A 70,759-nucleotide genomic window follows, 5' to 3' on the forward strand; every position below is an offset into this window, starting at 1 on the left:
ACTGCTTTTGGTGCAGCACAGGATATGGTTGGCTTTCTGGGCTGCAAGCACACACTGCCAGCTCATATTCAGTTTTTCATTCACCAATTCCTCCAGGTCCTTCTCCTCAGGGCTGCTCTCAATCTATTCATTGCCCTACCTGTATTCATGTCTGGGACTGACCTGACCCAAGTGCAGGACCTTGCACTTGGCCTTGTTGAGCCTCATGAGGTTCATGCAGGCCCACCTCTCAGGCCTGTCCAGGTCCCTCTGGATGGTATCCCTTCCCTCCAATGTGCACCACACAGCTTGGTGTCATCAGCAAACTGGCTGAGGATGCACTCAATCCCACTGTCCATGTCACCAGCTAAGATGTTAAATAATACCATTCACAATACAGATCCCTGAGGGACACCACTCATCACTGGTGTCCATCTGGACATCAAGCCCTTGACCACAATTCTTTGAATGTGACCATCCAACCAATTCCTTATACACTGAGTGGTTCATCCATCAAATCCATGTATGTTGTGTGTGACAGTATTAAATAAATCAGTATCAAAAGAGATGAAGCTCTCTTTTTACTTTGGGCAAGCAAATGTTCTCACTTAGGTTCCCAAACACATCAGCTGTTCTACAGCTTCTGGATGGATCACTTCCATGCAGTGTGACTGGGAATCCAGCACAACCGTAAACACCCATGTGCATCAGTCTCTCCTGGGAAAGAAAGAGTTAGTCGGTCTACTTCACATGGTCAGTTAGGAACATAAAGCTCTCAATTAAAGGACCACAGAAGAAATGACCATCTGCTGGAAGTCACTGGGTTAATATGCTTAAAATATAAAGTGGTCTTTGGTGTTGTTAACTGTGGTCCTGGGATTCCAAGTCCAATTCAAGTTTGGTCTGAATTCAGTTTTCCCATGAATAACCAAACTTAATTCTCAGCTGCAATATCCAGAAAAAAAAAAATATTTTGCAAAATGCCATGGAACCACAGGTGAAAACTGTAACTGGCATAAAATGAGCCATTTTGTACAAATGTTCTCATAATTATTAGATGACTTGAGCAAGTGGACACTCATATAGCTGCTGAAAGTTTGCAGTTCTGACATTTTGCCAAGGCAGCCTTGCGTGACAAGCTTTAACAAATCTATCCTAATCCAGGATTTACTCACCATCACAGTCTGATTGAAAATTGAGGAGCTGATTTGAAATTCAAGATCACAATTAGACTTGCACTTTTTGAGGTTCTAGTCAAATACAGCTATTGTGACCTGAAGCTACAGATCAATGTCACGCTTTGCTGACCACTTTTGTCTCAACTCAACTGTTCATATTAGCCTCCAGGAATTCCTGGTGGCTCAGGATATTACCCTACATTTAGCCATGCATTTACTCTTTCTTTCATGTACCTTCCCTGCACCAAACTTTAGTCCTCTGGTATCTAACTTTGCCTCATCATATCACATCATTGCCCTTCTCTTCCTCAAGGAGACATTGCTGACTCATGTTCAACTTGGTGCCCATCAGGACCCCCACAATTATCGTGACGGGCAAAACAGACTCAGAGTAGGGAGATAGTAAGATTTATTGCCTATTACTAACAAGCTAGAGAAATGATAAACAAAGGAAAGAAACCAAAAATGTCTTCCCCACATCCACCCTCTTCCACCTCCTCCCCCCAAGAGGTTCAGGGGAACGGGGGACTGGGGGCTGTGGTCAGTCTATAGCGCTTCGTCTCTGCTGCTCCTTCACTGTCCCTCTCTGCCGCTGCTCCAACGTGGGGTCCCTCCCATAGGATGCAGTCCTTCCCAAACTGATCCTGTGTGGGCTTCCCACAGGCAGCAGCTCCTCAAGAACTGCTCCAGATATTGGTCTGTACCACGGGGTCCATCCATCAGGAGCACTCTGCTCCAACCTGGGTCCCCCATGGGCAGCAGCTCCTGCCAGGTCACCAGCTCCTGCGTGGGCTCCTCTCCACAGGCTGCGGCTCCGGCCTGGAATCTGCTCCAGCAGGGGCCCTCCACAGGCCGCAGTCTCTGTCGGTGCAGGTCCACCTGCTCCACCATGGTCTCCTCCACAGGCTGCAGCGTGGAACCCTGCTCCACCGCGGTACTCCATGGGCTGCAGGGGGACAGCCTGCTTCACCATGGTCCTCACCACAGGCCGCCTGGAGCACCTCTCCCCCTCCTCCTTCACTGACCTTGGTGCCTACAAGGCTGTTTCTCAGTCCTCTCCCTCTCCCAGCTGCTGTGTAGCAGTGTGGTTTTTTTGTTGTTGTTTTGTTTTGTTTTTCCCTTCCTTAAATCTGCTCTCACAGAGGCGCAAACAACATCGCTTATTGGCTCAGCTCTGGTCAGCAGCCCGGCCCTTACCTTCTGGATTCTTCTCACAGAAGCCACCCCTATGGCCCCTGCTACCAAAACCTTGCCATGTAAATCCACTACAGATTGGAGCCAGGACTGACTGATGGGTCACACTGCTAGTTACTGGCCTCCAACTAAACTTTGTGTCACAGACCTCCACTCTCTGGGTGCAGCCATTCAGCCAGTTATCACTGCACCCCTCTGTCTACTCATCCAGCCCCATGCATCAACAGCTTCTCTATGGGGATCTTACGGGTGACAGTTTCAAAGACCTTACTTAAATCCAGCTATACAAGATCCACTGGTCTCCCCGCATCTACCAGGCCGGTCATTTCAGCGTAGAAGTTGATTAGATTGTTCAAGAATTATTTCTCCTGGTGATTCCATGCTGACTTCTGATGACAATTTTCTTGTCCTTCATGTGCTTGCTCCATCACTTTCCTACATATTGAGGTGAGACTGACCAGTCTGGAATTCCCTGGGTCCTCCTTCTTGCCCTTCTTGAAGCTAGACATCTGCTTTCCTCCAGACTTTGGGCACTTCTCGTATTCAGTATGATCAATCAAAGATTATTGAGAGTGGCCTCACAATGACATCTGCCAGCTCCCTCAGCACTAGTGCATATATCCTATCTTGGACTTACGTCCAGTTTGCTTAAGTATTCCCTATTTCCAGCTGGGAAAAAAAGTGGGAAAATGTCCCAGCTTAAAACAAAGCCCAGTCTGTCACCAGCATGCTGTTTCCAGTAGAAAGGCATGTTCATGTTGCATCAGCTGGCACTGGGTTGGCTGTAAGGTCTGCTTCTGCAGCTGGCTTGACTCAGTCAAAGTATACTTGTCCGGTGACAAGTGGTGTACCTCAGGGGTCTGTCCTCGGACCAGTACTGTTTAATGTCTTCATCAACGACATAGACAGAAAGATCGAGTGCACCCTCAGCAAGTTTGCAGATGACACCAAGCTGAGTGGTGCAGTTGATACGATAGAAGGAAGGGATGCCATCCAAAGGGACCTGGACAGGCTGGAGAAGTGGAGCCATGTGAACATAATGAGGTTCCACAAGTCCAAGTGCAAGGTGCTGCACCTGGGCCAGGGCAATCCCAGACATGAGGACAGACTGGGAGAAGAATTCATGGAGAGCAGCCTTGCAGAGAAGGACCTGGGGGTTCCGATGGATCAAAAGCTCGACATGAGCCAGCAGTGCACGCTTGCACGAAGGCCAACTGCACCCTGGGCTGCATCAACAGAGGACTGGCCAGCAGGTGGAGGGAGGTGATGGTCCCCCTCTGCTCTGCCCTTGTGAGGCCCCACCTGGAGTTCTGCATCCAGGTCTGGAGCCCCCAGCAGAAGAAGGATGTGGAGCTCTTCGAGCGGTTCCAGAGGAGGGCCATGAATTTGATCAGAGGGCTGGAGCACCTCTCCTAGGAAGAAAGGCTGAGAGAGCTGGGGCTGTTCAGCCTACAGAAGAGAAGGCTCTGGGCGGACCTCATTGCAACTTCTCAGTACTTAAAGGGGGCTTATAAAAAAGATGGAGAGCAACTCTTTGCTCGATCAGATATTGATAGGACGAAGGAGAATGTTTTTAAACTACAAGAGGGGAGATTCAGATTGGAGGTTAGGAGGCAATTTTTCACTCAGAGTGTGGTGAGGCACTGGAACAGGTTGCCCAGAGAGGCTGTGGAGGCCCCATCCCTGGAGGTGTTCAAGACCAGGTTAGATGAGGCCCTGAACAACCTGATCTAGTGGGTGGCATCCTTTCCTATGACGGGGGCGTTGGAACTCGATGATCTTTGAGGTCCCTTCTAACTCGAGCCATTCCATGATTCTATGATTCCATGATCATGAAGAAGAGACCATTCTTCTTGCTGACTTATGAAAAGATATCATCAACCTCCCATCTTTGTTTCTCAATATATCTGCCCTAATATTTAATGGACCACGTGATATAGCCCCATGCTTGGAGATGATAGGGATAGATGGTAAAAAATGCTACTCGGCAGTGCATCTACTTCACCAACATGGGCTTTAGAGCCTGCCCTTGATCAACTGATGTTGCAGTTGTGTGACAAGGGTTGTTTTGTAACAAAGAAGCCCCATTTTAGCAGAGAGGTGGCTGTTGGCTCACCCTTCACTGTGTCCTCTCCATAATACATATTTTCCCAGAGACAGACAAAATCAGGGGTGAATCTGTCTTACTTGCTCGGTGCTAAGTTGCAGGTCTGGGGCTGGGCCACTGGTGCTTACCTGCGGGCAGCCACACAGCTGCAGCACAAGCAAAGTGTCCCGAGAGGAGGCAGTGGAGAGGACTGCAGTGATTGCATTGTGATACAGAAGAAGTGTTAGAGCTAATCCTTTGCCATCTGTCTTTATTTTGCTAACCCGTTCAGTTGGATGCCACATAAGTGCATTCACAGCAGATGAGCTGGGAGAGCCGTGGCATGGCAGCTCTTGGATTACTGGCATGAAAAGAATCCTTTTGTTCATGAGCCAGGAAGATTAGCTGCTGCCACGTCTGTCTCTGGTTTGTAGGACAAGAGAAGATGCAGCTCTCTTGCTGCCTTGGCCACTGCTTTGTGGCATCCCAGCTCCAGCTCTTTTCTCACCTCCCTCTTGCTTTATCCTTCCTCTGCTCCTTCCTTCCTGCTCTCTCCCCATCTCGAGCTTTCTCTGTCTTTTCCATCTGCTTCTCTCCTCTCTTGGCATCTTCTCTGCTTCAGCTTGAGTGCACACAGTATCCCTTCTCCTCCTTCCCTGAGTTCAGGCGGGCAGCAGAAAAGTTCAGAACCAAGCAGCTCTCCTGCACCGAGGTGCTTTACCTGCAGCCCCTGCTGCGAGAAAAATTGGCTCGCACCACCTGATCCTAGGCAATTTTGTTCACAGCGGGTGCTGGGGATAAAGCGTTTCAGTGCAAGGCGGCTGTGTTGTTCTTAATAGCAGGGCTGCCAGTGCCAGTTGGGTGAGCGGCTGCTCATTGGGATGTGCTTGGGAGCGCAGAGCTGGGAGGGAGGAGGGCTGGCGCACCCCGGCCCCGTGGCCATGCGTCACTGACGTCCACAGAGTCGCGTGACCCATTTAGCAGCTCCCCAGCTGGCTCCAGGAGTGTTGTGACCTGCAGCTTGTGAACCGCTTCTCTCAGCAGACACAAAAGCCCTCCGAGTCCTTTAATTTCAACAGTGCCACGCTGGAAGGAGGTGTCCTTCCTCTGCCCTCACTGTTGTATCTGCATGCTCACTGCGGCATCGCCACGTGGAGCTCAGGGCAACCCGACAGGGCTGTCTGCAGGCACGGTGGGGACGCCTCCTGCATGCATCCCAGCAGAGATCAGAGCTGCCTCTCCTCCAGAAGAGGATGAAGCTCAGAGGTGAGGCAGGATAAGGGAGATGGGAAGAGCTCCTGCTCCCACATCACCCTGCCCCGGCTAGTGCTGGGCACCCAGCTCCAGCTGCCAGAGCTTTGCCCTTACTGGGCTTTGTGTGCCTGCAGCCAGGTCAACCTCAGGGCTGTGCTCCCAAGCAGGTGATGGCAGATGGGACCCTCACCCATGAGTTACGGTGGCAACACAGCATGGAACCCCCCCAGGATGGCCTTCAGAAATGGTTGGGGACACTCTCACCCTGCTCAGTGACGTATTCTTATTCTGTTCTATACACTGCAATCACTGCACCACAGGCAGCATTCCAAAATGCAGCACACTGTTGCACATACAGTGACTTCTACATAGGGCTTAGGGTAAAGAAGGGCATTCAGATACTTCAGGTGTTGCTCAAGCACTCACTAACAGAGCTGAAAACTCAACCAATTAAAAAAAAATAAAAAATCCTAGAAATGTGTCTCTCAGTAGTGCCTGAAAGAGGTTCTGGGGATAAGAGCAGTGGCGTACGTCCAGGAGCCAAGCTGCTCCCTGTCCCTCCAGATCCTCTGTCCTCCTCTAGCATCCTTCACAGCTACCTCTGACTTTGAATCTACATTTGTGAATAAAAACTTCATAATCTTCCTGACTAGGGAAGGTTTGGGGTCATATACAGATGGATGGAAGGAAAATAATTTTCTGCTTGGGCACTGAATCATCCTAGGAGAAGACCTTCATCTCACACTTCGGCTCACTGGACCATGCAGGCCTGTTGAATTTCCTCATGTGACACTGCAGGGGGCTGTTTGGGCCCTTCACAATCAAATAAGAGTCAGTGATACATAAAAGATGAGAAATGAGAAGCCCTGCTCCCTTACAGCATGCAAAAGACCCCATAGACAAGAACACAGCCAGAATTTGACCCCCGTGGTTTTCAGATCTGATCAGTAACTTGGGGGTCCCAGCACCTCCAAAGCTCAGCAGGGTTATCAAGGTGAAGGTGTGCAGCACCTTAGGCTGGTCAGGCATTTTAGGGTGCTACAGGCCAGGTACCTGCAGTCACCAATGTCTTGTGCGATGTAGACTAGAAATGCAGGAGGCGTTCACTGATGCTTTGTGTCATCTCCTGGGAGCCAACTGGCTCTCTGGCTTCCTTGCAAATCACATTCCTGCATCAGCTCACTAGTTTGGGAACTGGGATCATCTCTGCTCTCCACCATGGGCTCCTCCCAGTGGCAGATCCAGCACTCGGTGCATGCTGCAGCGGGCAGGGGGCAGCTGGGGTGGCCAGGGTCCTCCAGCAGCCCGGGAGCTGCCAGAGCTGGGTTCCCGTGTGCAGGAGGTGAGAGCCCCAGGATCACCGCTCCCCGCGCTGCCTGTGTCTGGCGAGAGCCCACCTGCGCCCCTGAGTCAGGTGGGAGCTGAAGGGGTGCCTGGCTCTCCGTGACTCAGCAATAATGCTTTGGGTAGTTAACATTTCATTATCATTTTTAAAGGCTAAGTGGCTTTTACCACCTGAGAAGTATATTAATGGCCCCAGTAAAACACTCCCCTGAGTGCCCTAATGCTTCTGCTATATCGATTCATTTCCCCCCTCCCCCTTTCCTTCTTTCTTTTTTAAAACATTTTTTCTCTCTCCCTGCATGTATTCCCCCATTATGAAAAATACACACTCATTTATACGGTGCAGACAGGGGGAATAATGCCACTCTCCAACTAATAACACTGCCGATTCCTCCCCTCCTTGCTTGCTTATTGCTCCCTGCAGCAGAGAGACACGAGGCAGATGGTGACAAATTCCTTCCCAGCCCCCGCAGATGATCAGCTGGTGTCCCGAAGCACAGGGGGGTTGCTTGGGGTTTGTTGGTGGTTTCCTTTAGCCTCTGGAAACTGTCTTTTGCTTGACTTGCATCGTGTCCCTCAAGCAGAGCCCTTTGCCTGAGATGGGGATGATGTGTGAAGGTATCCCTTCACATCCATCTCAAACCCTACAGAGGAGATGAAGGGGGGAAGCCATTTGGTGCTGGATTTCAGGCTGATGGCCCAGGACTGCACTGAAACAAATAACCTGGGAGAGTATCAGACATTTTTTTTTCTCAGCAGAAAGACATAAAGGTGGTGTTTGTTTGGGGTCTGCTCTTCCCGACACCTTGCTTACTGCTCAGATGGGTGTCCTTGTCCTTGTCTCTGCCTTGCAAAGGTGCATTTGCACCACAGCAGGCATCATGCCATGGGGCACCTGGTCACAGTCAATCCCAGCCAGTGGCCGGGTCTCCCTCACCCTGCGCAACACATTCCTGGTGCCAGCAGCATGCAACTCTGCACCAGCACATTGCTCCTTCACCCCTCCTTCAGCCACAGTCCTCGCGGGAAGAGTTAGTGCTACGAGGCACCATCCTGATCTGTCCTCTTCTGTACATGGGTGATGGGCCCAGGAAAATCAGCCCTGGAGCTGCCATGACTTACTGATGCCATTACCCCTGGCCTCTATTCTGCTGGTCTTCCAAGCAAAGTCAGCATTTCCTTTTCTTAAATCTTGTAAAGTTCAAAGACAAATTAATGATATACTGAATACTTATTAATAATTAGTATTTCAAAGCCTTCTGTAGCCAAGAAGCTCCTTAGCACTCCCATCACAAAGGTGTCCTGTTGTCAGTCTCTGCAAGACACCCATATCTCCTGCCCAGCATATCACTCATCGCCCCCTAGCTAATGAGTTTATAGAATTATTACAGCTAGGGTGGGCTTCTTGCTTTTGCCTCTGGGTGAAGCATCACCACACGGAGCCAGAGGATTCCTCCTCCCTAGGAAGATGTCCCTAGCAGCCAGGTCTGTGCCCACTGTGCTTGCTCCTGACCCCTGTTTTTTCCAGGCAGCTGGACAAGGGACGTTGAGCGCTCCTAGATCCCCGCTTCCCACACAATTCCTGCATGGATAGATGAGGCCAACTGACCCCCCAGGATCAGCCTCCACCTACCCTCTGGGGTGTCCATCACACAGCCCTCTGGCTCAGTGGGCTCTACATGTCCCTCTCCAGCCTCCCAGCCCTGCTCCTTCCCTTGCAAGCTGGCAATCTGCTCAGGCTTGAGGGTTTCCAGGGCAGGGTTTGCAGTGGCTTCCACCCCATTCCCATCTTGCTTCAGCTCTTTTTCCCTCTCCTTCTTCCAGCTGTAAGGAGACAGGAACCAGCCACAGAAAAGTTCCTGGCAGGGCTCTGGAGGGTGCTGGGAAAGCAAAACGGAGCAGCTTGTCTCCTTCACTCGTGTCCAGCAGTGAGGACACAGGCTTGAGTCTCCACTCCACCGTCAGCTGCAGGAGCAGCTCCAGGCTGCAGGCAGGCACACATGCACACACGTGGAGGAAAAGGCAGGATGTCTCTCTGCCCCTAAGAAGATCCTTCCCACGAACAAATACAGGCCCCAAATTCCTGGACACTGTCTGCTGTACAGATCAGGCAGGAGCTTCCAAAGGCAGATTTGATAGCTGCTGTTGCTGTTTCCCCTGGCGCAGGACTCATCATGTCACTAGTGGCATACACGCTGCTATCCGAGCTCCTCTGAGCTAATGGACCGGGACAGCAGAGCTGCTGAGTGAGGAGCTGTTATGCCATGGGTCCTTTGCACAGCGGCATTTCAAGCTTGACGGGAATGAGAGTCTGTGAAAAGAACTGGTGAGAAGCTGTCCCTGTGGAAGACCCTTATTAGGCTTGAAACATTCGTTATCTGATGAACTTGGGGACGGACGGGGGTATTTCTTAAAAACCCCAATATTTTTTTTTTGTCCTCACAGAAGTGATTCCCCTCTGCCCTTCAACAATTAAAATTGTTCCATTTCACCAAAAGGCATTTTTGGATATATAAAATGCCAGTTTTAAACAATGGGAAAACAAAGAGCATCCCTCACAGTTACACATCTCAGGCTGGCCCAGACATCAACCGATTGTATTCTTCTGTTGGTGAAAGTCACAACCGACGGATGCTCAACCCCATTACACTACACATGAGACTACCTTGGTGTCAAAGGGCCTGTTATTGTCAGTGAAGGCTTTGTACGATGTGATATACAATCAACAATATTCTCTATCATTAGTAAACTCTTTAGGCCTAACCAGCAAAGAGGAGTCTGCAGGGCCCAGCAGACTTCTCCAGGAGTGGTGTCTCTTTGGTGTCACAGGCAACAAGGGACTTCCTCCCCGGCTACTTTTCCATTGCAGATAGGTTCCTTGCTTCCACCCAGCAGACCCCAAATGAGGACTGAGGAGCACAGCCCTCCAGGAAGGAGACAACCAAGGCCGAGGAGACATCTGCACAAAGAGGTCATGGGTGAGGAGCTCGCAGCCCCTCTGCCCACATCCTCGCTCGCTGTGATGGATGCCAGCCCCACAATGGACAGGAAGGAAAAGGTTCACCCCAGAAAAGGGCATCTCTAGAAAACCTCTAGAGGTTCAGCTCCAGAAGACACCACAGGATCAGGTAGAGCAGAGTTAACTCCAGGTCCCTCCCAGCCTTCGGGGAGGAAATGCCTTTGCCACCCATTATACTGATGCTCATTCCTCCAGCTCTGATTCTGACTAGGAGTCACAGGAAGAACGTGAGGCACCCCTTGGACAACACTGTGTTGAATTTGGCACCAGTGGCACCAAAAGCCATCATGAAAAAGAAAACATCTGTCAAGTAGCTCAGTATTTCCAGTCACAAGACAGGATTTTTCACAGGCAGAGGGGATGGACCTTGGGACACTTTAATTTTTATTTTTTTTTCTGACTGGGGAAGCAGTCTCCAAGCCTGATTCCAGTTAACGTACCTCAACACACCACCCCAGCACAGCTGGGGTAATGAGAGCTTTAGACATTCATTTTTCTTGAGTTTCTTGAGTTTCCTGCTATTTTTCTGTTCTCAAGGTTTCTACTAAAGATTGTCAGTTCAGTTGCTTCCACTTAGTTGTTAGTCACTTCCACAGTTGTTGGGCTGTGTGAATTTGTACGGCACATAAGCAAAAATGCTTTTGTCCTCAGTTTCTCCATCCCTAACGCTTAGGAAACATGCTTCTCACAGTATTTATTCTTTAATCGGCTAATGCTCTATTCTTTGCTACCTTTTTAAATCATCTTTCTTTATCTCAGCATGAACCTCTATCTAGCCTGTGTGGGACAGACCACTTCTTTTCATTGTTTCTAGCATTTCTTTATATAAAACTAATTTCTTATCTCTAGCAAAATACACCTCCCCTTTTCTCATCCAGGTTTTGACTACCTCAGGCGACTGCAGAAATTAACATCAGCAGTTTCTTGCCTCATTTCTCTGTTTCTCTCCTGAGGAGCTCCAGGAAAGCTTCATGCACTGCCCAGCCCTCTGGGAGGCAAGGCTGCAGACAACCTTCAGAGACCCTGAACCTTGCTCCAGCGAGAGGGACGCAGCCCTCCCCTCCTCTCTTGCAGCCCTGACATTTTTGCATACTTATCCTGACCTCAGGCCTTTCCTGCAAAGCCGCATGCCAGGCACAGGCATGCTCCCCTGAGACTCCCAGGCAGCTCTGCAGGAGGAGCAGGGACAGGTAATTACAGATCCTGGGGCAGGAGGCACAGCAGCAGTGGAAAGAAAGGAAAGAAGGAGGCTTTCACCTTGCTGCCAGTGTCAAGAGAGACCTTAGAAGTTGGTTCATCTGTGCCCACCAAGCTGCCCCGAGAACTGCCCCAGCTGCAGCCGCCAGCTCTCATACCTGAACGCCCTGCTCAGTTCATCCCCTGAGGTTTCAGACCAGCCATAAGCTGACAAGGAGGACATCTATTTAGGAGGATGGCAGAGTAGGGGATGACTCAGCCTTTCACTCACAAGAACTGGGCCTCCAGTGGCCTGTCTCACCCTGTGTTTCAGTGCCCGCAAGGGATCCCCTGACCACATCCCAGCCTCACCACCTCCTCTCTTCATCTCACCTGCTCCCTGCCAGCTCCCCAAAGCATTACTGCCTCTCTTCCCTCTGTATGTCCCCTTTCTCCCCCAGCTCCTGCTTCCCCCATCAACTCAAGTTCAATGATGTGCTGCTGGAGTGGAGGGGACATGGCTCTGCAAAATACAGTGAGATGAGGAAGCTGTCTGAAACGGGTGCCCATGTCTGCAGATTGTCACATTCAGAGCTGCTCTCCTGGAAGTGAGAAAGTTTGGTCCTGATAGAAACATTTGGATCGCTGCTTTGCACAGATGTAACTCCTTTCTCCAGCTTCTGTTTTAATACGTGCATTGCTGCCTATTCCTGGAGATGTGATTCAGTGCACGCTACTGAATGGAGTGAGCAGCCCATGACACCCAGTCAGCCTGACTGCAACCACAGGGCTTCCTGTTGTTCTCCCCCTTCAAAAAGCACCCAGCGCTCAGGCCCCACAGCCATGGCATGTCTTAAGGGTGGGAGGGTTTGGGAGTTAGAGTTCAACAACATGCTCTCCTTTCTCTTGGCTTTGCCAGACCATTGTATGTGTGGAAATGGGTGCTGGAGCAAGTGATGCTTCCCAGCAGCACATTGCTGCAGCCATGTGGTGCCCTGGCAGCTGGAGGAGGCTCTGTTGGAGCAGGATGGGCAGCACGTGTGTAGTGGGACCAGAGAGCACTGCCGCTGCAGTGCTGAGCTGCCTGGCTTTGGGGTTTTCAGATTCACAGCCTTAATGCAACATTAATAGGCTTCACTAGCGTTGAATATTTATAAACCAGGAGCAAGTTCTTATCCATCCACTGAGCAACTGTGAGCTGCTCTGGAGAGAGGAGATGCCCGGGATCTGTGAGGCCACCGTGGGCTGGCCACATGCAATGCAGTAAGGTCTGCCCTAGTTGTTCACTTGAGAAGGGGAAGAAGGTGCAGACAAGGAGAACCCAGAGCTGACCTGTCTCCCACAGCCCTTCCTCCCACTTTGATCCTGTGTGTCTGCTGAAATTCATAGCAAACCACATGAGCTCACACCAACCCTCTTCCCTCCCCTGTCCCACCTCCCCCATGCGCACCCATCCCCTCCACTTCTGGCACCAGTCAGACTCAGCCACCGGGCTCTCTCCTCCAGCCACAGCCCTGCAAAGCCCCGCAGCATGGGATGAGTGGGGCCATGGGGGTCCACCACTGGTCCCGGTCACACCGGTGGCCAGGAGACTTCATGGAGGCCTTCTCCCAGGTCCTGCAGGTTGCATTTCATGCTATGGTGCACAGCTGCCTGCACTGACTGCTCCAGATAAGCCTTTTCAGAGGGAAAAGCACACAAAAGGTGTTTATTTTCCCTTTTCATCCAGTTTTGAAGGGATGCTCCATTTTTTGCTTGGTTCTCAAAATCTTTTGTGTGGAGACAGGATGAAAAAGTCACTCCACTACAGCTCTCTGGAAGTCCAGAGGGATACACAAGCCACTTTTGGGGTCACTTTTAGGGTTGCGGGCACTTTCTGTCACACCCAGGCTCCTTGGACTGCTCTGTCCACCCTCCTCTGGAGGGAAAGCCCGGGTGGGCTCAGCAGGGGCTCTGCGCCCCAGCCCGGGGCAATGCTGCAGCAGGGCTGCAGGGCCAGGCTCTGCTCTGGTCACCTCAACTCGCGCCGGGGCCCCCGGGGCCAGGCATGTCCCCCCCTTGGGGTCCAGGCATGTCCCCCCCCGGGGCCAGGCGTGTCCCCCCTCACTGCTGCCCAGGCAGCGCCTGGCGGCCTGGGCCACCTCTCGCCTATGTTGTTTGAACCATCAGCTGCAGCAATCAAATCACCTCCCCTCCCCAGCCCTACGTTAAAAGAGCTGGACCTAAAATTAATTTAGCCCTGCTCTTTGTTGTGGACAATACAGAGGGGATATTGTGTGTGGGGAGAGAAAGGCTTTTTGTTTGGGTGAGGAGACAGCGGCGGTCTGTTCTTGTGGACATCTGAAAACAAGGCTGGGAAGAGCGGCCCTTTAAGTTCGGCTGAAGCAAAAACACACAGCCCCATCTCACAATTAAACACAGTATCAAACCGAGAAAGGATCAATTGAGCCTAAAACAGAAAGCTCCCCATGTGACAGATTCCAGAAAGTACGTGATACACCATGCCCAGGGCTAGTACATGCCTGCTGTGTTTCCCAGTACATGATTAATTTGACTCAGGGCAGGAGGCTGCAGGCAAGGGATCTGCAGCACACACTGAAAAGTTTTAACACTTTGAAGACTGGAAGCGTGGCTGAGCGCAAGAGACAAAGGCAGGGCAGCGCGGATGCAGGGCGGCTGCGAGAAGGCACGAGCTGGCTGCTGGTGCTGGGAAGGCGATGCGCTCAGCCTGGTTTTTTTTTAATCGCCAGCAAAGGGGATGTTTCCGACTTGGGGCCAGCACCCAACTCACATCACGCTCATCCCCTGCTGGGGCTCCCCACGGCCCGCTTGCAGGGAGGATGCTGAGGGCCAGGGGCTCCGGGTCCGGGGGCCAGTCCCTACTGGGGACCCTTCCCTTGGGCGGGTGGCAGGGACTGCTTGGGGGAGCTGCTTCCCTTGCCCGGGCTTTCAGGTGACCTTGGAGATGCACACATTAGAAACAATTAATATCTCAGTCCCTTAATTGCTGGAGAGTGCAGCTGAAGCCCGGGGGCACTTTCCCCGGGAGGCAAGGGGTGGCGCTGCGACACCGGCTGAGCCGCGCGGCCCGGCGGGGCGCAGCCGGGGGACACCGGGGTGGCATCCCCACGGCCACCCCCAGCCTGCACCGCCCGGCCGCGGGGACACAGCCCGGCGGGGGCAGGACGCGGTCCCGGCCGTGCAGTGCACACCGGACACCGCCGGGACACCCCTGTCACCCAACACGCGACCGTGGGGGACACGGCCGAGGTCCCTGCCATCAGCCGTGCAGAACTCGCCCTGCCCTGAGCGTGGTCGCTGCCACCAGCCCCCCACAGAGCCACCCCGGATCCCTGAGGCCACCGTGGGGCTGGGGGGCCGGTGGGGGACAGCATGAAGCCGAGGGGCTGGCATCGCCGCAGCTCAGGCAGTGCAAATCACCCAGGAAGCAAAAGTAGCTCATGCTGCCGTGGCGTCCTCAAGTAAGACCAGGGTGGAGATCCAGCGGCTTTTTCAGTTGCTCCCGGCCTTTCTCCAGCCCTGGGCATGGCACTAGCTTCGCGCTGGGCCCTTGGGAGCCCCTGGCAGAGTTGTTCCCCAGTGTTACACCTGCAGGCTGATGCAGCGGAGCTGCAGCCAGCACTGTGTACATCAGCCACGAGCTTCAGTTTGGGGCAGGAGGAGCACAGTCCTGCCTTCCCCAAGGGAATGTACTGCATCCCAGGGCTGCTCTGCTCCCTGCCAGGCTGACACCCAAATCCGCACTTCTTTTCCCAAAATAGCTTTGTTGACAGGGCAGCTCAAGCTGTCTCGGGAAGGAACCAGACCCACAAGTCATTGGGAATGAGCCCCACAGACATTTGGCTCCATCCTCCTGTGGCTCTCTGGGGTCGGGACGCACTAAAGCAGGCATCCCCATGTGGGATGATGAGCAGGACAGAGCTGGTAAGCAGCGGGGTCAGCCCGTCCTTGGGCTCTGTTCCCCCTCATAAAATGCAGACGTTCCTGCCTGCCTCACAGAGGGGCTCCGTTCATTATCCGCTGCAAAGTGCTGCGAGATCCTTGGATCAAAGGTGCCGTCACAGCGTCGAGCCTGATTATTATTGATTATCCGTTTCAAGCCAGGTCCCAAACGAAGCCAGTGAGCCCTGAACGCGGAGGAGCTGAGGGAGGGCCCGGCAATCGACTGGCGATTTTTACTGCGGATGACCCGAGCCAGGGAGCAATTTCTGTTCATCCATCAAGGAAGATCCAGGCGTGAGCAAACAGTCAGGTCATGGGCATTCATTTTATTATTAAATCCTAAAGGGGCCGTGGCTCGTGCAGCTGGATGTAAGTGATCTTCGTGTTAAAAAGACGAGCTTTGAATTTAATTTTGCAGCCAGGCTGATAGACCTGGGGATGACTCAGCCAGAAGAACCAGCCAGGGCTTCTATTCAGGGTGGATGGGACATACCAAGGGAGAGTCAGGGACCAGCTACCAGCACAGCACAGCCCCCCGCTCTCTTCTGGACCACCCCTTGTCCCCATGTCTTCCCCCATCCCCGCTCAGGCCTGATCCCTGCACCCCACACGCTGCATCACATACTGCACCACGTACACTGCATCGTGCACACTGTGCCATGCACAGTGCACCACACACACTGGGCCACGCGTGGCTGTACCACGCATAGTGTGCCACGCACTATGTGCCATGCACTGTGCACCACATGCACTGCACCACACGTAGGGCCACATGCACACTTGCAGCATGCACACTGCACTGTGCATCGGTGCACCGTGAGCACAGCACCCCGCACAGCTGCACCCACAGTCCCCTCGGCGCCTGCGAAGGGGACAGGCTCTCTGCCCCAGTCGGTGGGGCAGCTGTTGGCCCGGTGCTGGCAGCAGGATGGATGCTGTGCTGCTTGGCTGAGAAGGAATGTCACCAGAGGCGAGGCGAGCTGCATCGCCTCTTCCCTCATCCCCAAGACACTGCTTGCAAGGGGTAGGCGCCGGCGCCGCACAGCCCCCGGGAGCACAGCGCCTGCAACGCCCGCAGTCCCTGGCGCCCTTCCTCTTTCTCCCCCTGCCCCCAAAAGACTGGCTCCACTTTTCCCAGCAGGAGTCCAAGGGGAAAAAAAAAAGAAAAGGAAGAGAGAGAGGCAGGGAAAGAAGCTAAAAATCTGTCTTCTTTAATTAATGAGGCAAGCCAGCCTGGAGAGCACGTTTGGGATCGCAGGCCCCCAGCCAGGGGCGAGCCAGCAGCCAGGGCCAGTGACATGGAGGAAGAAAGCTGAGGGGAGCGCGGGGGGAGACAGGCCTTGCTTTTTATACTCTCCTGTTAACTGATCCACGGAGCTTTCCTGGCATCGTTTTCAAAGGTATCCCTGCACTAATCCGCCAGGCTGTTCCAGGATGGCGGTTTTGACCAGCAGGAAGGGGGAAGGGAGGGAGGAGAAGCGGTCCCAGGCAGACTGCACCTTTTCACAGCCCGCAGGAAAGGAAAGCAGGAAAAAAAAAAAAAAAAAGGAGCCGAGGGTGGCGTGGGGCCGGGGAGGCGGGGGCAGCGCTGGCACTGCAGGCTCTGTGTCAGCCGGCACTGCAGACCGCTCGCTGCGGCGTCCGGGGAGGAAACCAAACGGCACCTTCCAAATATAGCTCCTGCCAGGCGAGCTCTGCGGGTCTCCCGAACACGTCGTCCCGCAGCTTAATATAGGGCGCAGGAGCCGGCCGCCAAGCATGCCTGTGCCCCCTCAGCCGTGGCAGGCAGGGGGAGAAGCAGCCCCATGGGACCTGGCTCCTGCAGGCCAGATGCTGCCTGCCACTGTGAGGGCCAGGGGACTGCTCTGGGTTTTAGTTTTAGTTATTGCCTCTCTGTTGTTGATTTAATCTAAAAAGCAGGCCGTTGGCACAGCCCTGACAGCGTGCGTGCAGGATGGCACTGCATCCCCACGGCTGCTGAGGCCGAGCTGGGATGGAGGGGCTGGGAGCCGCAGGCAAGCTGCACCACAAAGTGGGGCTGTCCCCAGGAAGCAGGGCTGTCCCCACGAAGCAGGGCTGACCCATGAATCAGAGCTGTCCCATGAAGCAGGTCTACTGCAGGATGCTGGGGTCAGAGATGTGGGCTTCCAGGTGCCCCAAACCATGGCCCCAGGTTCCCTCACTCCAGCTCCCGCAGGGCACCCCGGGGCCAGCCCCCAGCCCTTTACTTCAGGTGCTGGAGAGCACCAGCTCTCCCCATCCCTGGGGGCCTGAGTCCTTCCGCATGTTTAGCCCACCATCACTTCCTGAAGTTGTTTTTTCAGCCCCATGAGCTATTCTTTACCTCCGGCAGCATCCGGCAGTGCAGGGCCGCCTCTGCCCTGGGCGCTGCTCTGCCCCTCCACGGGACAGGATGGAGGTGGCGAGCTCAGCTGGGGATGGCAGGGCGCTGCAAGGGCAAAGCAGGTGCTTGACCATTACCGTCACTGTTCTAATTACAGCCAGGCCTGGGCACAGCATTGCCACCCAGGAAAAGCCATCGGAGCTGGCTGAGAGATAGGTGCAAGAGGAATTTGCTTCGTGTTAGTTCAAGTCAGAACAACAAGTGTGCATGACAGGCAAAGCTACGCTGCAGCAGGTCTCGTGCCACTGCTCTGATTTCTCTGGCAGGCCAGGGCCAGTTTACTAAACTTCATGTGCTAGCATCAGTCTGTGAGACTTGGGTAAAGGCAGGTAAAACCTGAACACTTTCTCTCTCTGTGGTAGATGTGTTAGGTCAAAACACAGAATTATTCTGCTCTTCAGCACATCTATCTAAACCGGCATTGAAATGGCCACAGAAACTCCACTTCAGTACAGGAAGTATGTCAGTCCTCCATTCAATAATATTTGTACAGCTTCTTTCTTCCCAACAAACTCCCTGAAGTTTCAACAGTGTTGGTTTTTGAAAGGACCCTTCGTCAGTGAAGGAACAAGTTTTGTTTTGTTTTGTTTTGTTTTTTTGTAAAGACTAAAAACAAACCCTCTTGCACATCTAAAAGAATTGGTATGGTGAGGCTTGGTATTTGGGGCTGCTCTTGCTTCCAGAGCACACATGGGCAAGGCTTTTTGTGTCCCTTACCAACCTGCATGCACCGGCCCAGCACCAGGCTGCAGTTTTCTCTCTGGACCTCATTTCTGTGCAGCCACCCACAGCCTGGAGCTCCATGGAGAGATAAAAGCCCTTCTGCTGCCAGGCTTGGCCTCCTGTGCTCAATCCCACATCCTCCTGACAGGGAGGTTGGGTGGTGGCTGTCCCTGGGTGGGAAGAGCCTGGCTTGTCCTGCAGCACTGACGAGCATGCTCTGCAGTATCCAGTGCAGATACCTGGCTAATGTTACATCGATGCACACAACCGAGTCACATTCCTTCCTGACCTTTGTCCAATGGCTCATTAAAATAATTGATCGCAGCCATGACAGTCACACTAGATGTTTGCCGCATCACCTCCTCAGTGGCTCCTTCCTTCCCCCTGCACTGGCCAGACTCAAGCTTTTTTGCAAAGCCTCTCCTTGCCTGGGATGCCGGTGCCCCGAGCCATGCATGCCCTGCAGGCTCAGGTCAGCAGGCTCTAGCAGCTCTGCTCACCCAGGGGGGGCCTGGTGATGGTGACCAGCTGTGCCCAGGGGAAGATCCAGCCAGTTGTTTTGCTGGCTTTATCTCCCCAGCGTTAATTATTGCAGCCCCAGGTGGTATTGTCCCTTACTATTACACGGTTGACCTGTGTCTAATCCGTCATCAACTGAAGCCCCCTGCCCCGTCCTGGCATTCCTGCTTCCTCAGAGCCCCCTCAGCCTCCGCAGGCCCATTTCTTTATTACTCCCACAGAGCTCAAGTGATAGTCTCAGAACCAAAGCCCAGCTCCTCCATTTATACCCAGCAAACCTGGAGACCCCCAGGCTGGGCAGATCCCGCCCAGGAAGGACGCACACTCAGCGCCTTCCTGTGCTGGCAGCAGGTCCTGGCTCTGCGCAGGCTGCTCCCCACGGCGACAGCAGCACAAAGGAGCCCTCCCCGCGGTGTCCAGCCCAGCATCTCCGGCGCATGACTTGTAACCCACCGAGCAGCCTGGTCCTTCACACACCATGAATGATAACGCGGAGCCGCAGCCCATTGTCTGCCAGCCGTTTCGCCGGTTTGTCAAGTTTGGGGTTGCATTTTAATCCTGACGCCTTTTCAAAGCCCAGCTGCACATTGTGTGGGCACAGGAATTCTTGACTTGCAAATCCCCCCAGCATTAAATTCAACCTTCTGGGGCTATTCCATGGTGTTCGTCCACACGCTGAATGGGGGGCGGGGGGACTTTCTTACCCCCTGCCATGAATAACAAGCAGATGAGAAGCAACACAGGACAGCGGAGGGGCTGGAGGAGCCTGGCGCGGCAAAGGTGACAGCAGCGGTAACTGTGAGGCTAGGTACAGCACGCAGCTGTGGGGTTTGTACCCAGGCATTGTACTGCTGGGATGAGGTGCCAGCCTGCCAGCTCCCTCACCTCTTGCCTGCCACGCTCACTTCAGTGCCTGGAGCTGTTAAAAAACACAAGAAGCCTCCAGCAAACAGGGACCAAGCACCCCTTGCTGAGCCAGGGAGAAGAAGGTGGGGTGGGCAGGTACTGGGTAGCAAAATCCTGCCCGTGCTGCGTTGCCAACCGAGGGCTGGGCTGTGTGACATGGGTGGCTTTCAGCCTGCTCCTGCCTGACTCAGCCTGCTCCTGGGTTTGGGAAGCGGCCGGTGGTCCGTGCAGCCTGGGGCATGGATGCTGCCCAGACCCATCTGAAGCAGACGTGGAGCGGGAGTCTGTTGTGTGGGTGCGGGTCTAGACTTGATGACCCAGGCGGTCCCGTCCAGTCCTCTGGCTTAATGCAAGCCATCCTCCTGTTGGGAGCGGAGAACAATAGGCAGCCTGTATGTGCGGAGATGGGCCTGCTGCCCCAGCTCTCCTGCAGACTGCCTGAACCATCCTCAGACCAGCTGGGCAAGTTTTCAACGCAACTGGGTTGTTTTTTTCATTAAAAACCACACATTTGTCAAAGCTGAAATGTTTCGTAGAGCTGTATCATTTAGACAGACTTTTGCCAAAAGCTGGGCAGACTTTTGATGGCAGCCTGCCCAATTTCCTAACCCTTTGCCTAGCAGACAGCCTCAAAACCCAGGTTCCCAGGACACCTCCAGGATGCCAGCTCCGGGCAATGGCTCAGCATGTCCCAGCTCCATGAGTCGCAGGAGTCAGAAGAAGCCAAATTTCCCTGCTCTAGTGGGAGGACACCAGCTCCAGGCACCACCTCACACGGGACCCCATGCTGCAGGAACCCCCCCATCTCTCCCCACCTCTCTTCTCTCTTCCGTGACATCTCTTGTCTGCTGGAAGCGGCTGCAGCATCCCGCCGGAGCTAGGGCAGCGCAGGAAGTGTCAACTGACAGCTCTGCTTTGTTTCAGGGGAAAAAAGAGAAACACAATCCCTTCTCATCTTCTTTGGTGGCCTCGTTTAACTTCTCAGTGCCTCGGTTTGCCAGGTTCTGGGATCGTAAAGCCCTGTAAAATACTTGTGGATCCTGGCATGATGGTAGGAACGTAAGAATTAAAACAATGACAACTGGCTGCAAGGCCCCTCTAGCACCTCCTGGCCCAGCACTGCCCTCTCCCCTCCTCCTTGCTCACTGCCATGTGCATGTGATAACTGCATGTCCTCACCTCCCTCACGCTCTCTCTGATGTACTGCAGCCATCCCTGCTTTGGCCAGGCTTCCTTCCTCCAGATCCCTGCCTGGTCTGCTCTGTGCAAGGCTCTTGTGTGGCAGGGCTTGTACAGGCAGGGTGGTTGTCCCTGGCTTGTGGTTTGTATCTGTGAGCTTTTTCCACCTGGGGAGAACCCCTTGCTCTGGGCACAGACCATTGTCAGGCTCAGCAGAGCTTCCATGCTGACTGGGAGTCTGCAAAATGCAGGAGCATAAATTCTGCAGAAGAAGAAAACACTTTTATGTTCCCCAGGACGTCAGCCAGGAGCAAGGCACTGGCCCCAGCAAGAAGCTGGGCACTGTCCATCGGCTGTGCAGGTCCCAGGGGCTTGCAGCAGGGGCTGTCCCCAGAGTATCACTCCTGGCTCAGCAGAACTCCCGGCACCAATTGGAGAGTGAGGATTATCTCTGTTTGCTTGCCCTGATTTGTTTTTAACAAAACTGTGCTGCTGGCTGTTTATCACTTCATTTTCCTCCAGGAGATGAGGCAAGCGAAGGAGATCAGCCAGAATAAAACATGACCTTTATGGGCTGTGCTGTGGGCTTGGACTTTCCACCTACCGCCTCTGTGTACCAATGGGGTCTGAGATGAGCAGATGCCAGGTGCCGTGTTTGGTGCGGGCAGAGGAGCAGCATATGCAGCTCTGAGCTCAGGCCCACGGGATACTCCCCAGCGTGTGCTCATGACACCCACCCGGAGAGTTTCTGTACCGCAGCACAAGTCACTTCCTCACGCCCAACAGATTCCTCCTCCTGTCCCACCCCCGGGGAATCTCAGCTGGGGAGAGCTGGGAACTTGAGGGGGAATATCACACCCAAGACACCGCTTTTTGGGTCACTGTGAGGACAGCCTCCCTGGTCTTGCTCCATCCGCAGCCTGGCTAGTGCTGACAGTATCCCATCCCCAAGGCGTCCGAGGGACTTTGCTTCCAGAAGTGCCTGGTGGGTGAAGGTCAGGTCTGCAACGGCGCACAGCAAAGCACAGCCAAGAAGGAGCACAATTTATCAGCATGTGCTGCACACCCGGGCTGCCCCTGCTCCCAGACAGGTGCTCACCAGCCTGGGCTGTAAGCACAGCTTGGGTCTTTGGCGTGGGGAGCGACCTGGAGCCAGCTGGCTGCCTCGGCCTCCTCCCCAGACATGCCCACAGAGTACCGCTCACAGGCCAGCTCCCTGGGCTCCTCCTGGGTTGCACGTGTACAAAGCCGTTCCTTTCCCCACGGGAGTGGGTCTGGCTTGGGGGCAGAAGTGGTGTCTTAAAGGGAGGCTGAAGAGAGCAGGGCTTTCCCCACGCCATGTCTCTGCCCGCCCAGTAGACAGCATTGCATGCCAGGATTCGGGCCACTGAACGGGGACATTGGTTCCTACAGGGTGCTGTTGAGTCTCCTGCATGTCCAGTCACTCCTGCTTGGGCATTTATGCCCAATGCTTCTGTAGCAACCTCCCCAGCCTCGTCTGGACCCAGCCTTTCTCTCCTTCCCTTTTCTCAGAGAGGGAGTGTGGCTTGAGTGTGTCGTCGCTCCTGAATCCAGACCCAACCTGTTCCGTTCAGTGACCCCTTAGATTTGTCATCATTTGGCATGTTGCTTCCACATGCATGGCTCTAGCCTTGAGACATGTTCTTGGTCCTGAGACAGGCTGAGGGGTGCCTCTCTCCTGGATGTGTGGCACTTGGGTAGGAACTGAACATTCATTCCATTTACCATAGACTCTGGCAATGAAAAGACCTTCTATAATCTGTCCTGGGCAAAATCCAAACTTTTCCACCCATGTCCCAGGTTTTGAAGGCATTTACTGAGTAACAGTGGGTACCATAGACCCTCTATGGACCAGAGAAAGGGTGTTCTGGTGGGAGAATCTGTAAGGGAAGATGGGAAGAGGACTGACACCTCCCAGTGTCTGAGGATGCCACCCTCCACTTCTTGTCCAAGGGCCAGCCTGGAGAGGGGCCTCTGACCTGAGGTGAACACTGTCTGCGTGCGGACACAGTCTGTTGAGCTCAAGAGGATGCTTCAACATTGCCTGCCCTCAACTCGGGCAGCCTCAGCAGGCTTCCTGCTGGCTGCCTGCGTTCAGAGCACCCCAGTTCAGCAGAGATCTCACTGCCACATGTCCCAGCAGCTTCTGGGGAGCTAAAGGGCATTAAGTCTCAGGCCAAAAGGGGGACTTTCCCACATCCTGTGTGAGTGGGGACAGTGAAAGTGATGGTTTTGAGATTTTGTACAAAGAACTCCTCATATGTCTTATCTCCTGCCTCAGTGTTTGGGTAAAGGTCTGCAGCTTCAAAGTACCCCAGCTGAAGTACCAAGAAGGGCGTCCTCCATCACCACCCCTTATGCATGGTAAGTTCAAGTGATCTGGGAACAGATCTAAAGAATACTGCTTCAAGACAGAGGAGAGATTTGGGGCACGCTCAGGGGAGTGTGAGCGTGTACAGATGTGCCTTGGCAACTCAGGAAGGCAACCAGATCCCTGAAGGCATTTAAGGACATCCTAGGAAAGCAGTGCAAAGACAGCTACCCTGGAAGACTGCATCACAGCCTTTGTTCCTCCTTCTTTTTCTGAGTCTCCAGCAGGTAGTGACATAACCAAGCAGGTTTGTTCCCAGTGACATTTTGGAGGATGCCTCCTCTGAGTCAGGCTGTGCCTGCTGCAGGAAAACATTGATGCAGAATCTTGTAGGACAGTTTTAGTGTCTCTGGAGGAGGAAGACTCCAGAGAAGGGCTACTAAGATGGTGAAGGACCTAGAGGGGAAGACATATGAGGAGCAGCTGAGGTCACTTGGCCTGTTGAGCCTGGAAAAGAGGAGGCTGAGGGGAGACCTCATCGTGGCCTACAGCTTCTTCAAAAGGGGGAGTGGAGGGGCAGGCGCCGACCTATTCTCCTTAATCACCAGTGATAGGACCCGTGGGAATGGTGTCAAGCTGAGGCAGGGGAAGTTTAGGCTACACATCAGGAAGAGGTTCTTCACTGAGAGGGTGGTCGCCCACTGGAACAGGCTCCCCAGGGACGCAGTCATGGCACCAAGCCTGTCAGAATTTAAAAGTGTTTGGACTGTACACTTAGTCACATGGACTGAATTTTTGAGTAGACCTGTGTGGGGCCAGGAGTGGGACTCAATGATCCTTGTGGGTCCTTTCCAACACGGTATATTCTGTGATTCTGTGATTCTATAATTCTAAGACTCACCTGAGTCAGCCTCATTCGTCCGGTCCTTGGGTACTGCCTACCTTCGACAGCCACTGAGTCCTGAAAGGTCTAACACCTTTCCCTCTCTTCCACAAAGTCATTAAGGCTCCTAGAAACTCCTGCCATGACTAGAACCAAGGTTTCCTTTCAGTGAGGTGCCCATCCAGAAGTATCTCATATACCTCTGCCTACGATATTCCCACCCCATCTTTGCCCTGTTGCTAAGGTGCTCAGCCTTGCAACGACTGTTGCTGACATGAGACCCTAGATACTGCCTATCAGATTTCCCGTGAGCAGCAGAGAGCAATGAAAACAGAGATCAGAGAGAGGAGAGGAGCCTAACCTGCTAATTGCAGTTGTAAGGCAATATTCAGCACCTGCTGGTACTTCTGCCAGGAGCTACATGGCAAAACAGGCTTGGCTGGTGGCAAGACAGGCATAAAACAGGGTTCATTAGGGCCAGGAGTGGTCCAGTGGCCAGGAAGGAATGCAGACTGGTGGGGTTAGAAGCTGGAAGAATGCACCCATGATGAATTCATGATCTTGCTCGTCTAGATATACCCCCTTCAGACAAACTGGGGTGGCAGAGCAGCATGTTGTCTTGATCATCACCCTTCTGTCACCTCTGTGCTCATCTCTGTGCAAACTGCAATGTTTTCTTCCTCCCACCATTCTGCCAGGGTGATTTGTGTCAGCAGGGTCTCTGGCCAAGGTGATTGCAGCAGCCTATTTTTGGGCCTGCCCTTGAGAGCTGCAAGCCAGGAAGGTGGAGCCCAGCTGTTCGATGTCCATGGCCTGGAGAGGCACTAACACCTGCAGTTCGTACTTGCTGCTCTGCAGTGCCTTGCTAATTGCATCAGGGTCATTAAATAATACAGCGGCCATGTGCAGAAGGGGCTGCCTGCTGGCTCTCGTGGTGCTCGGGAAGCACACAGGGGCTCAGCTGTGCTCAGGCTGCAGGAGATGGGAACGTGTCTGTTCAGGTCCTGGGATTTTGGATAAAAAGGTTCTCTCTGACTCAGCTTGGCTGCTTGTCGTCTGCTGCCTTCCTGGGATATTTATTTGGCTCTGAAAGTCAGCAAGGGGCTCTCAGATGCTCAGCAACTTGCTGGGCCCTGTTGTGTTACAACTCACTCCTTCCCTTGAGGCCGTTTTAGGTACAGACTGGGACTGAACGTACAGGTCTGCGCCCAAATGTATGTGCATCCCACACTGTCCATGGAGCTTGATACCATCACCCTACAACTCCAGATAGCATCCTACTGAAGTGTTTTCTGCCCCCAAAGCTGCCTCACTTCCCCAGAACATGGCAGAGACCCATCTGAGTGGCTTGTTCCTGGGCCTCCCTTGATCTTCACATCCTGTTGCCTGCAACTCCATAAACTGCAGGCAGAGCCCTGGCTGGAAGTACAATTCACACCTCGCAGCTTTGCCTTCCAGACTTGCCCATGCTGTGAATGCCAGCAGTCCTGTGAGCAGCCATCACCCTGCAGGGCCCAGCATGACACATGAACTCTTCCATCTTCCTATGCTGTGTTGCACCCTTTCCAGCCTTATCAGGGTCTGCTGAAGCCTCAGGGTCTGATAGCTGCTGGAAGGCTTTTTGCCTTGCATGAGAATGGCAGTACTGCCAGTTCAAAGGCCCTTCTTGCCTAGGTCCTGCCTCAGCTGGATAGGGTAGGATGTAAGAAGACAAACAAAGTACTTCACCCTGTACTTTTCCTGCCCCTAGATGGTTTTCCTGAGCAAGACATATTCTGCAGAGTGTGTATTTTCAGTAAGTTTCTCATCCAGTGTCTTGTGTCAACCTGCTATGATGTCCTTTCTCAAGGAGTTCCACAGCACCACAACACAGAGTGCGAAAAATTGCTTCCTTCTGTCTGCTTGAAGATGACTTTTATTGACTTTGATTCATGCCACTGTGTCTCAACTGGAAGAGAGAATGAGCTATTCCATTCACCTTCCCTGTGCTGCTCATCTTTTTCTGGATCTCTCGCAACTATCCCTCAAGCATCTCTTCCTGCCCTGACTGTCCATGAGCGGTAGCTGCAGTTCAGTTATGTGTGTGAGAAATGCTGTGGCCTGCAGAGCTGCCTGAGTAAAGCTGTAGCCTTGTGATACCCTCCAAATGTTGCTGAATTTATCTTCTCAGCACACCTGCCAAGCTAAGAAATCCCGTTACCCCTGTTCTAATGAGGCCAAGTATCAAACAGTCCTGATGGGTAAAATGAGAGTTTGAGAACCAGGGACTGCACCCACACCTCCTAGTTCTCATCTGAGAGATGCCTTGCTAAGGTCACCCAACCAGTTAACTAAAACCTATCTTGTGCTACAACTACCAACCCAAAAATGCTGCAATTTTCATAGCATCTGTGAGCATCACCTGGGATTTTCATCTGGTTGGATGTCTGAAAAAAGCTATCTTGAGAAAAGTCACGTTTTACAAACAAAGGAAAGGAGAGGGGGGAGGAAGGTCTGCAGCTGAGCCAATGGGACTGTTTGTGCAGCTATGACCATGCCATAAGGACAAGCAAAAGTCCCTGGAAAACAGCCCTTGTGCTAGCCTGGCCAAGAAGCCCTAGTGATCAGAACTGCTCCAAGCAAAGCTGCTGTGCTGGCAGGGCGACTTGCTCCCTGGAGCAGTGCATGCTTGCACACTGGCTGTCCACAGGGGCAAGACCATGCTCCTTCTTGCCTGTGGAAGAACTGTTCCCTCCAGGTTTTAATCTTCGCTATGATTGTTTTTATTAAATATTTTAAAAAGAGAGGGTGGCCAGTTGGCTTTGGCAGTTTGCAATGGTGGAAACAGAAGAGAGCACCCAGTTTGCACCCAGTGGAAAAAGAAGAGAGCACAGGATGGAGGTACGCCAGGAGGGAAGGTGTCACAGTCCCACGTGCGGCATCCACTGCTCCCAGTCGCACCTCTGGTCTGTGTGCCCTCTGGCTCAAGCACCATCGGTTGGCTACAACAGATGGACACAGTGCTTGGCTCTGGGGCACTGTCAGGAACCAGGACAGGAGAGGAAGAATGTTGGGCCAGAGCCAGTAACCCACCTGGTTACAATTCCCCTTTGTGTGTGGCCAGAAGGACACTGGGGTGCATTAGGGTGCTCACCTACATCGCCAGGAGACAACTGTCAGTCCCTAGTGTTCAACGATGCTCGAGTGCCATTCTGGGAGGCACAAGTAGGGACTGAGAAGAAAACATGAACCTGGCATCCCCCCAGCAGCTGAAACAGGTGGGAAATGCAAGCCAGACTTTCGCTCTTGCTCAGCCCTGTCCCACACACACTTCAAATGAGGGCTGCAAAGACCTCTGTTCCCTGGGCTGGCTCCCCCCTCCCTCAATACTGCTTCTCTCACTTGCTCAGCAGCTCAGCCCCACGTCCAGGTTTACATATAAATAAAGAACGAGTGTGAAATCCACCCTGGGGTCTCTCCTGACTCCCACTTGGCTCCCTAATTGGAAAGTCTGCCAGCAGGAGATATTGCAGTGAGCTAAAGCAGAAACAAGCTCCCTTTATCCCAGGCAGAGATGGTGGGGTGGGGTCAGTTCCCCAGCCCAAACCATGCTGGCTGGGAGGACGCAGAGCAGGTTTGCACAGCCACAGCCAGGCTCTGGATTTCCTTCAGGCTCCTGGGGCTTCACCGCTCTGCTGCACCTGGAAGGAAGGAACAGGCACATATCAGAAAGGAGCATCCCTTGGGGTAAGGCTAGGCTAGCACTTTGCAAGCTGTGACCAGTTGATGCCAGCAGGGAGGGACAGTAGGACAGAGCTGTGATCATTCTTCAGCAGTGGGGAGGTGTGCAGCTCAAACATTTGCATCTTCAAAAACATAATCCTGACTTTGGGGTTCCCCCCTTTGTTCTGTGCTCAGGAGAGAATTTTCCCCAGTGCACAGACAGCTCCCACTGGATCACCGCTGACCTACAGGGACAACCCTTCCTTTTGGTCATTCATGCTAAAGGAACCATGAGTCAGAATCTCACCTGCATCGCCTCCTGAAGGGAAAAACTTCCCCTTGAATCTTGTCTCCCCTGTTTCCACCAGCCCAGCCCTGCATCACAGCTGGTGCACCACCTTTTTGCTGCCTCCTTCAGTTTTTGGAGGACCCTGGAGGCAAAAATATCGCCTCCAGTAGAACTGCTTCAAAAGCAGCAATGATCTCAGTACAAGCAGATCAATGTCCCAGAGCTCTATGATGCTTAGAAAATGATGCTGCTCTTCTGTTCCCTGTGTCAGAGAGGTTTGTTATCTGCATTAGGAGGCCAGGTTCACCCCGAGATGAGGGGCATAGCCCCTCATCACATGCTGTTGGTCTGTTATCACCCAGCCCTGATGATCTTGCCAGATAAGCAGCTGGGGAAGAAGCCTGGGGAGACAAGGGGAATGGGGTATTGTTGAATTCTTGCCAGCCCAAGAATGGAGTCAGACCAAGGTCCCTGAGCTGTTGACCACAGTCCTTGTGAGCAGAACTGATCTATTCCCATGAAAGGCAGGGGAGAGGCAGGTGTCCTATCCACCTGTAAATACTGGGCCACGGACTGAGCAAGGTGTGATCCAGCACGGCTCGTATGCAGTGTACCCAGTGGTTCAGCTTTTGCTTCCAGCAGATCAGGCCCACTTGAGGACATATGCAGAGAAAAGCCCTCCCACAGCATGGGAGAAAATGCCACACAAACATGTCAGTTTGTACAAAGTTATTTAAAAAAAAAAAAAATCCAAAAATCCTGTTGTCACTCGCTGACTTTGATAGTACAAAAAAAAAAAAAAAAAAAAAATTTAAAGCATGCTATTGCATCCATCCCACCTTCACATTACAGAAACATTGCTAATCACATCCAGGTACATAACAGTGAATATACTCTTTTAAGCTATGTGTACTTAATAATGCTAATTGTATGATTCACTGTTCAGAAGGATTTGATGTTTTCTCACGGAAATTTCATCAACATTTCCAATGGATGTAGGCCCTGGATAACTGGGAAGTTGGACTTCTTCAGATAGAAATTTCCTCTTCTGACCAGTTCTCCGAAGGGAAAACAATTCTGACTTATGAAATACAATATTATTGCTTTTGTTGTCTGTGTGAATTAAAATATCAACTGACCTAGCAAATGGTTTACATCAAAACACCAGTAAGCTTGCAAATTCAATCATGACATTTAGAGCAAGAGGCAAGGCGATGCAGTAGACTCATGTATGTCTCCTGTAACACACAAACATTGCTTCTGGCCTTTGGAGAGTTTCTTGTAATTATTCCCATGATTTTATCCTCCAAGACTGGACAGGAGCTTGCAAATGTGGCTATACTTTTTTCCTGGTGAGATACTGCCAGCTGAGTATTGCAGACTCTTCTTTTTACTAATCCTGCCTCCTGGAGGCACTCAGCAACTAATCTGGATTACCTATTTCTATCGTTCTATGGGGGGGAAAAAAATCTCAGTTTCAAATCCTGTGGGCTCACTCCAAGGCAGTGCCCCTTGGGAACATCCCTTTGTCTTCCTAATTTGATTTAGGTTGCTCTTTTGCCAAGACCCCTCAAGACTCACGTGTATTTAAGTGGGCTATGGTATGGGCTCCAAACACACAAATTCTAGCTAGGAACATTATCCTGTTGTAGCAAACCACCCTCAGACCCAGGCTTGCAGCTGGAGGATTACAGCTATTTAGCAGTGGCTTGTTAACAGATGCCTTAAGGAAGTACAGACAACACAATGCTGACCCACATCATGGAGCTGGAAACACCTTACTGGTCTGATCTAGACAGGAGTTCTCTACTTCAGAGCATCTCTTGTCAAGTTTTAGCCAGCCAGTGTTACTGTGGGTCAGAGGATTCAAACAGAAAAAGTCCAGTTGACTTCAACAGACACTGGAGCAATGGAGACACCGCCCAAAGTGGCCAAAAACGAATACATTTCCCAAGTCATCCAAAGAACAGCGATGGACTGGTTGGTGACAAGGCCACACAGAGCTCCATGGGGCTGTGCCGTAACCCCAAGGGTGGATCTGGGGTTAGAGGATGGCTCTGGGAGGATGGCTTTGGCAAACAGTCATGGCTCCAGCTCTAGTGAAGAGGCATTTTTTTCACTAAAATGTTTTCATTTTGAGTACTTCCAGGAACATCTCTGGGCTTCCACACTTGTGTTGCCAATGAGGAGTCTGCATAGCTCTAATATTCAGGGCCTTGCCCAGCCTGACTCTAACAAGTTTTGAGCAAATTAATAGGGTATGGTCTTGTTGCAGACTCCTCTCCATGCCCTACAAGAAAAGGCATCATCTTGGTCCACATGAGACTTCTCACAGATGCCACTGTGTTTCATGTAGGAGGATTATTCCCAGGGAATCCTGTTTCACATTTCTACTCATACATCTTGGTGACCCTTTACTAAGGACAGCAAAAGGCCCAGGCCCCAATCCAAGAGCCTCTCCAAAGAGCAAGGATCAGTGCGATAGATTATTTAGCCCAATTACAGACGGATGGTGTAAGAATTTATTCCACAAACTGCTCTTGGGAAGAAGCAGCTTGGTTTTGTGACCTGCTCCAGAAGGAAGGATGCTGGTGGGTGTACCTAAAGCCTTCAGCTTGTTCGCTAAACCTGGAAAGACAAAAGCACCAGCTTGTCCCCAAAAGCAGCATCATGCTGGTCGTGATGCCAGGCTGCTGCACTGCAGTTTGGCATTTCCTAGGAAAAGCAATTCAGGTGGGGCCAGCGATGGCTGTAAGAGCTCTAAGCCGGTTGTCACAAAAGCTTTTCTGCCTGCCTGCCAAACCGCTCCTCCCTTCCCAGGCACAGCTGCCCCTCCAGCCACCACCATTCCGCGCACAGCTCCAGGGATGGCACCCAAGGGCTGCCTCTTCCCTCCCTACTCTACACTAGTGGGCTAGCTAAGCTAAGTGGGCTTCTGGCACGCTGTGCGAGCCCCTCGCCTGCCCTGCTGAGACAGGATCAGAGGTGAGGTGAGGCTGGATTGCTCCAACTCTTCCAGACACCATGCCGAGCTCTGGCCAGCAATTCTGGGCTCTGCACTGGCTTTTTCACAGAACCACAGACCAGCTGAGGCTGGCAGACACCTCTGGACATCATCTGGTCCGACCCCCTGCTCGACCAGGGACACACAAAGCAGGGTGACCAGGACCACACCCAGATGGCTTTTGAAGATCTCCAAGGAGGGAGATGCCACAACCTGTGCCACAGGTTGATGCCACAGCACTGAGATGGGCAACCTGTGCCAGTGCCTGGTTGCCCACACATCCCCTTCATTAACAAAGAAGGCAGCAGTCCTCCTTTGAAATATGCCATTGGAAGAAGCAGTGCAGTCAAGCAGCTGGAAGGCAATTCTCTCTGCTCTGTGGGGGTGCGTGAATTCCTCAGGTGTGGGTGTGTCTGTAGTGACCATCGCGCCTGCTGAGTACATAGCCTGGTTTTGAAGTCCCAGCCATACATCCCAGCCAGACTGCACTCAAGCTGGCCCTGGGTACCCCATCCTCTCTTTCAGCTTTCAGCCCAAGCTTCAGGCCTGGGTATCTCTGCTGTCCCTGGGATCTCTGCCAGTGCACCTTCAAAACTGGAGAGGAAATGCTCTTCCAAGCAATGCCCCCAAGGTGCTCCCAGGGGCTGGAGGTCAGTCTCTGTCCCTCAAGCACAGAATTCAGCTCCTCCAGATGGGACTTTGGAGCAGCTGAAACAGCTTCTTCCTCCCAGTCACCCTAGAGAAGAGCTGACCTCCTTCACCGACTGCCGAGTGGAAGTGCCCCTCCAAGCTATAATTAGACTTTCTAAATATCCTGTCCTTGCCCTGTGGCCCTAGAAGCATCTCCAAGGCCCAAAGCTTGTGAAGGCAGCCAGCACACTGTCCCACAGAGGGGGAAAGCCCATGTTGTTCCTCACCACCGCAGCGCTTCCTACCCCAACCTCCACACTGCCCAGCTTGCTGGGGCAATTCCTGGCACTCCCATCCAAGCTACAGCCCCAGGCAGATCCTCTCCTTACTCGATAACTTGAATGCAGCTCCCTGCTCCATATACTCAGCTGTTCTTCTGATATAGTGCCAGTCGCAACACATGGGAACCAGGCCTTCTAAATCTTCCATAAGCTCAAGCAACTTTACATTATCACATTGTCTACAATTTCGAAGCCTACAGGCTGAGACCAGCAAGTCTTCTATAAAATATCTAGTAAGGTAAATGGTAGTTTTACATGAAACAGAATGAAACGATGGAGCCGTCCATCTTTCCAGCTACATTTTTCTTGGCTGAATAAAAATCTTATTTAACAGTAGCATTAAATTCAGTGCCACCTGTTTTATTCCTGTGTCACCAAGACCTGGAAAGAATGCTTTTCTCACAGCTTTCAGTGTTATTTGCAAGGATATGGTTCCTAATTGCAGCTCTGCAATGTTAACATTTCCAGGAATTTTCATCAGACTATTCAACATGAACCCTTGGTTTCTGGGAGTTTCCCTTCTCTTAAGAAACTTTTGCTAGTCTCCTCCCAGCACCCATGAAAAACCAGTGGGGAGAGGGGCGATAAGAGTGTTCAACATCTTCATGAATCATTTTCTGCAGCACATTGCTTTGTGGGGCTATTCCCTTCTTCCTGGTGAATAATTCCTTCTCTCTCTTCTGTATGAAGCCACGTTTGTTCCCTTCAAGACCACTTCCCATTCCACCCCATTCACCAGCTGCCAGTCATGTGGTCCAGAAGCCAGTCTGGAATACCACCCCTGCTGTCCTTCAGGACAAAGACCTGGCTCCAGACGTGGCATTACCATGGCTCCCACTGAGCCGCCGAGTGGCGACATCTCTCACCCTGCACCCGGGTGGTGTCCCTGCCATGTCCCCATGAATTGCCAGCAGGGTGTCGAGGATGTCCCTCATTATCTCCCAGGAGAGTCATTGCCCTTCACCCTTGAGCTCAGCCCTTCCTGTTGCAATAAGCCTCCATGAGCACTGGTGGGGTTCCTCGAGGTGCTCGGCACCATGGCAAAGCAGTAGGGCTTGGAGGCATCTCCTACCCTCAGAAAGCTCCACAGATGGAGTTACCTATCACCAGGCCCCTAGAAAATCATCAACATGATCTGCCATGGCCTGACCACAGACGGCTCCAGCACCCCACTGTCTCCTCTCCTGGTGGGACTGCACTGCATGCCCCATCCCACTGGTGGGGAATGTTTGCAGATTGCTCATCCCTCCCCTGCCCTTCCTGGCCCAGCCATCATCCTGCTTCTCCTGCAGCCCTGTAGCCCTCAAGGGCCAGCCTTGAACGTGCTACAGCACCTGCTGCCTTGCAGCGGCTCCTCCGCAGAACCCAAAGCCCTGTGGGCAAGGCTGGCTCTCTGGCGTCTTGTGCTGCAAATCTCTGTCAGCATGGCCTGCCCCAACATGCAGCTTTTCCCAGGGGAGGAGGAAGAAGGAGGCATTTGTCTGCACCTTCCTCATATCAGTACACAGCCGCGTGTCCCTGGGGAATGTCTTGTCCCCACCACCTGTGCTCCCGCTGCTTCATCCCCGGAGGCATGCACAGCACCGCCTCCGCAGCTCCCAGGGCCTCGCGCCCTGCCTCCAGAGCGTGGCGGGGAGGTCACCCTGCTGGGGTGGCTCAGGCTGGAGCCAGCTGGGTTGCCCTCACCAGAAACCCCTTCCAGGCCACCAGCCAGCCTGCCCTGCCCGGTCCTGTGTGGCAGCGGGGGCTCCGGTGTCACCCCACCTGTCCCTGGCAGCCTGTGCAGCAGGGGCAGGAGGAGCAGGGACGCGCCTGCCCGGGACGGCTCATCCACTGATGCAGGAGGTGGGGTGAGATCCTCTCTGCCAAGGGACCCCGATATTCTTCTCCCCAGCTGGCTGTGGTTTGGGCCAGATTGGATTTCTAAGCGTTTCCCAAGCCGGTAACTTTTGTTTTCAAAAGGAGAGCTGATTTTCTCCTGTTTCTTCACCCTCCCATCCTCCACCTTGCGATGTTTGGCCTGGCCTGAAGATGGTGAATGAGCAGCAGTGCTTTGGAGCCCTGCTGGCACCCAGTGCCCACCGGGGTCCTGGCAAAGCTGCTGGGGGTCTGAGGTGGCGGGGGGGCACAGTGTCACCACGGGTCTCCTGCAAAGTCTGCCCTGGCCCCCCAGGGGACGTGGCTGTGCCCCAGCCAGGCATGCAGTGTGAGCCACCCTGCGCCTCAGCTACCAACTGCAGAAAGGGCTGGCAGCCCCTTCCCAGGGTGCTGCGGGCATGAGCACAGCAGATAGCGTGAGGTTCCCAGAGCAGGTAACGTCCCTCTAATTAAGATAAATACTAATTAAGTCTGGGACTTTCAAAGAAGCCCTGGGAGCAGAGACTCCAACTCCTGCTGAATTTCAATGGGAATGAGACACCTGACTCCAGAAAAACCCAGCCTCTGATATTAAGCTTAAATGGGCCCTTCTCTAACATTGATATATTGCCGGTCTGTAGCTCGCAAGTGCCTTCCCGTATACCCAAGCACAACATCGACGTCCTGGAAATGCTAATAAGGAGCTTTAGGAGGGCAGCAGTGAACAGGCTCAGAGTCAGACGCCCACGACCATCCTGTGCCATTAAACATTATGGACTAGCTTCGACCAGAGGTGCATGAGGCTCTGGCAGAGCCCTGGGTTCTTTGTGCGTCCCCACTACCGACAGAGCTGCCTCCTCCTCCTCCTCTTCCTCCTTCTCCCCGGATGTGGAGAGCTCCTGCCGGCGGGTCCCAATCCTGCGCTGCCTGGCAGGGCTTTACAGGAGTGAGCCAGGCGAAGAGACCGCGCGTGCCCCATCACAGCGCTGTGCACAGAGGGATGTGCAGGGAGCAGCCTCCAGAAGGCCTCCAAGGGGAGCGAGCCCTTCCCACCTGAGCGGGCCCCAGGCAAGCACAGATGGCTGGGGGGGCTGCAGTGCGTTGCTGGCGTGCCCACCCCGACACACTGTGATCCTGTGTCCCTCATCCAGCCCCATGGTCCAGCACGAGGTGTGGGGCCAGCCAGCAAAGAGCGCACTGTGGGGGTGCTGCGCACCCCAGCCCTGTGGGAGCTGCTGGGGCAGGCAGGGAACACGAGTGGTGCGGCGATGGAAAGCACCTGGGGTTCTCCAGGACCGTGATGCAGGAGTGTGGCCCACACCACCGAGATGGGGCCACGGAGCCGTTTGGGAAGCCCAGACCGTGAGACCCCGCAGCAAACGCCACATGTCCAGCTGGCTCAGACCCAGCATTGTGACGAGCTGCACTCGCAGGCCTACTGCCAGCCCCGAGGTCTGAAAAACACAACCTCTCTGTCCTCCTGTCCTGCTACCCCACGCCTGTTTCAAATTAAGCCTCCCCTGCCCCCACCACGGCCATTTGGGCAGAGCCGTTCAGCTGCCGCCCCAGCCTCCGCGAGGTGCGACCCACCCGGGTGCCCTTCGGTTTGCGGGGACTTTCCCAAGTCCCCTGTACACTTTAGCAATTAGAGGGTTAAGTTTCCTCCCGGCCTCGCTGCATTAACTGGAAAGGAATGAAGTGTCAGGCATGTTCTCACCACAGCAGGCTGTTGGAAAGCAACTCCCTTCTCCACGCACACACACCTCCCACTGCTGCGACCAAATTATTTTCTATCCTCCAGAGACCCAGTATGCCAGACAAAATCTGCAGCATGACTCTGATTCATTGCAAAAGGATGCAGATGTAATATTCCCTTTTTTGCCGGGCTTCTTGCACGCTAATTCACATGGCGTCTCAGCATTGCGAGTTTTACAGCTCTCTTTCGCTCTTTATTATTTTTTTCGGAGGGCTCTGACGCCCCTCGCTGACCCTTGGCCTCGCATCCTTTCTCCCAGCACCACCAAAATAAAGAGGCTAAGCCTCCCATCTCCAGCGTGCAAATAGGCAGCTCTCCCCAATGTGCTAATTAGCCGAGTGTTTGGAAGTAAATAGGTATGATTGGTGGTAATTTCCTGGCTGAAGGGGTAATTATTTGTTTCAAACAGGCTGCAAAATAACCCCTGTAAGGTGAGATAGGAAACTAAATTCAAAAGAGGTTTCCTATTCCCACTAAGCAGGATTGAAAACTGGTTTGAAATTCCTTTTTTTATTTATAGTACATGGTATCCATGGAAACCTACAGAGGAGGTCATGGTAGCTAGGCCTCCGCTTCACCCTGCTCAGGGGATTACCGTTGCACAGTGGTACGCAGCCGTGTAAGAGAGCAGATTCACAATTCCCCGCAAACAACCCCCCCAGCCCCAGCCTGTGCCTTCCTGGAGGGCTGCGGGAGAGCTTCGTGGAGGCTCATAAATCCACGCCGCGCTCGCCGAGTGATGGGAGCGCTGCCTGCGGCGTCCGCGGGAGCCCGCGGCCGCCCGCCGCGCAGCCCCACTGCAGCGGTGCTCCCAGAGCCCGCGGCCACAGGGCAAGGGGCGGAGGAGCGCTGCGGGGAGCCCTCCGCTTGGCTTGCCTCAGTGAGGACAGCCTGGGCGTGGACTGGATCCCGAATTCATCCCCTCGCCATTTCCGAGCCGCAATTTACAGGCAGGGCTGCTTCTGCCGCTACCTTTCCCTGCCATTCGCACGACAGGCGTCGCTTTAGAGGAGGAGTCAGGGAAGCGTGGGGAAAGGGATGCTGCAGAAAGGGCCACCGTGGGGGCCTGATCCTGGGGTGCTGTGCTCTCCCACTTGTCTCGGGGGAAAGAAGGTGTTTCCTGCCCCCAGGAGCTATTGAGTATCCCCCAGGCAGGAACCCTTTGCCGCTGCAGACATGGGTGACTCCGCATTACAGCGTGACTACACCTGATTTAGCAGGAGAGCATGATCGGTACTTTTTATGCCGTAGGTAAATTGAGCTACAGCCCCTGTCACGGCCAAGCAGACAGAAGCAGGGAGCAGCACAGCAGTGGGTGTGTGGTGCCAGCTTACTCCCCATGCCACGGGGGCTGGATCTTCTCCATAAGCCACGGTGGAGCAGAGGCTGCTCCACGGTCATTTCCAACCTGCAACAAGCTGCCACCAGTCCTGCACCATCTCTGCAGTGCTTCTCACAGCGCACCATGCAGCATCAGGCCCATGACCTTCACCGATTCCCTTTCCCCCTCCACACTGCTGTCCCTCCGCTGGCAGAAGGACACGCTGCATCGCCCAGCATCCAACCAGCCTGTACAAGGAGGAGTCTGCGGGGCCAGCAAGACACAGGCTGGCGCGGGGACCGACCGCTACACTCCCATGGGGAGCTCCCACCTCTTCCAGAGCAGCCTCCAAGCACCCCGGTGCCCTCGGCCGCTGTAACATCTCCCTGTCACTGCTTCATCCACATAGCTATGGGCTCAGACTCAACACGGTGACATCAAGCCTTTGAGGACAGCAGCTTTTGTGTTCACCTACCCGGGAAATGCTGCTTTATCCAAGTTGTTCCCAGCAGACAATTTTTTATTCCCTCTGTTTTGGAAAACTGGAGGCTGAGAGCATCAAAATTATGTGAGTTTTGAGCCTTTATAAACAAATAAATGTCCTTTATAGAAATGAATCTGTTCTGAGCATCTGCCACAGTGGGAAATGGTACTGAAGCCACTACCATCATGGCAAAACTGAACTGCTCATATCAAACCAACCGTATGTCGCCACAGACACTGTCCTGACAAAACACCCTGAGCTGCTCTTCCCTCCAGAGGTCCTTACGTCCCGACCCCTTCTCTTCCACCCCTCCAACTGCTGTGCAGGCACCCTCAATCCCTTGGGCTTCAGGCAAGCGCCTTGGTGTTTCCTCACCTCCATCAGCTCCCACAAGCACTGCCCGCTGCTCCCCGTTTTTCAGGGCCTTTCCAAAGCCTGCCCTTTGCCAGCGTGAGTCCCAGGCCTTCTCCTCTGCTAGGCAGGGCTTCAGCTGACGAGTGGGGAAGCCACCACCTGTGTGCAAACCTCTGGGCACCACTCGTGGCTGATCTGAGGAGGTAAATTACATCTTACAGGTGTTCAGTTTTCTCTAACAGTGCCTATACACACTGGAGACATCAAAACAAAGACAGAATGAGTCCATCCAACCAGTGTCATCTCATGCATCTGTCCATGTCCAACTCATCTCCTCTGCCCTACCTGCCCCACACAGCTCCCCAGCTCACCTTCCAGCCTCACAAACGCAAACCCTGCACCTACTCCATGTGTCTTTGTTCACAGTAAGTTCATCCACGCAGACAGTGGTTTTCTAGTGCTAGCCACAATTTTGTGCCTACCTCAATGAATTCTCCACTACAGCAAATATAGTCAATCAATCTTGCCTCCGCCAATAAGCAGGAGAGAAGTAATGTTTTTCATACTCCCCCAGCTCTCTTCTCCTCGCGTTCTCCATCAGGCACTCGGCAAGTTCACAAGGGCAGCCAGCTCTCGGTTTCCTTGGTCACGCACAGCAGCTTGCCCTCTTAGAGTAATAAAAACAAATGACACGTTCCTGTTTGTTGTCAGAGACGTTACTGGGCCCTCCTTGGAGAGAAGGTTTTGGGGCGAAGGAAACGTTTGTGGGTTTAGGTTCCTCCTTGAACAGGTGGAGGAAAAACTGTCAGCAGCCGGTAGTTGTCAGCAGATGTAATGCCAAAGTCAACTGAAAAGGATAAGCAAAGATTTAGAAGTACTGAGGGATGCAAAGCTGAGAGGGAGGAGCATGCTTGCTTGTAGATGTTGGAGCTGGTAAAACCCTGTGTCAGATCGTCTGGGAGCAAGCAAGACCAAGAGGTGTCTGTGCTAGGCCCTGACTCTGCCGCCTGATGGAGGTGGCTGGGTCACAGCCTGAAACGTGGCCCTTACTCATGGCTCTGAATGCAGTGACCTGAACATGTGGGTACAAGGCATAGTAAGACACTTCTTACAGCGTAATTAACCCACCATTGTGGCTATAGCCTGATCTGCCCTACTTCCACTTTCCTCCTAACTCAGCACCCCCTCCACATGGGCGCACACACAAGTGCTCACCTATGCCCACGTGCATGCCCACGTAGCTGCATGCACACGCATGTCTGCAGGCACACACACAAAGCCCTGCACCAGCTCACATGGGTTATGTGTGCATCTCCGAGCAAAGCTCGGCCTGCCGGGCAGCAGGGCCGGGAGCCCCAGGAGTCTGAGCAGATCTCAAGCTTTTTTGTTGAGAAACTGCCTGGGCCAGCAGTGAGATCTTCTCCAACCCTGCACATGGTCCGGGCTGATCGAGACCCTGCATGCTCTGCATCCCAGCCCGCATAGGGGCTGCCAGCCGGGCTGCACCGGGCTGCTGGTCCCAGACCTCCTCGAGCAGCCTGCTGCAGGCTCTGACCACTGCCTGGGCACCGGCGGGCAGCCAGCAGTGAGCAGCGCCGTGCCTGAAGGACTTCACCATCTGGCTGCTGATTCGGATGCCAGTCCCCACTCCGTGGTGTTCCAAGGGCTGCAGGAGGGTAGGGCTTGCAACACCTTTACCTTTACCTATGTTTCTCCCTTTTTTCCTATTTTTATTGACCGGGAGATATCCCATCCTTTTTACAGCTCTGAACTCAAGAGTGATCAGATGAAAGTGCAGTGGGGCTCCCGCATGGGCAGATGAGCCACCATAAGGTCAAGGCACCTAAAGGAAAAGTTTCTAGTTTTCACAGCCCTAAAGATCGTCACATAAAATTGCTCATAAAATTAATGTGGGTTTGGGGTTTCAAAGTCCTGAGAAACTTGAAATAGTCATCAGTCAGTTCCGGTATATGGGAAGTCTCAAACCTCTGCTTATTGAAGCAGAGGTTAAGGCTGTGCTATAACATCTGCTGGGGACAGGGAAACGCGTCTGAGATGGCAGCATCCAAATCAGCTTGGAGGTTATGGCTCAGGCAGTGGGTGATAAGTTGTTTTCACTATTAAAGCATTTAGCTGGCTCCACGCTATGGATCTGAATTGCTTTGGTCAAATTCTTTCCAATAAAACGCAGAGCCACCTTCTCAGACCCTTCTGCAGGATTTATGAGGACTGGGTCCGCTCCAGTTCCCTTTCTGTATCAAAGTGATGATTTAACTAATTGATGATCTAATTTCAGGCTGGAACAGTAACCTGACGATTTGTGAATTTGACCTTGGTACAGATTAACAGCAGTGGCAGTTAGTGTTAGTTTAACAGCATTCATAATAGCTTTTGCTTTGGTGATGCCTTCTCTGGACTTTGCTTTTTGCTTTTTTAAATATATCGACAGCGTGGTAAATGGCAAGCATGAGGGATAGGGATGCAGTCAGCTCGGAGCATCTCTGGGGGGTGCCCCCGGCTGCAGATGTCACTGTCATAACCTTTGGCAGCAAATGCCAGCTTTGAACCAGGCAGGGGAGCTGATCTCACTGAAAAATACCCCAGGCAAAACAAGGGAAGGTTCCGCTCTGCGGCAACGACAAGGTCACGCAAACGCGTGGATCAGCAGGAGACAGAGGGAGACGAGGAGAGGCAACAGCCTCAGGGATCCCAGCCTCCCCCCGCACCGTACCTCGCTCCCGTCCCCCGCAGCACCACGCCAGGATCTTCGTGGAGCAGGAGCCAAACACCAGTGAGGTGTCTGTGCTCATGTGCTCGGGCAGCCTAAAAGCACGCCTTGCACCTCCACACAGACCCTTGGGTACCTGCCTGTAGCCTGCACGTAGATGCACAAGCTGTCCCCACACACAGGCTGTGCACGCCCTCAAACCCACACACTGCGTGTGACCCAGGGTGCATGTATGTCCATGCACACAGATGGACGCACACCCTCTGCCCCTCACACATGTGCACACAATTGCACACGTGCACACATTTCCACTCATGCACACACTTACACTATGCACACATGCTCAAGCACACTACTCGTGTAAGCACCCACGGGTGCTGCCCAACCATGCTCCCACAGCTGACAGCAGGAGCCATGCCCCCAGGCCACCCACTGGCTGCAGAAGCCCTGTGTTCTCCCAGCACCCTGCACATCGCTGCTCTGCTTGGCCGCATCTGACTCAACCCAGACCCAAACCAGGGCTTTTCCAAAGCCCCACACTAAGCGCAGGGTCCTGCTAACCGGGATTTGCCCGTTGACATGCCAACCCTGTCGCAGAGCCGCCTCCTGTCATTGCCCTTTCCATCTCGGAGCAACCGACGCCCTGGGCAATTGCTGTCTGTATGAAACTGGAAGGAACTGAGCGGTGCAGCGGGCCCTGCACAAGCTGGGGCTGCAGGAGCCTGCTGGGCTGGGCTGGAGGAGCACAGGCTGCAGGAGGGGAGAGCTCAGCACTGGCGTGAGTCTGCGCACACGTGGCTGGACCCTGCCAGTGGGCACAGCATCCTGGCTTATTCCTCTTCGTGAAGAGCCAGCCCTGCTTCCCCACGCCAGGCTTGTGTGACCCTGTGCAGAAGGAAGAAACTGACTCTCAGTCCCCGGTGCTGCTTTGGTTCCTCGTGCAGTAGCACTATAAGCCAAAGAGCAAAGGCTGCTATGAGAGCTGGGTCCTGCATGGGCGCCGGGCAAGCATCTCCCAGGGGGGCTCTTGTAGCAAAGCACCGAGAAGGTGAAAGCAGCTCAGGCTGCAGAGATCGCCGCTGGGGCGGGGGGATGGCTGCAGGCTAATAATATTCTGTGTCTCATTATGCCGCGTATTAAGCTGAAATTTGCAGATGCTCTAATCACCGCAAGGCATTCTGCGCACACAGCCTCTCTCCAGCCCGGCAGCTCTGTGCAAACACCGGAGGAGAAGCCCTGCTAACTGTCCTGCCACATGGTGTCCTGGAATCTTTACAGACCATTTCACCTTCACAAATAGCCTTGGAAATGTCTGTGCATCGACAGCCCCTGCGGTAGCCAGATAGCGCAACCGCCTCCTCTGCGGCTCCCCGGGCCCCTCTTAAGCTTTTTCCCATCACACCATGCAAATGCGAGGCTCCGGAATTTGCACCACAGCTGGGTAAAGCACCTCACATCAAATGTGCTCTGCGCCCCAGGCTCGCAGCAAACGTGAACTGTGTTTTACAGAGGTTGAGGGAAGCTCCTGCCTGAATTGCTTTTTTTTTTTTTTCCTCTCTCTGTCTCTCTCTCTTTTTAAAATGATTTTCTTTTCTTTTCCCAGATCTCTGCCCTTTGCCCTCTTGTGATCAAAGGGGGCACGCATTCAAGTGCCGTGGGAATACTCAGTCCTTGGGTATTCTGGGCAATCTCACGAGAAAAGCTGCTTTTCCCTGGAGGTGCAGAAGCATATGAGCTGGGGTGTGGGAAGGAGGGGTGTGAAGCCCGCTAGCTCGCCATGCGTGGGAAGGAGCAGAGGGGAGCCATGTGGGCAGGCCAGGGAAGGGTTAATCACAGACTGTCCTTGCTGTTTTTTCCAGGCCTGGCTGCACCAGATTCTTCCATTTCTCTTGGCAGGGATTTAAGCCGTGGGGCTGAGCTAAGCACGTGAACCTGGAGAGCCCCTGTGCTCCGACAGCGAGCAGGACCCAGAGCAAGACACCACGGCTTGTTAGCAAAGCAGTAGCCTGGTCCAGGGCATGCAGGTGCCAAGCAAGCAGCAGCAACAGCACAACAGAGATAGTCACACTACAAAGAGGCAGAAATGCATTTGGATGAGGAGCTCCTTCCCTCCGCAACAGCATTTGCTGCTCAGGGCATGCACACGCGCGTGCACGCTTATTGCAATTAATAACAGAGAGGGAAACGTCACCCTCCCTCTGTGCAGGTGAAGGTGTGATCTGGGGACAGCCCCGCCGTGTGATCAGTGCTGCTTTGAGCCTCCCGTTGGTCTCCATCCATTTGCATTTGGCACCTTTTCCTCTGGGGCCTGTGGTCTCCCTCCCCCATCGTCCCACCCTGCCGTGGGGCATGGCACCACAGGGGGTGTGGGGCTCTGAGGTACCCCCCCAGCATGCCAGGAAGCCCCAGCCAGGGCCGTTCGCTGGCCAGCAAAACGGGGTGACCTACAGAGCACCCCGACGGGTGAAAGGGCTGGGAATGATTCCCCGAGCGAGCACAATGGCTCCTCTCTCTGACAGCTTGTCTCGCTCCGCGCTCAGTTGCCCAGGCGACTGCTGATGGAAAAGCGCGCATGGCCGGAGCGGCTGCTCGCCCCGCGGGCCCTCAGCCCCTGCTCCACCCTGCAGCAAAACCCTGCACGCACCCAGCCAAGTGTGACCGCTGCCAGCACCTCTCACTCCCTGCACCAGCCCAGGTCCTGTCCTTGCGGGTCTCCGGCATCCACATCCAGAGCTGCTGCTTCCAAAAGAAATCAGCTCCCCTTGTGTAAGCCTCTGTGGTGTGCTCAGTGTTAACGCGTGCTGCTGCTTGCATCGCCGCTGTGCTTGGGTTCCGCTCGGGGTGTCCCTGTGCTCCCGCTCCAGCACAGCAGCAGCAGGGAACACAATACAATGGCAGCAACAGCAGCAGCGGTGAAGGTTGGTTCCTGATTGCTTCTGGTGTTGGCCCCTCCTTCGCCTAAGACATGTCTCCAGGTGGACTCAGAGCTGGATGGTCAGATGTTCCCAGCTGGCTGTGCCACAGGCTGCTGCTGTGGTACCCAGGGAAGCAGGAAAAGTCACGGGCAAAGAGCTCAGGTGAGTATCAGAGGTAGAAGGAAGACTCAGGGTCTGCTGGTGTCATGGGAAAATCCAAGCAGGCCTCCTCCACAGCGGTGTGTCAGGTTCAGCTGAACCCCAAAGATACCTCCAGTGGGCAAGGGAGGAGAAGTCACTTTCTCCCCCACTCCTACACCTTCAAAGCAGACCATGTCCCATGGAGCAGGCCAGGGAAACGCTGGCCAAGATGTGCCCCCTGCTCTTGCTGAGGCTCACAGGGCTCTCACTGCCCTGTCCCATGGCTGATGCTGACTTTGCTGTGTGTAAAAGGCCAGGAGCCCCTGACCTCTTGATCTGGAACCCACTTGGTGCTGCTGTGATAATTAAACGGCAGAACAGCTTTTTGCATGCCGGTATTGCCCCCTTTCAGGCCAGTCTGGAGTGTCCCTCTGCTTGGGCTGCCCCCAGCATGGTGCAGCAGCGCAGAGCTGTGCCATGGCAGCTCCACCCGCCTGCCACCTTAGCCTGATGTGGCATCTCTACAGGCATATCCCCACTCCCCGGGCCGTGCCACCACCAGACAGCACACCCCCATTTTTCTCCATCCCAGGGAGTGCTCAGGGCATTAGCCACAGGAACTGTCTCAGCATCCACGTACACAGCAGTTTGGGAGCAGATCCAGAGACCAATGCATTCCAGCTTGGGCACCGTTGGTCCAACATTCACTTTGCACAAACACAGTCCTCAAGAGAAGGAAAAGAAAGGCAGGGCTGATGTAAAAGGATAATAAACCTCTCCTTCTGTGGGACTTTGTCCTTTTCCAGAGGAGGAATTGCCCTTCGCGGGAGGTTACCTGGGGTAAGCAATAGAGCTCCTTAAGCTGAGATACCATCTCTTACGAATGCAGCATTCAGCAGTGGATTGTCCATACGCAGAAATAAACAGGGACCCAGGGCAAGCTGGCAGTGCTTTAAAAGATTGTTAATAACGTGCTGTTCGCATTCCTTGGAGGCTGCTGCTATGGTCTGCCAGTAACAGGCTCTGACAGCGCTGATGGGGAGCAGCTCCTGCCATGACAGAGGGTTGGTGGGCTGAAGGAGCCTTGCAGGGTTCCTAGGATGGACCTCGACCTTGAAAGCAGGGGAAGACTTTTGGGGACAGTGAAGAAATGCTGCTGCAGACCTGGCATGGGAAGGGTTGGCACAGAGCAGGATTGGACCTGCAGCTAATGGGACTGAGGGGACTGCACCCCCAGAGCAGGACAAGCATCCATCGTTGAGTGGACAAGCATCCATCGCTGCCAGACATTTCTTATACTGCAGCTTGTGAGACGGCATCTCCTTGGTTGTCCTAGAGCCTGAGCAAATAAGGTCTAGGTCAGAGTGGTACAAGGGAGACTGAAATGGAAAATCATTCAAACTGCCACGTTTCTATGCAATCCACCTCTCCTGCCTCAAGTCAGACTGAATCTGGTCCATTGGCTCCCAACACTGGGCACAGGAACAAGAGAAAGAGCACGGAGCTTTCCCCCTTTCCCGCAGGCAGAGACCAAAATGTGTCAGGCTGGAAACCTCCCAAGAGCAGCTCCCTCCTGAGCTTCACTGCTGCTTCCTGTTCTCGGGGGCAGGAAATACCAAGCAAACAGCTCCATGCATGACTTCAAAACTTCCACTTCCAGCGCCGACTGCAAGGCGAGGATGGAGGAGCCTGCTCGTCGGGAACAGCCCGCCAGAGAGTGTGTTGGTGCCGAGCAGAACCCCACCATCTCCCTGATCCTCCTGTGCCCCTTGGGAAGTCAAGGGAACAGCTTCTCCTAGCCATTAATGTCAAACTCAAGGGGTGGTTGCGCTCCCAGGCTGCCAGCCTTGGCACTCTTAATTTGCTTTTGCTCTCTGCCTCCACTGAAAACCAGGGAAATGCGTGTATTAATAACTGCGCAGAAAAAAAGAGACTGCACCACGCGGTGCGAGAGTGCTGCACTTACTACTTGTGAGCAAGGCTGGCCATAGCCATCAGAGCGCAGTCGCCCTCACCGTTCCCACGTTGCTGCCATCACAGCCTGCACACTGCAAGCTTTGCATGGGAAAAATAACATCCGCACTCCCCAGGAGAGTAACAGCCTCCCCCCAACCCAGCCTGGCCACTCTGGGGGGTGCCCCATCTCCTTGCCTCCCTTCTGGTTTTTCAGGGTTGTTTTCAGGGTTTTCAGGGTTTGCCGGGGCTGCACAACAGCACGGGGTGATTGCCGGAGGGTGAAGGTCCGCTTCCCCCCTGCGCTGGCTGGAAATAACACCATGGCAGTGGCCTGGCCCTGACAGGGCTTCCAGTTGGTCCATGGGCAGCAGGGAGCAGAGCCGGGGCAGGAGCTGGTGGCTCCGAGCAGGAACCACACCACAAGTCCTCATCGCTGTGCCCCAGGGTGCACGACGGGCACTCAGAGCTCAATGGAGCGACTTTCCCCCGGAGGTACCAGCAGCAGCACGGGGCCTTGAGGCTGTCCCTGAGTCACCTGTGCGAGAGCCCAGAGGTGCCCAGCACAACCTCAGCCTGGCGGGGGGGTCACTGCCTGATTTGCCTGCCACGAGCTCCCCACGCTGCTCAGCATCTCTGCTGTTGGCCCGGGTAGGGATGGAGCCAGCTGCTCCTGGCACCGGCGCTCATCTCTGCCAGGCGCTGAGCCATCTGCCTGGCAGGGCCAGCCACACCTGCTGGGAAGGAGACAGAAGCTGGGCAACCTCCCCGCCTTTGCAGCTTTCCGGCTGGCGGCATCACCCGGTGGCTCCGAGAGGGCTCATGTGTGTGTGTGCACAAAGAGGAGAGATAAGGGGATGCTTCTCCCGCACCGCCCCCGGCACCCGGCACAGCCAGGACCAGGATCTGCTGCGGAACCCAGTGCAGGACCTGCCCTGCACGGGGCTCCTTGCTCCTCAGGGCCTCAGAGGTGTGGTCCCACAGCTCTCTGGTGGCTTGGGACTGCCATGCCAGGGCTGAGACCACCCTGGGATTGTTGCAGAAACCACCTGCTCACTTCACCACATCTCGCTCCCCTGCGCCAGGAACCCCAGGACGTGCCCGAGGTGTGCCGGGCTGCGGGATGCTTCTCCTGCTCCTGCTGCGCCGGCTCCAGGTGACGCCACCAGCCCTGGTGCTGGGGTGGGACATCCCTCCTGACCCAGGCTGGATGGAGCAATTAGAGTCTCCTGGCCTCTGGGGTGGCAGAAATGACAGAGAACATCTTCAGAGACACACCACTGCTGAGCATCCCGGAGGCCTCACACAGGCAGCTCCTCCCGTTCCTGCCCGTTGCCGGTGGGTGCAGGGGGCTGGTGGCCATTGTGCAGCAGAGCTTCCCACAGCCTGGCTGACTCCTCTGCCTTCACAGGAGCCAGGGTGCCCTGTGGCTGTTGCTACACCCAAGGCAAGTCTGAAAAGCTTTTCCCATCCCACCCCAGGACCAGACCACACAGGACCTTTGTCTGCAGATCCAGGGAGACAGGAAAGCAAGTTCTGCCTTGGGGGGAGGGGGGGTACAAGAAAGCTATCCCAATGCCCTAAGAAGGCCTCCTTATCCCGACCTCCATCCCCAGCAGCTCTCCTCGGTACCCGTGTCCAAGAGTCATCTGCAGGGAGCTCAGCTCCTCCTGGGCATCGTGCAAGGGCAAAACACCCAGATCCTCTGTCCCCTGGGATGCTGGCTCAGTGCAGACAGAATTCTGGCTGATGGGGTGGCACACGGAGGCGCAAAAGATTTTCTTGAACGGTTTGGTCAAGGTTTGCCTAGGCATGACACCCTGCCTGTTGCCGGCTCCCGTTCTGCTTTCACCTTCTTCAGATGCAGAGGTAGCCTGCTGAAGTGGCTGTGGTTTTGCTCTACACAGGAAAGCCCGAGACAGGCTGAGGAGAGGAGAAGGGTGGACATGAGCACCATGAAGCATGAGCACTACATCCAGAAGATGTGGGTGTCTCAGACCAGTATCCTGCATGATCCTGGAAGCAGGGGCCATTGCCATCCTCTGCAAGCACCTCCAGCCAAGCCGGTGCTTAGGCTCTGACAGGGAGACAGAGGCACTCTCAGGGCATGGTGAATTTGGCCCATTTCTTCTGGTGACCTCAGGGAGGTTGAAACGCCTCCTGGCATCCACTGACTACATCTCCGCTGGGCAGCACAGGAGCTGGGGGTGACGCCAACACAGCTCCCACGCTGCAGACACCACAAATATGCTGGGGATGAGCAGGCAGGTCCTGTGACACCCCATGTGCCCCAGGTCCCCTGGCCAGCTGACACCTCAGTGCATGCCCTCAGAGCCCGGTGCTGGTCACGGGGCTGCTCAGGCACGTGGCTGTCCCAGCTGCATGGCTGCAGCAGAGGACTGGGAGAAACAGTGAGGGTGAGTGGAGAGCCAAGCTGCTCTGCATACCACCTGTGACAGCCTGGCCTGGCCTTGATGTGGCACGGAAAGTGTTCCGGCAGCCTTGTTGCAGCTCCATCACTCACTGACTTTGTGTGAGATGCAGGCCAGGGCTGTGGGCTGTCTGAGACCCATGGGGGTCCCAACCAGGGACCCCAGCTCTGCCATCCCACCCACTCCAGCACCAGGCGGATGGGGAGGGTTTTGTCTGGCTGCTGCCTACCCCTAGTGCCTCCTTGCCCCGTGGGGTTGTCCTGCCCCACAGGGTTCTCCTGGCCCCATAGGGTGGACACTGCCAGCTGTTGCCACCCATGGGTCCTGCTGATGTCTGCCCCAGCTCAACTGCCCTGGCTGTTCCTGCAGCATTTTGCAATCCTCATCCTGCAGCAGCACAGGGAAAGTTTGCTCGAGGAGGGCTGCTTCGACCTTGACCCAGAGTAACGCTGGGGCGGTGGCTGCAGCAGGGGACATGAGCTCAGCAGCCTGTCTGATGGGAAAAAAACACACAGAGCAGCCGCTCTCCTTCCTTTCTTCTCTCTGCCATCCATTTGGTGGGCAATGCGGCCTCACTGCAGCTTTATCTTGGTTCTTTAAAAGGCTCCCTGGCTGACATGCACACCGTATGGGAGCAGTCAGCCGAGGAGAGCTGTAAATCTCTGAAGGCCTCATCTTGCGGGGCACATTAGCTGTTTTAAACTTGTCAGCTTTCAGCGATGGAAATTGACTGTTCAAAGCCATCCTGCCCTCCGCATCCTGCTCCATTTTACGTGGTGGAGAACGTGCCGCATCCTCGTTAGGTGGGAGCTGGGGGCTGCGCATGCCCCACACACGTCCTCGGGGAATTTGTTTGCTTAGGTCTGATTCTTGAGGTCCTGCGGGGGCTATGAATGTCTCTGAGGCATCTCCTCCCTGCCTCTCCTCTACAATCCTGTAGAGCCCTCAGCTTGAATGGGGATTTGTAACCCCGCGGAGCATGCCAGTCCATGTGAGCTGGCTTTCCTGTGCCGGTCCATTCGGGACGACATCATATCCCACCAATTTATAATTTATGAAAATCAGCCCCAGCTTCAAGGCATCCTGGTGAAATTCAAATGCGAGGGGTGGGGAGGTGGGGGGGGGGATGGGGGTTGAGCTCCAGTGCTCAGCACAGCATTGCAAGGAAAGCCCAGGGACACAACCTGCTGCTGGCTGAGCCCTTCCTGCTCTCCTGGGGAGATATTTCCATCTGGGGGGATGCTTTCACCTGGGGGGATGCTCCCATTTGGGGGGATGCTTTCACCCCAGGGGATGCTCCCACCGCCCCAGGACAGCGCATGGCTGCCCACACCCCCAACAGCCCACGAGCTCAGTTGGGAGTGCAAAGTGTGGGGGTTGCAGGGAGAAAAAGCTCTGCATGAACAGCTCTCCCTTAGGCAAACTCCTACGTGGGAAACTGCTCCAAAGGGCACGTGACCCTGTCATGTATCCAGCCTGGACATCCCACAGATCTGTCACTTGGTAGGTGCACACCTCACCCACCTGCACATGCAGCTCAGCTCAGCCATCCTGCCTAGCACATAGATCATCTCTGCAGACGCTCTGTGTGCTTTGGAGGGACACAGAGAGGAGACCAGGCCCAGCCACGGCCCTTCACCCCCCTCCCCTGGGAAAGGTCCCAGCGCTGGGCTTTGCAGCCGTCACCCTAAGGAGCCACCTGCGTCGATGTCTCGGGACCAGCTCCAGCCCCAGGTGACTGCAGCGCCCCGCGGCAGCCCCTTGCTGAGCCTGGTGAGCAGCAGCTGCACCACGGCGGCACGGGGCGCCTGACGGCTGCGCTTGGCCCCGGATCAGCCCCGGGCCCTCACCGTCCCCACGCACGGGGTCGGGCAGCAGTGACACCGAGCAGGCGCAGAGGCGAGGGGGCCTGGAGCAGCTCCTAGCACCGGGCAATCAGAGGTGCGAGCCCTGCGTCAGAAAGCGCCACTTCCCCGCACCGCTAATTTTTCTCCTTGGTTACAGGAGGCAGGGGGGAGCAGGCCAGGCAGGAGGGGGGCAGCTGGGCGGCCGAGCGCAGCATGATCCATCGCTGGCGCTTTAGAGTTGTCCCCGAACCAGCCGAGCACCGGGCGATGCACCACGCGCGGCCGGGGGCAGCAGCACCCACCAACCCGCCTGCCCGTGGCCCACTCCGTGCCCCTGCTGTGCCCCCCAGCCCGCCCCAGCTCTGCAGCCTGCCTGCTGTCTGCGGTGTCTGTCTGCCGTGATGCCCAGGAAGAATCTGGCAGCACAGCACAGCCAGAAGCGCTTCCACCCACTGCTCCGCGTGAGCGATGGGGAGAGGAGAGGCTGATCGCAGCCAGCTGGGCCTGTCCCTGCTGCTGTGGCCCTCTGATAACGCTGGATTTGCGTCCTGTAAACCTGTGACAAGAGGGGTGCCAGCGCGCAGGGAGCCGCTAAGCTTCCTATCACCTGCGGGGCAGTGCTTCCCCAGGGACCCTGCCAGCCCACATCCCTGCGGGCAGGAGAGTGGCTCTGGAAGTGGGGAGAGGGCCAGGAAGGTGCCGGCAGCACCACACACGTCCCTGCGCCTGCACTGGCATGTCCCCGGTCCCTGGTCCCTGCCCCAACACAAAGCGTGTCCTGCCTCGGGTGCTCCCAGCTGTGGGGACAGCAGCACCCACATTAAGAGCCTGATTTGCAGATTGCTGTTCATGACACGGTGCCCCAGCCCGGCTAAGGCTGGCAGATCGGTTATTATATCGACAGCATAAACGTGTCACAAATTGCCTGAATTAGCCGAGTGCCATGAACAGGTTTATGGATAATGGGATGCAGAGCCCTTTCAGGAGCAGGCAGCTCACAATCCTGTTAGACAGCTCCAGCCCCAGCCTTTCCCCGCTGTAAGATGAAAGCTTTTGGATATACTGGGCAAAACCTGATGTGTGAGCGGGATAAGTGCCCCATGGGCAGGACCCAGCCTGGCTAAGGCAGCCTGTTGTCCCCTCTGCCCTCACCTCTTCTGTGCTCTTCACCTGGTCTCCCTCCTCCTTGGGGCCTTTTCTCAGCAGGCGCTGTCCTGGAGGTCCCAGGAGGTGGGCAGCGGCATGCTACCACCTTCCACTTCTGTGCCCAAATCGCATGGCGAGGCCCTGGCACTGCAGAGGCAGGCAAGAAGTCCTGTCACACGCCCAGGGCTATCCTGAGTTCAGATTTTTGAGTTACTTTTTTCCAGCTGTACTGTCTCAGCCCAAAGGGAGACCTGCTCCAAGATCACAGCTTGCAGCACCTCTCCCATGGTGCAAGGGAGGATCTAAGTGCTAAATTAGCTCTTGCTGGGTTTGCCGTGCATGGGTTGACCTGATCACTTTTTACGTCACATTTAGCTTTTGGGTTTCCTGGGGCTGGGTCACTGTGGTCAGAGAACAGCCTCAGCCAGTCCGAAGTCTTTGTCTGAGCTCTCTCCTCCCCCCACCCCACCCCATCCCATCCCAGTATGGAACTACGTGATGGGGTTTCATCCCACAGGCTGCTGAGCATCACCATGGGGCAGCAAAAGCTCCGGGCAGCCCCCCAGTCCCATCCCCACGCTGCACCCACAAGTGAGCCCCGACTCGAAAAGGGGTTTGTGCGCATCGAGCAGAATCTCCGTGGAGCCAGCAGCAGGAGGGAGCAAGACAAAGACAAAGCCAGCAGCAGTGGAGAAAGGCCAGGCTCGCCTCCCTGCACAAGCACTGTTCCTCAGCTGAGCAGCGAGAAAGCAAAACTGTGAAGTGCCTAAAATTAGAGCTGCCAAACCCCAGCTGGGGAAGCCTGGAAAGATCCCCAGGCCCTGGAGCCTTGGGCAAGCAGCATAAAAGGCAGCGAAGGGGAAGGGAAGGGAGCTTGGGGACTGCGGCAAGTAGAGCGAGGCACAGCGGGAGCCAGGAGCGGCTGTCTGTCCCCCTCCCTGCTCCCTCGCATCCCGCCTCCTGCACCCGATAGACATCCCCGTGCACGCACAGGGACAGACAGACGCCCCACACTGCACCCAGCAGGTGCTCAGGGGACCCACTGTCCCTCCGAGGCTGTGTATTTGGGGATGCATCTGTGCTGGGGCAACGGGGACAGGGCACGCGCTCTCCTGGCAATGGGAACGTGCCCCTGTCAGGCCTCCAGCTCGTGTCCTGCCCCAGGAGACACATGGGCCCCACAGCAGGCCCCTGCCATGCACCCTGCCACAAAGCTGTCTGAGGTTCTGGAGAAGCAGGGACAACCAAAGAAAGGTGGGTGACTGGGGCCACCGGTATCCTCACAGAGACTCAGGTGCTCACCTCAACCCAGCAAAGTGGAATGGCAACCCCGCAACCCTCAGCTGCCGCCCTGAAGTGCCCTCCAGCCCTCAGCACCAACTCAGGAAGATGTGATCGGTGAGCCAAAAGCACAAGCTGTGACTTCAGCCAAGGCTGCTGGTGCAGCGGGGTCCCTCAGCACCTCTGGCAGCTCCAGTGAGAGCAGACGCTGGTCCCACCAGCAGCCCAAGGCTCCTCCAGATGCCCAGAGCAGGAGCTCGGGCAAGACCACCCAGCCCACCCTGACTGTCCCCAACACTACACGCAGCAGTCACCGAATCACACGGCGCTATCAGGCACCAGATAGATCACCAAAACCTGGAAAAGCAGCAGTTTCACAGGCAGCCAGTGACTTTGCACTAAATTTGGCTTCCTGGATCCTATTTGTCATGATCAAAGTGAACAAGGTTTAGCGCCAGCTCCACTGAGCTCAAGAGATGCTATGAAATGGCTGAGTCAAGGGCGCATCTATATCATTTCCCTCAGTAATGACAAAATCACAAAGGCAGCTGCACCCTGACACTTGACAAAAGTAGCACCGATCCTTGTTGTCCCTGCATTCCCCAGTGTTGGCACACCTGCCAAGCCTCTCCTCCCTTCTTGCTGCAGAATCAGACCACTGTTGCTTAGTTTGGAGTAACTTGACATTTGGCCCTACTTGACATTTGCCCACGACTCCATGCTGGATGAGAATTGCCCAAGGAAGATGTAGAGGCTTCAGTTGGTGGGGGTCCAAGAAAGGGTGCTGGGGAGAAGTTGTCACCAGAGGGGTGCCCTGGGATGCTCCCAGCTCCCTGGGAGCATCCTGGCATGGATGAGGCTGTGCGCTGTGAACACCCAGCTCCATGTGCCACCACCAGCAGGTCAGAGGGACACGTGTATGCAGGGGCAAATGCACACACAAGCGTCTTCCTCGGAGGGACAGTGCCCTGCACCGGTCCGCTCTGCCCTGTCACCCTGCCGCCTGCCTCCAGGGTGACGGGAGAACAACCAGCGCTGCAGGACCTGCACCCAGGCAGGAATGGGACTGAAACAGAGAGGTAACTGTGTGGGGTCTGTAAGGAGCAGATACTTCCACCAGATTGGTCACCAGGAGATGCAGAGACACAGCTGTTACTGGAGTGAGGACAGGACAGGACAGGATAGGGTAGGATAGGATGGAATGTGACAGTATAGAATGGCATGGAAGAGGACTGGTGGGACAGGACAGGATGAGACAGGCAGGCAAGAATGTGGTGGTCAGAGGGGGATGAGGAGGATGGGATAAGATGAATGGGATGGGATGGGATAAACCAGAGGGGATGGGATGGGATGGGATGGGATGGGATGGGATGGGATGGGATGGGATGGGATGGGATGGGATGGGATGGGATGGGACGGGACGGGACAGGACGGGATGGGACAAAACAGAAAGGAGGCATGGGGAGGGAATAAAACCAAGCGGAGGGATGAGGGGAAATCAGATGGACAGAAGAGGATGGGGCAGTGATGGGATGGGCAGGAGAGAGGGGCAAGAAGCCCAGCCAGGAGCCTGGTCCCCATGGCCACACTGGGGTGGCCCAGGCAGCACCTCCTGGCTCGGGGCAGAGTCCCCATCGCGTACTTGCCCAGCGGTCACAGCAGTGCCCTCTGGCCCCACTGCTCTGCCCCACGCCCCGCAGGGCCCCATGCCAGAGGCAGGGAGCCACATGCATGGCCAGCACAAGTATCTCACGCTTTCCCATGGGGAAGAAAATTGCTCCCCAGAGCGTGAGATCTGATTAGGTTTGTGACACACCGCAGCGCGGCAAGGACGTGACGGCCAGCCCTGCGTGCGTGTCCAGCACCCGGCCCCCATCCTCCCGGCACTGGGGGCTGCTGCACAGCAGGGGAAGTGAGCTGCCATGCAGGACACCCTCCTCCTCCTCCTCCCCTGCCCTCCATCACTGCCCGCGGGTGCTGCGCCTGTCAGACACACTGCGGCACAGCCCCCCCAACTGAGAGCCCCCCGCAGTGTGTGGCTGGGGACGGCAGTGCAGACACCTCCAGCTCTGCTGTGGCTGCACTCAGGGCTGCAGAGGCGAGGACGGCGCTCTTGCACTCCTCCACAGGGCACAAAGGCCAGCAAGGTGGCCACCATGCTTTGGGCCACTGGCCGGCAAGAGTGGCTTGCCCAGCCTTGCAGGGCAGCAGCTTACTGAGCCCTGGAGATCCCAGGGAGCCAGAGGTTACCTATCCAGGAGAGGAGGTAGCTCCAGAGGCCATTCAAGGTGGCAAACACCTTGCAATTTACCCCTCACTCTTGCTGCTTCTTACAGTTTCCGAGTGATGCCTGCCTCTTCATTTGAGATCTTTCAACAACTGTCTGATAGAGACCTTTATCTTACCTCTGCCAGGCTCCCATCCACCACTGTTCTCCCAAGGTAGGGAAGAAGGGAAAAAAAAAAAAAAAGAAAAAAAGAAAAAAAAAAAGAATTCACTCCTGACCAAGTGTCTCACCTCATCTACTGCTTGTGGAAAATTACTGCCACCAGACAGGGCCCAGCACTGGCCCCCTTCCACCCCCACAAGCCAGCACTGCTCCTACAGATTTTGTGTCTAGTTTTGTTTGTTTGTTTGTTTATTTGTTTTTGTTTTTGTTTTTTCTCTCCTCTTGCTGCTGGGAGAATGGGAACTTCAGCTTTTGGACAAACCCTTGAGGAAACAGCTTTGCACGTGCTTGGGGCATGGAGTTTTTTTTTACCTAAAGGCCCCCAGTCCACTGGCCAGGATCTGCCCTCCAAGGGCCACCTGAGCCTGCTGGTGCTGTGGGACGGGGTGTCCCCTCTCCAGGCACAGGTCCACCTCCAGGTGATGTGGCAGCTGGAAAGAAAGAAAGAAAGGAAGGAGGAAAGAAAGAAAGGAGGAAACAAAGGAGGAAACAGAGGAAAGAAAGAAAAGAAAGAAAAAGAAAGAAAGAAAGAAAGAAAGAAAAAGAAAGAAAGAAGGAAGGAAGGAAAGGAAGGAGGAAAGTAAGGAGGAAAGGAAGGAAGGAAGGAAGGAAGGAAAGAAAGAAAGAAAGAAAGAAAAAGAAAGACTTGTTTTCTATGGCAAAGAAGCCACTGAGGGCTACCAGTTTTACCTGCTGTATTTCCTGTCTCACATCATCTGACAGTCAGTGCCAACTGAGGTGTCCATTGCACCACGTGTGCATCCTGGCCCAGCATCACCTCCTCATCCCTATGGGATCAGTACGTAAATTGCATGGGATCTGCTTTCTTCATTCCTGTAATGGTTTCTGAGTCATAAAGCACTTCCAGCACTGCTGCCAAGCCAAACCTGCACGATGGTGCCTCCAGCCACAGGGGCCTGAACCCAATGCAGCCAGGAGATCCTCAGCAGCAGGGCCCTGCAAGCTGGGTGAAAAAGAAAGGGAGAGGACAACGGCAAAAACACACTTCCTATAATTCAGAAAACAGAAAGGCAATGTGTGACTGTGCACGCGCCGAGTGTGCAAGCAGCAGTGCAGAATGATGCCATTGGTGGTGCTGGGCCTTTACAGCTGGGTTGCGCCCAAGGTCCTGCCCCAGGCCTGAGAACGGGCATGGGGAGGCAGCTGCAGGCTGGCCACCGGGCTGGGGAGAAGGAGTGAAACCGCGGCTTTGGGGAGCTGCCGCAGGGAGGGCTGGCCCCCGTGCCCCTGCGAGGGGCTGCGTGCGCTGGGTGCATGGCGTGGGGGTGGTGGTGAAAGCACCCGGGCAGGCTGGTGCTGAGCGGGGACGCTGGGTGACATCTCAAGTGCTGCCAGGGCTTAAGGGGCCAGCTCTGCAAAGGAATTGAAATTGCAGGAATTAGGTACCTAAATAAGAGTTAGGCACTTGAAAGCCACTCTGGATCAGGCTTTTAATTTACTCCTTAACCATACTGTAAGAAAGCCTCTTGAAAGACAATGGCTGTGTTACATGCGCGCAGAAGAGGCTCCTCTAACCTGGTCTCCTACTGCCATCGGGGCCGGTGTCAGGTGCCTTGGGAAGAGATTACAAACGTGGCTGGTGTGTGCAATGCTTCCTTGCTCTCCTGGTCTCCAGAACTTCATGAGGCAGAGCTTTTTGAGCTAGAGAGGTGCTACCTTTCTGCTTAAGAGCTCTCCGTGGGCTTTTTTCTCCCATCTTTAAGCTGCTGCATCTCCCAGGTGAACCCTCAGCCCCTGCAGCAAAGTGTCCCAGACCTTAAGGATGCCCCACAGAACAGACATTTCCTCAGGTTTCCTTCAAGTCTGGCCCCTAATCACATCATCTGCCCTAGGTCCCAGCTGCGATATGAGGACAGGCAGTGAACAACCACCCATTTGCTCCCTGATGGTCAGAGGTCTCAGCTTCCAGTAACTGGGTCCTCTGCCCCCAGGAAGGATGCCCCGATGACAGGGCACAAAATGAGTTCATGCCCCTTGCTGTGGATGACTTTGGATTGGGTTTAGTTTTCCATTCCTGACTAAAATAGAGAAACACAGGAAGGAAATCCCATCCTGCCGCCTCCACTGACTTGCTGAGGTTCACAGGTGACCTTGGAGCTCCCCGCTGCGCTGAGGGCATCTCCCAGGCATCAGGCACTGCCTTCATGGCTGGGGAAACTGAGCCACAGCACAAATGCTTATCTTTCTTCTGGTCACCTTGTGACTCCAAGCAAGAGTGGGAAAAGAAAGGCTACCAAAGCCCAGTTGTCGCTTTTAGGAGCCAGTCCAGACAACACTGCTGGAGCATGTACGTTTTGCATTTCCTTGGGTGGATTTATCCTCACCACACTACCCTGCTTATCATCATCACTGGATGTTAGCCCCTGACATACCAGGAGCAGGTAAACTGAGGTGCTCCTGAAATGCAGCAGAATATGGGTGGCGGTCCTGGAGCCAGCCCCATGCCGGACATGTCCCCTGTCCTGCTGCCCCAGCAAGGGGGCAGTGGTGGCTGGGCACGTGCGAGCTGGCAGCCCCAGCCAGGCAGCTGATTAAAATGCAGTCCGGCCACCCCAGGCCTGTCCCCACTGTCTCCTCTGGCTTTAAATAATAGCTTAATTATCTCATTTACATTTGGCTCCTTTCGGGGAGGTGCCACCGTTTGTTAACATTTTCCTTCCCGCTATCTCCCTCTGCGTCCCTGTGCGCTGGCTGTGGAGCACACGGGGGATGCTGGGGACGGCTGCGTGGGGAAGGCTCTCCTCGCCCCCCTCACACCAGCACTGGCCACAGTCCTGCCGTTCCTCTGCTGCAGGCTCTGCCCCTGATCTCTCCCTGCGTTCCCATTTCCACCCCTCACTGGGCAGCTTTTAACTTTCTTTTTTATCTTCTCTTTTTAAATCTCCTTTGAAAGCTCCTGCTGAACACTGAATTCCTTTGAAGAGGCAGAAAACCTCACTGTGGGTTGTCCTTTCTCACCGGCTGGAGCTGCGAGGGATGCCAGCGCCCAGCCTGCAGACGGGAGCTGCTGCCCTGGCCCCAGGCATGTCCCCAGGGGTGCTTATGGAGGAGGCCAGGACTGAGACATCACCAGCTCTCCCCTTCCACACCTTCCAAGCACCCCTCTGAGCCTTCATGGAGCACCCAGAAAACCCAAATTGCACTGCTACATTACTTAGGGGCCTCTGGGACAATACAGTGTCCCTGCCCCAGAACCCAGCTGGGACAGGACCCCACGGGCGGGGGACGAGGAACGGGTGCAGCACTGCGGTGGTGGCTCCCACTGCCATCCCCATCGCACCAGAGCTGGGGGAAGCCAGCCTGACGCAGGGGGAGACATGCATCCTGGGGGATCCTCGGGGACCTGGCTCCTGCGGCCGTGCCAGCCCCTGCCCTGCAGGCCACATCCCCGCTTGCTCCATCTCCGCCTGCCTGGCTCAGTGCAGCCCTGGGGCTGCTCCCTCCCCTCTTGGCACGGCTGAGCCCAGCACCACCATCCCCAGAGCTGCATTGCAACCTCCTGTGTAAGTGGCAGGTATTTCCAGATAGTCCTATTGATTTTGTGTAGCCTCCCAAACCCCCTTCCTGCCGCTAATTTAGCTGGGACTGCCGTGTTGTCCCTTCTCTCAGCGATGCGTGCGGCTAAACCCTTTGATCCACTCCCTCCTGCTCCCTTCAAACAGCCCCTCATTGCCAGGAGAGCTTGTGCTTCAGTGCAGAGGTGCTCTTTTTGGAACATATATTTTTAATGGGGATTTCAGACGTGGCGCAGGCACGAGGGAGTAATTCTCCTGTGCCCTAGTATTTACATATTTTCCAGCATGCACAGCACCGGCAGGGGAAGGTTTCACAGAGGGAGTGCAACAAACAGGAAGGAAAGAGCTTTGTGCTTTGTATCACCAGGGCCCAATTACAGCCTGAAAGGCAGGGAGCCCATCCGGGTATTGCCCTCTCCAGCCAGTCCAAGCTGCAATTACAGTCCTCGCCAGACTCAGCAGGATCTGGAAAAAATATCTCGAGAGCTTCAAAAAAATGATCGCTGGCTCACTCTTTGGGGCGCGGAGATTTTAGGGCACCATCTGCTCACTCTTCTCTGCCAGCACAGATCCTTAAAACCACTGGCTTTCACCTGGCCTCTGAAAGAAAACAAGGAGCAGGGAGAGGCCAGGTGCTCGGCACTGTGCTGTGCTGCGCGGGCAGGGGGAGCCGATGCTGCAGCAAGGGGGCTTGGGGACGTGGCCGGGAAGCCACAGGGGAGGCTCAGGGCTCAGCGAGGAGATGCCACAGGGTGGAGGTCATGGGAGATGGGGCGAGAAGCTGGGGTGAGCTCCCTGCTGCCACCGCCCGCATAGCAAGCACGGGGGATCACGGACTCGTGAAACACCCAGGCGTGGGCTGTGCCCAGGCGTTGCACTACTCCTGGTGAAGTGCCTGTGCCACCAGCCAGCTGCCACAAGGGCAGTGCACATTGCAGCTTACGTCTGTTCTGAGGCCACGCTCCTGCCAATGCAAGCCTCTCAGGCTTCCTACCACCACCCCATGCTGCTCGCCCTTCTGGGCACCTGCCTGCAGGCACCCGGCCTCCTCCACAGTCCTGGTTCCCATGCAGGTGGTTGACACCATGGGGATGTTGTGTGCTGAAGCAGAGGGTGGTGGGATGGCCAAGGACCCGTGCTGGGGACAAGGAGAGGCTCTGTGCCGTGCTCTGCAGAGGAACCAGCTTCCATAACTAGTCCCGTATGCTGATTCAAGACACATCGGTGACCAAAGAAAGATCTGCTGCAAGTGACAGCATTTACCACTCTTGCGGGGCAGTTTCTAGGCAATGAGCTGAAAAAACTAAGCTGCAGAAATAGTAGGAAGAGAGAGAAAGAGCTATATGGGAATACTGTGTATCGTGCTAAACCCAGCAAGCCTTATTTCTGAGCCAAACCAACAAATATTTAAGTGCTGCAAGTTTCTCAGCTGAAACAGGCTCTTCAGTGAGCCAGATTGGACCTTCAGGCATTGCAAGGACTAAGGTACATGCAAAGGTAGGATTTGTCCCACTAAACGTAGAGCACCAGCACACTGCTGTCAAGGCATATGAGTTCGGTTTTCTTTGAAGTTCTTCCAGCCACAAAGTCCTGCCTGGCAATTATATGCATTTTCAGGTCTAAATTTGTTGGCCTGTCTCTAGATATATGCTGTATGACATGATACGGAGCATTTGGTTATAGATTTCTGTGCGGCAGTGCCGTCTGCTTTGGAGCACTCACGCTGGGGCACTCTCTGCTCCTTCGGCACTGTGAAACCTACAGACTGGTGTTTGGGCTGGTGGGAGACTGCTCCGCGTCTCGTCATGGGCAGGGAAGAAGTAAGCCTGAACCCAGGGTCACCGCTGCAAAGTGGGACAAGGCTGTCACCCCCACTGGGGGCTCGTTACCCACCTCTCCCACCTCGTCCCACGGGGCTGAGCACACATCCAAGTGCCAATAATGAGGGCTGGGGCTGCTCCTGCAGTCCGAGATGTGGCAATCCCCACCAGTGTGTTAAACCCCGCTGCCAGCCCTGCTCTCTAGGGTGATATTTGCCTGCTGGAGCTCTTCATGTGCTGTGTGCCAGGTTTACTGCTGCCCTCCACAGCCTCAGTCAGGATCCATGGGCACAAGAATCATTCACAGCAACAGTGGAGTAGACCAGAAGCTTATTCTGATTCTGATCAGTAGGGTTTCAGTGTTAACAATCAATTGGCTAACATGGCAAAGCGAATCCCTCCCTGTCCAAGCCAAGCAGCTGTGTGAGAGGCTGACCTCAGACCCTGCTGGTTGGGGTTTCTGCTTGTCCAGATGTGGAGAGGTGCTGACTCCAGCAGACCCTGCACTAGGGGCTGCTCTGAGCATCTCCTGGCTTTCCCTCAGTGCCATGGGAGAGCCACCAGGCTCTGCTTGTTCCCACCCAGTAGCCAGGCACCAAGCAGAGCTCTGGGTCATGAGTGGGGCCAAAGCATGTCCTGGCTGTGGACCTGAAGCTCCCGGGGTCCGGCAGAACATCCTGCCCCACCATGCCCCTTCCCTGAGGTCTCCCCAGGCTTTGGGACAGTAGAGGACACCCTGCAGCTGCAGCTGGTGTGGTGAGGAAGGAAGGTGATGTTGGAGCTGTCAGCATGGTTTGGGACTAGCTGGCTCATTGCTGTGCTTTGGTCCTGCTGGTTTGGCCCTGCTGGATCAGTGGTGACGGCTTGTGCATCCCTTCTGAGGAGCCCCCACAGCCCAAGAGACCCTATCTTCCTCAGGCCAGAGGAAACCATGGGGTGAGATCAGGGCATGGTACTTCCAGTGCTGATAGCCTTCACCCCTGCTATAGGACCAAAGGGGATCCCCAACCACACAACTGACATGTCACCAGTCTCTGTACTGGGACTTCTCCAAGTCCCATAAAGCAGGAAGCTGCAACTGAGTGAAGTCCTGGACTGGGTCTCAGCACCACCAAAACTTCTTCCAAGCCCCAGATACCATGAGCAGCATCACAGCCACTGGGCTCCAGCGCTTGGAGCCACATGAGGATGAAGACCCCCTCGAATCCCTCCCGCTGCCAGCCCCTGCCCCCCACCTCCCCTGCACACCACTGCCCCTAAAAAGCAAAAGCCACGCGCCTCGCTGCCAGCTGCTGGAGAGCAGCCAGGCGCTGCTTCCAGGCTGCGTCACAGCGCTCACGGCCCGCTCTCCTGGGCTATATATAGCTGTGTGACTGCAGTTTTTTCTGGACCTTGAGCTGCCAAGGAACCAGCGTTCCCCAGCCTGGGCAGCACGTGTCCCTGGGGAGCAGGGCTGGGAACAGGCAGCTGCGCACCCCCAGGTGCCGCTCGCCTTGCTGACTGCTACCTGGGCACCGAAGTGCACGTGGAGCTGAGAGCCAATCTTGTTTTGACATAGCTGGACAAAGAGGATATGAACCTCGGCACCAAAAACTGCCTCCCAAAGAGGTCAAAGGAACCAGAAAGGGAGGAATCACTGCTGCGCTGCACATCACATCCCCGCCTGGCCGGCCACTGTGGTCTGCAGGGTTGTCTGAGAGGCTGAGCTCATGGAGACACTGACTCGACTGCCGCAGTGTCCCTCTCCTCCCCTGGAGGCCCTGAGCCTGCAGTACAGCAGGGCTGGCGTGAGCACATCTCTGCGCGTCCCACTGGCTCGCTCTGGCTCAGGCACAGCCTGCTTGCTGGCTGCTGCGCCTTGTGAGCCTCCTTCTGCTTCGCTCTCACACCTGCAAGGAGATGTGTGTCCAGGAGGTGCTGTGGATGGGGTGTGAGCTCTGCCAGGTCCAGTGTCCATGCTCAGAAGGCGGCCACTCAAATGCTTGTAGAAGGCGAGTGACCCTGTGAACCTCTTTTTTTTCCCAGAGGTGTTACAAGCATTTTCTCTCCAGGCATTTTCCCGGTAAGCACTGCAATTTAGTTTAACCATTGCTACCCTAGGCCAGACTTCATTGTCCCTGTGCCAGCAAGGGTGCCAAACCAAAGCAGAACACGGCATTGGGTGACCTGTTCTTTCAGTCACAGTGTCCTTTCTGCACCAGCTTCTGCAGCAGCCACTGTGCAGACCTGCCTTCTACCTGGTCTTTCCCTCGTGCTGCCGTATGAATCACAGAATGGCCTGGGTTGGAAGGGACCTCATAGGTCATCTAGTTCCAAACCACTCACCATAGGCAGGGATGCCACCCACTAGATCAGGTTGCTCAGGGCCTCATCTAACCTGGTCTTGAACACCTCCAGGGATGGGGCATCCACAACCTCTCTGGGCAACCTGTTCCAGTGCCTCACCACCCTCTGAGTGAAAAATTGCCTCCTAACCTCTAATCTAAATCTCCCCTCTTGTAGTTTAAAACCATTTCCCCTTGTCCTGTCAATATCTGATTGAGCAAAGAGTTGCTCTCCATCTTTTTTATAAGCCCCCTTCAGTACTGAAAAGTTGCAATGAGGTTCCCCCAGGAGCCTTCTCTTCTGTAGGCTGAACAGCCCCAGCTCTCTCAGCCTTTCTTTGCAGGAGAGATGCTCCAGGCCCTTGATCATCTTTGTGGCCCTCCTCTGGAACCGCTCTAAGAGCTCCACATCCTTCTTCTGCTGGGGGCTCCAGACCTGGACACTGTGCTCCAAGTGCTTATTGTGCCCACGGCCGCACCAGCTGCTTCCTAAGGCCACGCTATGAACAGCTCAGTGAAATGATCTAGACTAAAAAGCAACCCCAAAAAGCACAAGAACAAAAGAATCCCATGCACTGTGATCTTAAGCGTGGCTCAGCCACCTACTTCCAGCCTTCAGTAGCTAGAATAGCTGCTTGTGGAGGTAGTCACGTGAGGAGGTGGAAAGGTCCTGGAGTGTTGCCCTTCACTTCTCAATCATCTTGACCTCATTGTAGCGTTACAGAATACCTCAGGTTGGAAGGGACCTCAGGAGGTCTCTAGTCCTGCCTTCCACCCAAAGCAAAGTCAGCTGCGAGATAAGATCATATGGTCCAGTGGGGGCTTGAAAACCTCAGAAGATGGGGGCACAGCTTCTCTGAGCAACATGCTGGTGCTTGACTGTCTTTGTGGAGAAAAAGTGTGTCTCTGTCTCCAGCCTGAATTCCCTTTATTTCGACTTGTGCCCACTGTCTCTCCTCCTCACCATACACCACTGTGAGAGTCTGTTCTCGCTAATGTCCTCATATTGGAAGGCTGTCCCCCTGAATCCTTCCTTTCTCAAGCACTTCCACCACTAGTGTTGTTCTTGCCATCCTTCCCAGCTGAGAGGAAGCTCCTGCAGTCCTCTGCAATAGTCCTCCCCAGCTGCCCTGAGCTCATGTCCTTCTTCACCCCAAGCCCACTAAACATGAAGGCAGATGAGCAGATGACGTCCCATCATACTTTTGCCTGCTCAGAGAACTGGCAATGATAACACAACTGAATTAGCTCAGTCCAAGATGTTCCCATCCTTCAGCCAACACATGATAACATGGGGCAGTTAGCACTCCAAGCCTGTAACACCTCTGAAAGAGAAGAAATCCACTTTCTTTGGGAGCTGAACTTTCTCTAGGGGAGCAGAGACACTTATAGCAATGGACAAGGAGGCTTGACAGGTCTCAGGTAAATCCACTAATCGCATTGTGCCTTAATTTTCCATGCTGCTCCTGCAGAAACCAGTGGGTGAATGCAGTAAGCGTCTGCACAGAAATGCAAGTGCTATCCAGTCGACCTGTTCCCCTGGCTGAGTTATCTGCCCCATGCTCTGATTTTACGCTCCACCAGCATGAGCCAAACCCAAAGTCAGTCCTCACATACCTAAGCCTCTTCAGAAGACAAGCTGTATTCTTTTCCAAGTTGAAGAGAGGATTAAGAGGGGATGGAGACTCAAGGAGCTAGCTACAAAGATCAGAAGCAGGTCACTGCATCATCACCATCAATCATCAGTCCCTCACCTACAACAGAGCCCCTACAATGTCTCCTCGACAGGCATTGAACCAGACCAAGGCTGGTTTAGAGAGAGCAGTGTTAGATGTGGGACCAATGGAGAGGAAGGTAGGAGTCTGTCAGGGAGCGAGGATGCAGAGGGTGTGATGGAGACAGGTGGTTGAGAGCAGTGTAGAGAACAGGAGGTGTGGGAAGGAGCAGCAGAAAACCAGAGCTGACCGGGCAAGCACCACGAGCTTTGGGTCTGTTGGAGAGGATCAGCTTACATGACAGGAGGCCATTTGTGAGCTGGCACGGAGGTGGGAGCAAGCCAGGGAGTCCTTGGAAGTCACCAGCAAGGCTTCAAGAGGGTGAGAAGATCACAGGTCTCATCTTGAGCTACTCATTAGCCACAAGGACTGAGGCCTTTCAACCAGACAAATTACTGATTGCTCAAAGGACGCTTCCCACAGCTGCTAAACTTGCTGACGTTGGGCCCTGGATGTCTTCTATTCTGGGAAGGGGGAGTGGAGTCTCCTAGTGTGAACTTGTGGAGCTGGGCAAAGCCACACTGGAGCAGCGATAAAGTCAAGGACAGCTGCAGCTGCTTGGCAATCGTTCAAAATGAGCCACGAGTCAGTGACTTGGCTATTCTGGGACAAGCTGAGAAGCCAGCGCTGGGGAGAGCAAATTCATAGCCTGCTAGCACATACATGGACTGCAGCAAGCCTGCATCTGAACACCTAGCGTGGAGGCAGAGTAGACATGGCTGGTGCTGACTGGAACCCTACAAAGCCTTCTGCCCCATCAACACTGAGGAGCCGTGGTCACGTACGTGCCATGATTTGTTTGCCAGACCTCACGGGGCTGCAGCTGGGGATAGCCACGCAAGGTCACCCAAAGTCACAGAGAGAAACAGGTGCTTCAAGGACAGCATGGGTCCTGAGAGTGTCGACATTCATGCAGCACAAAGAAATCCCGCTCTGAAAGAATCTGTTCCTCTCCAGTGACAGGACAGGAAGCCTGGACAGCCAGCTGAGTTGGGGACAGCTCAGCACTAGGTGTGTGAGTCCAGCCCCTCTGACCCATGGAGGCTGAAGGAGCCAGATGAAACTGCTCGCTCCATCCTCACTCCTGGGGGAAGAACAAGCCAGGCAGCTGCACCAGCTTACAGGAGTGCTGCCCTGGTGCAGAGGATAGCAGCTGAAGGTCAAGCACCTTTGGCTGGACTTCTTTTGGAGGAGGCTCTTTGAAAGCTGAACTTTGAATCTGAATTTTGCAAATGGACCTTTCCTCATCGCTTCCCTGCTTTCCTCCTATTTCCTCAAATTGAATCAAATCTGTATCTCAGGGCTGATCGACCTGAGCTTAGTTGTTGCTGGAGCTTGTAGTGAAGCTGGCAGAGGTCCCCCAAGTGGGAGTGCTGGTGCAGGTGGGATGTTTTACCGAATGAAGCTTGCAAGATTCCCCGGGTCTGAAACCAGTGACCCAGAGACATGCCCTCAAACCCTTGCCTCAACCTGGAGCCTGAAGGATGGGTGTTCTGCCTTTCCCAGCTTCTGGATGAACAGTAAAACTGGATGCTCTGGTGTGTCTCAGCAAAGGTCTGTCCCCAGCCTCCAGTGAGCCAGCAGCACACGTCCCCCACCACGCAGACCTGGTACAGCTCACTTCAAGAGCTGAGCACTCAGCCAGACAACGAAGCGCTTTGCAAGCTCACCCAAAGGACACAGGCCTTTCGAGGTCACTCATCGCATATGCTGGAAAGCAGATATGATCTCATTAGGCAAATATTTATGATCAATATTGTCCACTCCCTGGCAATGAATAGCATCACTTTGAGCAGGAAGCTCTCCAGGGATGTTTAGAAAGGACAAGGCTTGAAAGCAGAGCCTGGATCAGGCATGAACTTGTGCTCACCTGGCTTAAAAACACCTACATTTATTCTAAATATTTTTTTCCTGATTCACCAAGAGATTAATTAGCTGCTTGGAAACCCCAGACATTAATTATTGATTATGCAAAAGATTTTGTTCATCACAGTTGCAGAGCTTGTCAGCGCTGGGGGACCTTATGGCTGAGGCTGTCAGGACGGAGAGTCCCTGCACACGTTTGGAGGAGCCCTGGAGAGCAGATTTGCCACCGTCTTTCCACGGCGGGCCCTGCTGCAGGGCTGCAGCACAGCTCAGGAAAAGGAGCCGCATGTGGCAGCATGGCTGGAACCACGCGGGCGGCGAGAGGGAGGGCGACGTGACCTGAGGGGACCGGCAGCTCCCTGGCTCCAAGGTGACTGATGGGGCTGCACCAGGGGGTGCAGAGGGGGTAACCCCCTGCTGCCACTGCCCCTGCCCGCCGATGGGCTCCATGCAGAGCCTGCTCCTGCCCCCCCCCCCCGCCCCGCTCCCCGGGAAGCACACTGGCGTGCAGAGCCGCGGCAAGAGGTGCGATCCAGCAAGCCGAGGGTGGCAGTGATAAACCTCCTGCAATGCCTGGCAATTAATCTTGCAACGCAGTGAGTCAGAGTCACCCGGAGCTTCCTCCCCACACCCAGAGCCACCACCGCCTCCAGCTTGGGGGCTTGGAAATGCCACCAGGCTTGGGGAGAGGCTTTTCTGTGCCGCGTGGAGGATGCGGAGCCCTCCCTGCAGAGAGGTGCCAGCCCCCCTCCAGACACCTCCACTGCATGCAAGGGGAAAAAGACAAGCCAATGCACACACAGGGGTGTATTTCAGCAGAGGAGCAGGGAGGCTTAGCCCTGGTTTCTTCTCTGGACATTTCAAAAGCAAGAGCAAGATGCCATCCTCATGATAAAGCTGCCTATAAAGAGGTGTCAAAAGCGAGAGGGCTGCAGGAGGCAGGAAGGACAGCAGGCATTTAAATGAAGACCCCAGGAAGGAGCGGGCAGGCTGGATAGTTAGCTCACCCTCAGAAAATACCCCCTGGCTTTTTCCCCTACACTGCCCCCAAATCTGCAGTGCTCCCCAAAGTTTGCCAAGCTTTCCCAGGAAAAAGCCTCTTCCCATCTTGCCCTAGGCATGAATGCAGTTTGCAGTTTTAACAGCAGATGTCTCTCCTATTATGATTTATAAAAATGCTTAAAATAAATAATGCAAACATATTTACAGGAATGAATTCCTGCTCCCGAGCGTGTTTGTCACTCGCAGGCTCCTGGGCAGGAGCGTCTGGCTCGTGAGTGCCTCCCTCACAGCCCCCCGGCCCCTGCCAGCTCTGCTCCTGCCGGACCCCAGCTGGGGCAGCCGAGCCCCCAGCCCCAGGTCCGCACCAGCATCTTGGTACAAATCCCGTATAATCAACACGTTAAATATTTAAAATGGTCGTGCGGGAGAGCTGCCCGGCAGTGCCTGATTTCACACATCCTGACAATTTCACGGACCTCTGGGCTTGCTTTCCTTGGCAAACAATAAAAGACCTCCTTCCTGGGAGGGTAACTTTGGGAGGCTCCTCCAAGCGAGAGGCGACTTCGGCGGCACTGCTCCTGCCGCCCAGCCCAGGCATTGCCAACGCTTTTCAGCGTGACCTTCACGCGGGGCAGGCGCAGCCTTCGTGCACGGCGGTGACTCAACGGGAGGGCGGCGGGGCCGGGGGAGGCTGGCGGGGGGAGGCTGGCGGGTGCACCCGTGCTTCCAATGGAGCAACTTTGTGCCGCCGTTCCCGTGCGCACACAAAAGAGCGAGGCATACCTGCCTGCGCTGCTGTGCTGCGAGGAGAAGTGGCCCAATTACAGCTCTGCACCGAGGCTCGCTGTTTCCATAGCTTCACAGTGCAGCGCTTCCGTCTCCCGAGGCCATCAGAGCAGGACCCGGCATCTTATCAGCGATCATCCTGCAGCACAGCTCTCCTCCGGCCGTACCTGCCAGCGGCCAGGCTCGCTAGCAACACGGGATAATATCTTTTCCCACCAGAGCCGTACGATGATTTCTTCCTGCTGTAATTTGTGTTGCTTCCAAAGCCACTTGCATAACCAGCGCTGAGGAAGCAGAGCAAAAGGCAAGGCTGCTGCCCACAGCTGCCACGACAGGGGCACGAGGGGGGCCTGAGCCAGGCAGGGCAGGGAGAGGCAGAGCAGAGCAGAGGGGCTGGGCCCTGCCAGGGCAAGAGCCCCCAGGGAGCTCAGGCCCGCACCCAAGCAGAATGAGCACAACAAGGAGCCCAAAAAGCCTGCACCGGGACATGGAGCAGCCGTGGCCCTGAGGCTGGTGCCTTGTGTGCGGTCCCCGCAGGGTGGGCAGCATGGGCAAAGGCAGGGGGTGGCTCTGCTGGCCTCTGTCCACAGTGGGAATTCAGCTCTCAGGTGGGACGAGCAGCTGTACCATGAACTGCACACTCCAACACAGTCCCTAAGAGCCCTGCTCCCCTCAGAGCTATGGCCAACCCTGCCGGTCAGCACCTGCCCCTGCCTCTGCTTCTGCGCTCCAAAACCTGGCCCATGGGCAGACCCAGCAGGGTGAACCACCCGGCACAAGCAAGCCCAGGGCCTGTCCTGGCCAGAGGCAAGGGGGAGCAATGCGACCCTCCCCTCCACCCACAGGATCGCTGCCGTGCTCCAGCCATCGCCGCCAGACGCAGCCCGGCACACAAAATTCCGATCGCTGCAGCAAAATCCGCAGCCTCCCAGTGAGGATGCTGGTGCTGGAGCAGCTCACACCAAGAGTTTATCCAACACAGTCTCCAGAGTCATAAGGAATATAACTATCCCTGAATTTGGGTTCCATTTGAAAGACAAGGAGCATTGCTGTCTCAGAATAAGCAAGATGTTTATTTTTGACTTCTGCTGTTTTAGAGGTATTTTTCAGCTTTTCACTTGTAATTGATCTAGAAACTTAGTTAACATTGGTAGTGGATAAAACCAAGTGCCTTCTTCTACCCAAACACTTTTCTTGTTTTATAAAGAGCATTTAGAACATCTTGGGTTGACCCAAAGTGATTTCTTTCCACTGTTTTTTTTTATTTAATATACAAAATAATAAACCCCACTCACTCTCACATCCTGAGTACAGCTTTGCCCCGCATTAACTGCTCGTTTGAAATATTCCATGTTTTTGGCCGATTCAGACTAGATTTGTCTCCCTCGGATTTAAGCAAAAGCTGCACGGTCATTTCTGAGAAGGCAGCTCGCCCACCAAGCACGACCATTTCCTAACGAAGCTCTCCCACTGCTGTGCCTGCAACCTGGCGCGAGATGGCTGTGCTGGGCACAGACGTGGCTGCTCCCTTTCCCGAGGCGCTGCACACACATTCGGTTGACCGATCAGCCTCTGGAAGCGTCTGTTTGTAGATTTGTTTGCAGACCGCCGGTACCACCAAATGGACATCCAACCGTGGGAGCACCAGCCAGTGCAGGGCGCAGGGGCACCCATGGGTGCAGGCAGCACCCAGCAGAGGGGCAGGCGGGTCCAAGTGCTCCCCGCCCTGGAGATGTGCGGCTCATGGGCCTCCCAGGCTGGAGCTGGGATTTCTGTGTTTGATCCCTCTTGGTAGGTGTTTGCTCCTCTTCCTTGCATTCTTTGCCCTGATGTTTCTGAGTACAGGTTTCAAGCTGTGCAGGCAGAACAGCCTGAAGCCCGGGGCTAGCTCACCGGCACCCGTCTGCTCAGCACCCAGGCAATGAAGAGGAGGGCTTCCTCCAGGACCTTCTGCCATCAGCAGGGTTTAGTTTCCCAGTGGAGCTTGACAGGCAAGTGGAGAAGGAGTCAGGGGCTTTCCATGGTGGCAACTGGGTAGCCAAGGCGGGAGGGATCATGACCCGATTCCCATTGAGTGCCCTTAGCAGGAGGAACTAAAAAAGCATCCAGGCAACAGGCAGAGCAGCCTGGGTTGTGCTGGTCTCAGCTCAGCTTGGCTCTGGCACTACATGGGACAACTGAAAAACTCTTCCAAGATGGTCAGAGTAGCTGAGAGAAGGCAAGAAGAGTATGTTTCTGTCTTCACCCTCCACTCCTGGAGCTCTGCCATGTCCAAAGAGGGGAAAGATGCCAAAAAAAATGCGACTGGAATATGAATATGATGTTCAGACTGCGGCAGTGGCTGTAACCCAGCTTGAACCCTGCGGCAGCAGAGGTCCATCCCGGCTGCCAGACCTTCCTTCCAGCCCAGCCCTCAGCCACCAGCCCCTTGGTGAGCCCCTGCCCACGGCTGCTGCTTGTGAAGCCCCCCCAAAGCAGACCCTCTGCCACCTGCAGCAGCCAAGCACCCAAAGCTATGGCCACAGGTCCCTTTGGCATCGCTGGGTGCTGGAAGGAAATCCATTGCTGAAGGGAAGGGATTGGCACGAGAGCAGCCATGCCTGCAGCGGGTCCCAACCGACTGCTTTGGTTTGGCCTCACATTCACAGTGAGAAGCAGGGCGGACACGTGCATCATGATGGAGAGCAGAGTGGTGTCACAGACGAGAGAAACTGCCCCAGTGGAGAGCAGGGGCTCTGCCCCAGGGACACAGCACTGCTCGGTCCATGGGTGCTGTGGGAAGGTGGGGCTAGGGTCACGCAGGGCAATTTTCCCCGAGGATCTCTGCCCAGGAGCTCTGTACTCTGGTGCAGAAGCCCAAGGAAAATTCCTGGCAAGGCTG

The 70,759-nt window shown here is 54.7% G+C and overlaps 1 long non-coding RNA gene across 1 annotated transcript; it reads right to left on the reverse strand.

The window, feature by feature from the left end:
- Nucleotides 1-26,888: 26,888 nt before the first annotated feature.
- On the reverse strand, nt 26,889-35,813 carry LOC121077751. The gene is made up of 2 exons (XR_005824283.1): nt 35,680-35,813; nt 26,889-27,819 (listed from the first exon to the last, which is right to left on the reverse strand). It is a non-coding gene; the product is annotated as an uncharacterized LOC121077751 (long non-coding RNA).
- Nucleotides 35,814-70,759: the final 34,946 nt, after the last annotated feature.

This window comes from Cygnus olor, chromosome 14, assembly GCF_009769625.2.
Source record: "Cygnus olor isolate bCygOlo1 chromosome 14, bCygOlo1.pri.v2, whole genome shotgun sequence".
Lineage (NCBI taxonomy): Eukaryota > Metazoa > Chordata > Aves > Anseriformes > Anatidae > Cygnus > Cygnus olor.